The sequence below is a fragment of the Notechis scutatus genome, unplaced genomic scaffold (genome assembly GCF_049901735.1).
Source record: "Notechis scutatus isolate UNSWTSFEM ecotype Mainland unplaced genomic scaffold, rNotScu1.2 NSCUSCF19, whole genome shotgun sequence".
In the NCBI taxonomy this organism is placed as follows: Eukaryota; Metazoa; Chordata; class Lepidosauria; order Squamata; family Elapidae; genus Notechis; species Notechis scutatus.
The window spans coordinates 350,341-421,156 of NW_028263146.1; the positions used below are offsets into that span (position 1 = coordinate 350,341).

General features: G+C 46.6%; 2 protein-coding genes across 3 annotated transcripts in view; one reads left to right on the forward strand and one right to left on the reverse strand.

Annotated features, from left to right (window-relative positions):
- The first annotated feature begins 1,465 nt into the window (after positions 1–1,465).
- On the forward strand, positions 1,466–27,110 carry LOC148128589 (radial spoke head protein 3 homolog B-like). Of its 2 annotated transcripts, none has more exons than XM_087948774.1 (9): positions 1,466–1,669; positions 5,187–5,274; positions 6,730–6,871; positions 9,180–9,325; positions 12,705–12,908; positions 16,601–16,763; positions 18,040–18,126; positions 20,575–20,891; positions 25,662–27,110. In XM_087948774.1, the coding sequence occupies exons 1-8, from the start codon at positions 1,536–1,538 to the stop codon at positions 20,871–20,873; spliced, it is 1,263 nt and encodes a 420-aa protein (XP_087804900.1). In that variant the 5' UTR covers positions 1,466–1,535; the 3' UTR covers positions 20,874–20,891; positions 25,662–27,110. The 2 variants fall into 2 exon arrangements, with proteins under 2 accessions (XP_087804900.1, XP_087804899.1); XM_087948773.1 differs by having other exon boundaries at positions 1,467–1,669; positions 20,575–20,878.
- A 32,973-nt stretch (positions 27,111–60,083) lies between these two features.
- The window catches only part of NRTN (neurturin), a 63,768-nt gene continuing 53,035 nt past the window's right edge, over positions 60,084–70,816 (reverse strand). Inside the window, exon 4 of the mRNA XM_087948764.1 lies at positions 60,084–63,328. Within this exon, the coding sequence (XP_087804890.1) occupies positions 62,880–63,328 (449 nt within the window). The 3' untranslated portion in view covers positions 60,084–62,879. The remainder of the gene's footprint in view (positions 63,329–70,816) is intronic.

Below are 70,816 nucleotides of genomic sequence, written 5' to 3' on the forward strand. Positions count from 1 at the left end.
AGAAAGAGAAAAAGAGAGAGAGAGAGACAGAGAGACAGAGAGAAGGACAGAGAGAAAAGAGAGAAAGAAAAAAGAGAGAGAGAGAGAAGAGAGAGAGAGAAGTGAGAGAGAGAGAGAGAGAGAGAAGAGAGAGAGACAGAAGGACACAGAGAGAGACAGAAGGACACAGAGAGAGAGACAGAGAGGACAGAAAGAAAGAAAGAAAGAGAGACAGAAAGAGAAAGAGAGAGAGAGAGAGAGAGAGAGAGAGAGAGAAAGAGAGAGGAGACAGAGAGACAGAAGGACACAGAGAGAGACAGAGAGAAGGACAGAAAGAAAGAAAAAGAGAGAGACAGAAAGAGAAGAGAGAGAGTGAGAGAAGAGAGAGAGAGAAAGAGAGAGAGTGAGAGAAAGAAAGAAAGAGAGACAGAAAGAGAAAGAGAGACAGAAAGAGAAAGAGAGAGAGAAGAGAGAGAGAGTGAGAGAGAGACAGAGAGACAGAGAGACGGAAGGACACAGAGAGAGAGACAGAGAGAAGGACAGAAAGAAAGATGAAAGAGAGACAGAGAAGAGAAAGAGAGAGAAAGAGCTGAGAAGAGAGTGAGAGAAAAGAGAGAGAGAGAGAGAGAGAGAGAAGGACACAGAGAGAGACAGAAGGACAAGAGAGAGACAGAGAGAAGGACAGAAAGAAAGAGAGAGACAGAAGAGAGAGAGAAAGAGAGAGAGTGAGAGAAAGAGAGAGAGAGAAGAGAGACAGAGAGACAGAAGGACACACAGAGAGAGACAGAGAGAAGGACAGAAAGAAAGATAGAAAGAGAGAGACAGAAAGAGAGAGAGAGAGAGAAGAGAGAGAGAGACAGAAGGACACAGAGAGAGACAGAAGGACACAGAGAGAGAGACAGAGAGGAAGGACAGAAAGAAAGAAAGAGAGACAGAGAGAAAGAGAAGAGAAAGAGAGAGAGAGAGAGAGAGAGAGAAGAGAGACAGAGAGACAGAAGGACACACAGAGAGAGAGACAGAGAGAAGGACAGAAAGAAAGATAGAAAGAGAGAGACAGAAAGAGAAAGAGAGAGAAAGAGCTGAGAAAGAGAGAGAGAGAGAGAAGAGAGAGAGACAGAAGGACACAGAGAGACAGAGAGAAGGACAGAAAGAAAGATAGAAAAAGAGAGAGAGAGAGAAAGAGAAAAGAGAGAGAGAGGACTGAGAGACAGAGACAGAGAGAGAGAGAGCAGAATCCTGCAGCCCCCCTTCCCACAGATGCACAGGTGTGAGTCCTTTTCGGCTGGGCTGTCAATCAAACCCAAAAGGCCCCCCCCTGGCAGAACATGGGTGCCTGCTTTGGCATACCCTTCCCCCCGTGCCTGCTTGCCCTCCTCGGCCTGGCTGGCTCCAGCTGTCCGCTTGCTGGGAGGGGCGGGCTCAGTTTACCTTGGCGACCATTGCTTAGGAGCCTGTCCCAGGTCGCCGGGCAACCGTTGCCAAGGAGGATTGTTGCCAGCCAACTTGCCAGCCAGCCAGGCCTCTTCTGAGCCAGCGGAGGGCGGCTGTGGGTCAGCATGGCGTCCACCTCGGTGTTGGTCAACCGGGAGGAGGCAGCCGGGGTGGCCACAGGCACCTACTCGTACTGCAGCCAGCCTCGGGCCGTGCCCAACCGCCAGCGGTACCGGACGACCTTGGAGGCCAATGAGCTGTGAGTAGCAGCCAGGCAGCTGAGGGGGGGGGGGGTCTCAGATTTCCCCCCCAAAGCTTTTTGGAGGGGGGGGAGAGAGAAAGGGTGGGGTGTTGCCCCTCTTGGGGGTGGGGGTTGGGTAAGGGGAACCCGCCCTTGGCATCACTCCCCAGATCCTCCCGCTTTGCTCTTCCTCCTCCCTCCTCCCCCTCCTCAGCTCCCCAAAGAGGGGTCCCCAAATCTAGAGAGCAACCCCTCTGGGCTGTTGCTAGAAATGGTGTAGGGTTCCCTGCTTGGACGGGTGGAGGGTTGGACTAGATGACCTACTAGGTCCCTTCCGACTGTTAATCTGTTCAACGGTGTAGGATTTCTTCCTTGGGTGTGGGGGTCAGACTAGATGACCTACAAGGTCTCTTCTGATTGTAAATCTGTTAAATGGCATAGAGTCTCCTGCTTTGGAGGGGGCTTAGACTAGATGACCTCCAAGGTCCCTTCCAATTCTGTTCTTCTGTTAAAACTACAAGCTGGGGACAACCAGGGAGGCATCCAGACTCACTTTGGAAGGCAGGAGAGGCCTGTTGGGTCAAGCCATTTGCAGGAAAGCAAAGCTCCCCCTTCCTCTTAAAAACACACCATTTCTCTCCCCGCTTCCCCAAACCCTAAAGGGCACCTATCGATCTGGTTTGTATAGTTTCCACCTCTCTGGGTTCTGGGTTCGATTCTTTTTTGGGGCCATCCCAAAGGCGGGTGAGTCCCAGGAGCAGCCTGGATGAGCCGGCGCCACCCCCCCCCCCCCCAGGAGCATTTTCAGGCACACCTGTGTTGACTTCTTCCTGGAGCTGAGGGGGGGGAGGGGGGGAAAATGGGGCCAATGTCCACCCCACCCCCTCCAGCTGGCTTTGTGCCTAAGGCAGGACTCGAACTCGACGTCTGCCGGTTGCTTAACCACGACAGCAAACGGGCTTTCGTGGGCTGAACATTATCTACTTGAAAATGGCACCGCCGACCAGCCAGAGTTACTAACAGAATGACAGAGTTGGAAGGGACCTTGGAGGTCTTCTAGTCCAGCCCGCTGCTCAAGCCGGAGACCCTCTACCATTCCAAACAAGTGGCTGTCCAGTCTCTTCTTAAAAACCTCTGGTGAAGAAGCACCCACAACGTCTAAAGGCAAGCTGTTCCACTGGTTAATTATTCTCCATTATTATTCTCCAAAGCTCCTGAAGGCAGCAGGACGAGAAGGAACGGATGGAAACTAATCCAGGACAGAAGCAACCTGGAATTAAGGAGAAACTTCCTAGCGGGGAGGACAATAAACCAGTGGAACTGCTTGCCACCAGAAGTGGTGGGTGCTCTGTCACTGGGGGCTTTTAAGAAGAGACTGGACAGCCACTTGTCTGCAATGGTCTAGGGTCTCCTGCCTGAGCAAGGAGGCTGGACTAGAAGACCTCCAGGGTCCCTTCCAACTCCTATTCTATTCTATTCTATTCTATTCTATTCTATTCTATTCTATTCTATTCTATTCTATATTCCAATATTCTGTTCTGTTCTGTTCTACTCTATTCTAATGGATAATAATGGATGGAAACTGACCAAGGAGAGATTCAACCTGGAAATAAGGAGAAATTTCCTGACAGTGAGAACAATCAACCCATGGAGCAGAAGTTGCCTTCAGAAGCGGTGGGAGCTTCATCCCTGGAGGCTTTCAGGAAGAGACTGGACTGCCACCTGTCAGAAATGGTGCAGGGTCTCCTGCTTGGGCGGGGGGTTGGACTAGATGACCTACAAGGTCCCTCCCAACTCTGTTAATCTGATAATAGATAGGTTGGTAGGTAGGTAGGTAGGTAGAAAGAAAGAGAAAGAAACAGAGAGAGAGAGAGAGAGAGAGAGGAAGGAAGGAAGGAAGGAAGGAAGGAAGGAAGGAAGGAAGGAAGGAAGGAAGGAAGAGAAAGAAAAAAGAAAGAAAGAAAGAAAGAAAGAAAGAAAGAAAGAAAGAAAGAAAGAAAGAAAGAAAGAAGGAAGGAAGGAAGGAAGGAAGGAAGGAAGGAAGGAAAGAAAGAAAGAAAGAAAGAAAGAAAGAAAGAAAGAAAGAAAGAAAGAAAAGAAAGAAAGAAAGAAGAAAGAAAGAAAGAAAGAAAGAAAGAAAGAAAGAAAGAAAGAAAGAAAGAAAGAAGTTGTGGGAGCTTCATCCCTGGAGGCTTTCAAGAAGAGACTGGACTGCCCTCTGTCAGAAATGGTGTAGGGTCTCCTGCTTGGGGGTTGGACTAGATGACCTACAAGGTCCTTCCAACTCTGATTATCTGTTTCTGTTATATGTTAAGAAAGGAAGGAAGGAGGGAGGAAGGAAGGAAGGAAGGAAGAAGGAAGAAGAAAGAAAAGAAAGAAAGAAAGAAAGAAAGAAAGAAAGAAAAAGAAAGAAAGAAAGAAAGAAAGAAAGAAAGAAAGAAAGAAAGAAAGAAAGAAAGAAAGAAAGAAAGAAAGAAAGAAAGAAAGAAGTTGTGGGAGCTTCATCCCTGGAGGCTTTCAAGAAGAGACTGGACTGTCATCTGTCAGAAATGCTGCAGCGTCTCCTGCTTGGGTGGGGGGATTGGACTAGATGACCTCCAAGGTCCCTTCCAATTCTAACAGAATCTATTCTGAATCTATTCTCCAAAGCACCAAGAAGGCAAGACAAGAAACAAGGGATGGAAACTAACCAAGGAGAGAAGCAACCTGGAATTAAGCAGAAACTTCCTAATAGTGAGGACAATTAACCAGGGGAACTGCTGGACTCCAGAAACTGTGGGTGCTCCATCACTGGAAGTTTTTAAGAAGAGACAAATGGACAACCATTTGTCTGAAATGGGATAGTTTCTCCTGCTTGAGCAGGGGGCTGGACTAGATGACCTCCAAGGTCCCTTCCAACTCCTCCTATTGGTGGGAGCTTGATCCCTGGAGACTCTCAAGAAGAGACTGGGCTGCCATCTATCAGAAATGGTGTATGGTCTCCTGCTTGGGGGGGGGGGGGTTGGACTAGATGACCTACAAGGTCCCTTCTGTTATTCTACGTTTTGTCCTCACTGTCAGGAAGTTTCTGCTTAATTCCAGGTTGCGTCTCTCCTGGATTAATTTCCACCCATTGCTTCTTGTCCTGCCTTCTGGTGCTTTGGAGAATAGCTTGACTGCCTCTTCTTTGGGGCAGCCCCTCAAATCTTAGAAGAAGACTATCGTGGATCTTTTTCTGCTTGCTGTTCACCCCACAAATCCGTGTTCGTCAATATCGGTGATTTGAAGATGGATGGACTTTCGACTCCCATCCACCCATCTTCAAACCACCGATGTTGACAAACATTGGTTTAAACGCTGAGAAGTCAGCCTAGGATATATTTTTTCACACAATTACCCCTACCCCCAATTTTTCCCTCTCTTGGCTGGCATCATATGAGGTTGAACACCAACTCCCCGACGTCTGGTCTTTAAACTTGGCCAGCTTCAATTTTCGGTGTTTTATGTTTATTTTAATGTCTCCTTGTTAACATTCACTTGAATTTTATCGTTCCAGGGAGGAGGAGCCGGTTCACTATGCCAATCTCATGTACGAGCGGAGAGTGGTTCGTGGCAACACGTATGCCCTCCACGTGTTACCTTGGGTGGGTCCTTCTTCCTTCAAGTTTTTTCTTTTACTCTGGGAGGGGGGTCCGTTTTTTAAAATAGGCGTGCTCAGGAAGTAGTTTGGAAAATGTTTGGAACAAGGTGGAACTGTGTCGTTAGTGGGGAAATGTAGGCCAGCTCCGCTTCTGCTTTTTGATCAGGGAGGCCCAAGAAGATGCCAACTTGGAGCGCCGGGCTTGCGGCCTCCTCCATGGCCTCCCAGAGCGGCACAAGCCAGATTTTTCTCTCCTCAACCCCAATACTACTGTGAGGAGAGGAGGTGGAAGAGACACAGCCCTGGGACTAAGGGGTCCTGGCAGCATAGCGGGGTGGGATTGGACTGGCACCGGGAGATCCAAATCCAAAACCATCCTTGGACTGGCCTATTTTTTACAAGGCAGCGGTTTGGGGAAGAGGTTTTGCTGGGAAGGTGGGGAATATTTCATTCTTAAAGGCAATTGGAGAGTGACCTAGAGGGCATCTAGCCCAACCCTTCCCTGCCGTGCAACTTTAGTCCTTTCCATGCGCTCGGCTTGTCCATTGGAAGCCAGCGGGATCCTTCCATCCACCCAAGAAAATTGCGTTAATCTCCAGTTAACAACACATGTGGTCGCTTAACAACTGCAACTTGAAAAAGGCTAGGATTGCGGTCGTTGAGCGAAGCAACCCCAAGGTGTCTTGCCGAATGTACGTGTCACGCCCCTGTCAGAGTCTGAATCCGAGGAGGAAGCCGAACAGCTGACAGGCAGTGGGAGTGTGGCTCTGTTGGCCGTGGAGGAAACTGGGGAAGGGCAAAGTCCGGCTGGGCAGAGCAGGGAAGAGGTAGAACAAGGGAGTTCAGAGGAAGACCCAGGCCCACCCCCTCTTCATCCTAGGGCATGCAGGGAGGAACGGAGAAGGGAGCAATGTAAGTTGTGTGGCTTACCGGGGCGGAAAGGGCCTTGATTCCCTTCATTAGCCACAGCTGGGAAGAGAGTTTAAAAGAGATGTAAGCTGCGTGAGGCAGGCTGCTGGGAGCAAACGTGACTTTATCTTGTGTTGTTGTTGGCTTATCTGTGTTCCTGGCATCTTCCCAGCTGTGTGAGTTTTGCCGTGCTTTCAAGTCTGAAATTCTTGCTCCTGCCCTGCCAAACTAATTACTTCAGTTTGGCTTGTTTGGACTTTAAGTTACAGTTTCTGTTGACCTTCTTTTGGACTTAATTTTCTGCAGTCAAAGGCTGTTCCTGGGAGAGTTTTTTCTCCAGCCAGAAGGTAACCTGGACATTGGGGGCAAAGTTGGAGATAATAAAGGGACTCTTATTGATTATCTGGCTGTGTTGCCTTTGTGCCACGTCCCTTTGGGTCATCACAGAACACTTTTTCACCCAACGATCAAGATTCTGGGCCCAAATTGTTAGGAAAGGTCTTTGGAACTCCCCGAAACTTGACAACACGGTTGTGGGTTGGCTTTCCAGTGCAGTGAGCCCGATCCGCTGGAGTTACAACGGCAGCGTGAAGCTCATCGGAAGATGCTGGCAAGGAAGAGAGCAAAGGAGCAGCTGCGGACAAGAACTCCAGAGCCCCTGGAGGGAAGACGCCACGTCGATGTGCAGACAGGTACCGTAAAAATTCAGTGAAATGCCACTCTCTAACTCACAGGGCAGGGTGGGGTGGGGAGAAAACCAAGGGTCTTTTCTGATCTGGCAGAATCTGTGGTTCGCCGGCAGCCGGTACAGACAGCAGCGGAATCGGACAGTGGGGAAGAATGGGGACCAGTCTGGGAGTCTGGGGAGGACTCGGACGAGGGTCCTGCATCCGATGCAGGGATGGGTCCAGGACCATCTGGGAGTGGGGTGCTGCCTCCTGGCAGCAGCGAGACAGAGAAACAAGGGGAGCCTGTTCCCAGTGCATGCTTGCATAGAGCTGCTAGAAGGTGAGAACAGCTGAGACAAAAGGGGCAACTTGGGAGTAAGGCTTGGAGGTGATTGCCCCTCCCCTAAGGGATAAAGGACAGGCAAAGGTAGAGAACCCTTTGCAGGAAGCAAAGTCATTCACTCTGTTAGAATTAAACCTTGAAGCTCTGTGTGGACTTTGTTCTTCAGTTGGTTTTTGACAGTTCAATTGGCATTTTAGTTGTTGGCAGCCATTCAAAGGAGAGAAAGGTGGGTGCTTATCTCGCAGGACTGTTTGGGACTCCTTATCAGCGGGGAATGAAAATAATTCCCAGCATTGAAATAAAACAAGAGTCGTTTTAACTAAGTGTGTGCTTAATTATGTTCTCTGGGAGCCTTGGTCAGAACAAAAGCATGCGGAGAACAGCAAGAAAGAGGATTAGGGGACTGGAGGCTCAAACCTACGATAAGTGGTTACAGGAATTGGGTTTGTCTAGTTTAATGAAAAGAAGGACAAGGGGAGACAGGATAGCAGTGTTTCAATAGCTCAGGGGCTGCCCCAAAGAAAAGGGGGGTCAACTTATTTTCCAAAGCACCTGAAGGCAGGACAAGAAGCAAGGAGAGAAGCAATTAACCAGTGGAACAACTTGCCACCAGAAGTTGGGGTGCTTCAACACTGAAGGTTTTAAAGAGGAGATTGGATAACCATTTGTCAGGAATGGTGTAAGGACTCCTGCTTGGGCAAGGAGTTGGACTAGATGATCTACAACAGGGGTGTCAAACACAAGGCCCGCGGGCCAAATCCGCCCGCCAGACCTCGTCTGATGGCCCGCGGTGCCGCCGCCAGCCTTGCAGCCTCTTTTTTTTTCAATGAATTTACTCCGTGCCTGCACGGAGTAAATTCATTTTAAAATGGCTCAAGTTAAAAAAAAAAAAAATTACTTACCTTCCGGGACCTGGCCCGACTTCTTCCTGCCCCGCACTGCTCCCTGGGTGTCGGACGTGACGTCATCACGTGACGTCCGCCCGACATCTCCAGGGATCAGAGGAGGCGGACGCCGCGGGAGAGGAGCAAGAAGAAAGAAGTAAAAGAAAGAAAGAAGTAAAGGTAATATCTACTTGTCATTATTCTGACTATGTTTCTGCTTTCAGAGCTAGTTATTACTTACATTATTACAAAAAACAGTAATAATTGAATGCAGTGACATTAATTTATGATAATAAAGAGTGGACACATAGACCTACAGATACAACCGGCCCTTTGATGGGGACCAAACTGCTGATGCGGCCCCCGATGAATTTGAGTTTGACACCCCTGATCTACAAAGTCTCTTCCAAGCTCTGTTATTCTATTCTATTCTATTCTATTCTATTCTATTCTATTCTATTCTATTCTACTCTACATTCTACTCCACTCTACTCTACTCTACTTACTCTACTCTATTCTACTCTACTCTAATTCTATTCTATTCTATTCTATGCCATTCTACTCTACTATACTATACTCTACTCTATTCTAATTAATTCTACTCTACTCTACTCTACTCTACTCTACTCTACTCTACTCTACTCTATTCTATTCTACTCTACTCTATTCTAATTCTGTTCTATTCTATTCTATTCTATTCTATTCTATTCTATTCTACTCTACTCTACTCTACTCTACTCTACTCTACTCTAATCTAATCTAATCTAATCTACTCTACTCTACTCTACTCTATTCTAATTCTATTCTATTCTATTCTATTCTATTCTATTCTATTCTATTCTATTCTATTCTATTCTATTCTATTCTATTCTATTCTATTCTATTCTAATTCTATTCTATTTCTATTCTACTCTATTCTATTCTATTCTCTGTCTCTTTCTCTCTTTCTTTCTCTCTGTCTCTCTCTCTCTCTCATAAGTGGCACATGCACACACACACACACACACACACACACATTCATGTCTTCTTTGCAGTGCTTAAACAGGAATGCATTTTTGTTGAATGTTAAGGACCGAGTGTAACAGCTCTACGAATGCGATTTCAGAATTGTACCTGGAGGAGCTGTCAGACCGCATCATCGAGGTGGATGTGGAGTGTCAAACGGATGCTTTTCTGGACCGGCCAGCCACCCCACTCTTCATCCCCGCGAAGACTGGCAGAGACGTGGCCACACAGATATGGGAAGGAGAGGTACCGGTTTCCGAAAAGGGCCGTCAGACTGGCCACCACTTAAAACCTTTAAGGAGAAACTAAGTAGAAATTTAGACTAAATAGAAACTATCCTTAGCTCCGTTCATTGAGAAAGGCATAGTTTTAGGAGCGGTCAGGTGTTCTTAGCAGGGATGCAAAGCCAGAACTGATCATCGCACGTGCAAATCCTTAAGTTGTACTTTCCTCCTTAAATGACAGCTGGTGCTCCATTCAAAATCCAAGAAAGAAATACTTAGACTCCATTAATCAGAGAAAAGATATCTTTTACTGGAAATCAAGTGGTAGCAACAAAAGAATTCTGAATCTGAGAAAATGGGCGCATAAATCACATATACAAAACAGAGGTGGTGAATTCAGCAGATTCTAACCAGTTCTGGAGAACCGGTAGCAGAAATTTTGAGTAGTTTGCAGAATCGGCAAATCCCACCTCTGGCTGGAGATTTTGCAGTATCCTTCCCCTGCCACACCCACCAAGCCACGCCCACAGAACCGGTAGTAAAAAAAATTGAATCCCACCACTGAAACAAAGTGATGGCAACATTCCCACCCCAATCGTTCAATTGGCTCATCCAATAAAATGTTGTGTATAGCATCATGTAGGATAGAAGCCTAAGCAAGAACCTTCCCCCACCCCCCAACTTATACAGTTCTGTTTTGTAACACCTCCAGCTCGCTTCCCATAACCATGTCCCCTCCCCTCCTCCCCACGTTACTTATGACAGCCGAAAGAGGCGAAGCAAAGGAAGAAAATCTTGAAGGCTGACATTAACCATCCCTGGCTGTCCACCCCACTGTAACCCGGGGGTGATCAAACAGGCGGCCCATGGGCCAGATGCATCATGGACAGGCCACGCCCACCCCAGCTCTGCAGTGGCAAAAACCCGTCATCATGATATGCCCCGCGACATGACATGACGGGATCGAGTTCAACACCCGTGCTGTAACCAATCAAATCCGTGCAAGATATTTTCAGGATCGAACTGCTGGCGGTGGGGAGAGTTAGCCTGCAATGCCGTATCCTAACCACTGCGCCACCATGGCTCAAATTCACTCAAATTCATGACTCAAATGGGGAGAGGGCTGGGGTGCCAAGAGGCCCAGGCCCCTCTGCCCAGAGCTCCGCTTAAAAGGCCCATGCGGTCACTTAACGACCGCCGCTGGAAAAGCCAGGTGTCAGAAAGCCTCCACTCCAACCAATAACTCCGAGACAGACATCTTCCCAAAGTTTCCTTTTATTAGAGAAGTAAACTGGCACATCGGGGAAAACCCGAATCTGAAAGTTCTGGGTTTCCCTCCAATAAGTACAATATTACAAATCCACCCCCTGCACCAGTGGTGGTATTCTACCAGTTCGGCCCAGTTTGGCCAAGCCAGTAGCAGCGATGAGCAGCAGAGACCAAACCGGTTCTGTCCACTGCTCTGCTGTTGGGCCCACCTGCCTGCCTGGGCTCCCTTACTCACCTTTATCTGCTGAATTTGAAGTGCAGCTGCTTTGCGCGGCACAGCCGAGTGTTGCGCGGCAGCTGCTGAAGCGACCGGGAGAGTGCAGGCTTGCAGGAGATGAGTTGGAAGGCCTCTGAGCCTATGCAAAGAATAGAGTAGAACAGAACAGAACAGAACAGAACAGAACAGAACAGAACAGAACAGAACAGAATAGAATAGAATAGAATAGAATAGAATAGAATAGAATAGAATAGAATAGAATTCTGTATTGGCCAAGAGTGATTGGACCCACAAGGAATTTGTCTTGGTGCAAATGCTCTCAGTGTACATAAGAGAAAAGTGACATTTGTCAAGAGCCAAGAATCATCAGGTATAACACTTAATAATAGTCATAGGGTACAACAAGAATAGAATGGAATGGAATGGAATGGAATGGAATGGAATGGAATGGAATAGAATAGAATAGAATAGAATAGAATAGAATAGAATAGAATAGAATAGAATAGAATAGAATAGAATAGAATAGAATTTATTGGCCAAGTGTGATTAGACCCACAAGGAATTTGTCTTGGTGCAAATGCTCTCAGTGTACATAAAAGAAAAGGTTCATTTCTCAAGAATCATCAGGTATAACACTTAATGATAATCAGAGGGTACAATAAGAATAGAATAGAATGGAACGGAACAGAACAGAACAGAACAGAACAGAACAGAACAGAATAGAATAGAATTCAATTCTGTATTGGCCAAGAGTGATTGGACACACAAGGAATTTGTCTTGGTGCAAATGCTCTCAGTGTCCATAAAAGAAAAGATTCGTTCGTCAAGAGTCAAGAATCATAACGTACAACACTTAATGATAATCAGAGGGTAAAATAAGCAATCAACTCATACTAGGAAACAGTCAATATAAATTGTAAGGATACAAGCGACAAAGTTACAGTCCTACAATCACAAGTGGGAGGGGACGGGTGATGAGAAGATTAATAGTAATAGTAGTGCAGACTTTGTAATAGTTGAACAGTGTGGAGGGAATTATTTGTTTAGCAGAGTGATGGCTTTCGGGGGGAAACTCTCCTTGTGTCTAGTTGTTCTGGTGTGCAGTGCTCTATAGCGTCGTTTTGAGGGAAGGAGTAAAAACAATTTATGTCCAGGATGTGAGAGGTCTGTATATATTTTCACAACCCTCTTTTGGACTCGTGCAATATACAGGTCCTTGATTGAAGGCAGGTTGGTAGCCATTGTTTTTTTTTCTGCAGTCCTAATTACTCTCTGAAGTCTGTGTCTGTCTTGTTGGGTTGCAGAACCAAAACAGACGGTTATAGAGCTGCAGATGACAGAAAGTGTGAGTTTGGCACACAGGCGCACACAAAGTGTGTGCACACACACAAAGCGCACCCACCAAGCCATGCCCACCAAACCGGTGGTAAAATGTTTCGAATCCCACCACTGTCCTGCACCCCTACATTCCACCACAAGCCCCAGTCACCATCCGTCCCAACTTGAGACATCCTCTCAACCAGGTGCAGAGATAACATGACCTTGACTTAGAAAAAGAATGCTATTCTGTCTCCACTCCAAGAAATTCCCCCCTCCCATTTTCCCAGGCTCCAGAATGTAGCAGCATGGAAGCTCCTGGTGCTAATCAGGCTTCAAAAGCTGACACCAGGACGGCGGTCGTTGAGCGAAGCCGTCACAAGGTGTCTCGCTTAACAATCACATTTTGTTCAACGATCAAGATCCTGGACCCCCATTGTGTGGCCGTTAAGGGGAAGATGCTTCCCACTGTGATTTTGGGCAGCCTAACGGGGGTGGGGGGGTGGGGGGAGAAGGTTCTCTCAAAATTTTCACAGGAAGTTTTGGGGAAAAGAAATTTGTAGAATCGAATAAATGTTTCCCGCTTCCCGCTTTTCAGCTTTTTGACTTTGATATCGAAGTCCGGCCCATGCTGGAAGTCTTGGTGGGCAAAACAATCGAGCAGGCTCTGCTGGAAGTGATGGAGGAAGAGGAACTGGCCGATCTGCGGGCACATCAGTACGCTTTCCTGGAAATGCGGGCGGCAGAAGTCGCCGAGGTCCAGCGCCTTGAAGAGCAGGAGAGGAGACACCACGAAGAAAAGGTACACGCACAAGGGCAGGGCAGGGTAAGGCGGCAAAGAAAGCATATTCTTTTTAAAGCCAAGTCCTCGACTTACAAGGGTTCGTTTAGCGATCATTCAAAGTTAGCACCGAAAAAAGTGACTTACGGCCATTTTTCACATTTACGGCTGTTGCCACATCCCCGTGGTCGGTCACCTGATCAAAATTCAGGAGCTTGGTAGCCAAGTCATATTTATGATGGCTGCAGTGTTTCTTCTTCTTCTTTTTTTTTTTATAAAAATTTTATTTGGGTTTTCACAAAACATAATATAAGTAAAATTTCTCTTTTTGAGAATAGCACGGTCCCGAGTTATCACTTCTCCATACAGACACAAATTCAATTTCATTTCATCTTTGTGTTCCATTCCATATCTTACTACTATTTTAACCTATTCTCAATAATTTTTCCCTTCCCTTGGTTTTCTCAATCTTACTTTTAGTTATCTCATTCCTTTCTAAATTCAATTTATATATATATATATATATATATATATATATATATATATATATATATATATATATATATGTATATGTATATGTATATGTATATGTATCTTTTTCTAAGTTTCAATATCTTTCTAATCATTATATTTATACTTTTGTCTGTCCTGTTTCAATTTCATATTTTCTTTTCTCATTAAACAAAATTTTCCCCTGTATTTATTTTATTTATTTTGATTTATTTATTTTGATTTGTCAATTGCTTACAAGATAACAGGTATAAGTATATACATAGTTATGAATACATGAAATGGGTACATATAAGAAAAATAAAAGAAACAATAGGACAGGGACGGTAGGCACGTTGGTGCGCTTATGCATGCCCCCTACAGACCTCTTAGGAAAGGGTTGAGGTCAATAGTAGACAGTCTAAGGTTAAAGTTTTTGGGGTTTGGGGAAGAAACCACAGAGTCAGGTAGAGTATTCCAGACATTGACCCCTCTGTTGCTGAAGTTGTATTTCCTACAATCAAGTTTGGTGCGGTTAACCTTGAGTTTGTATCTATTGTTTGCTCTTGTGTTGTTATCATTGAAGCTGAAGTATTCATTGACAGGTAGGACATTGCAATGTATGATTTTATATACTATACTTAGATCGGACCGAAGGCGGCATAGTTCTAAGTTTTCTAGGTCTAGAATTTCGAGTCTGGTGGCATAAGGTATTCTGCAACAAGTAGAGGAGTGGAGAACTCTTCTTGTGAAATATTTCTGGACTTTCTCAACTGTGCTAATATCAGATACGTAATGTGGGTTCCAGACTGATGAGTTGTATTCGAGTATTGGTCTAGCAAATGTTACTGTAGTTACTGATTGGAGTATGACACCTTTGCATCTTTTAATTTTTATCCATTTCAACTCTTGTTTAATCTTCAATTCATGCCTTTACAATTATAACATTCAATATAACACATAACTTCCAGTCAAATTCTGCTTGATACATTCTTAAAATATGCACTAAGTTCTTAAAGAGAAAGTATATATATAACAATAATAAATAAAATACTTATTCTATTCCAATTCAGCTCTATCATTAATGTTAGTTATAATCTTTAACATTTTTAATATTTATTAAACATTCCATTACATTACAATGAGTATTTTATCTATCATTTTAATTGCACTTGTTTCATATTTTCAAAGTTCATTTCTATTTCTAATATAACAATACTATCTTATGTACCCTTGCAGAACCCCCCTTTCAATTAAATTTTCACCCATTATCTCTGTGTCTTCTAAATAGGCTTATACCCTTAATCCTTGTACATTTTCCCTATTTCTCTATATCCTGTTTCTGTCCTTTATAGTTTCTTTTCCTTTCCCTCTTTCCCCTCTTCTTCTCCCTTCCCTTTTTGACCCTTCTCTCTCTAATTCTGATTCTCTCTTCTGTAATCCTCTCTTCTATTTCTTCCTAATATTGTAATTACTTTTCAAAGTATTCTTTTGGGGGGTTGTTTTTTCAAATCTTAAATTTTTCACTCTCTTTCCCCCCTTTCCTTTCTTTTCCCCACATAGAAATACTTGGTCATTGAAGATGGCTTCTTCTTTGTCCCGCCCTTCTTGTTCAACAGGCATTTCTTATTGTTTCTCATAGTTCAGGATCTCCATTTCTAAAAATCGAAATACGAAGCCAAAAGAACCTCTTCCTTCTTGTGCATTTTCTTTCTGTTTTTTAAGTTCCATTCTCAATTCTTCCAAGAGTGATACCATTTTAAAAACTTTTAAACAACCACCCGATTAATTTTAGTCCTTTAGATCCAATAGCCAAAAATCCAAAAATCACCAAGTAATCCAAATAATCCAAAGCTGTTTCTTCTTGCTTCTTTTTTCCACTTTCTCTTCCTGGGGTTCTATTATCTTGTTACAAGGTTTCAGTTAAAATGTATCTTTTAGGAATCTTGTTAAAGTTTCACTGTTAATTCCTTTCACTTCCAGGTGGTCTCCTCCATTTTTCCAGATCCTACCCTTTTTTTTCTTTCTTTTAAAAGTTTTTGAGAATCCAGAAATCTTTATTATCCATTTGACATTTTATTTTCAGCTTAAATGCCTGTTAATGTCAAAGTGGATTTTTGCCGATTTCTTGCTTAAATCTCTTAGTTGTCAATATAGGGAAGAAAAGGAAAAAAAAACCAAATCCTTTCCCTTCCCTCTCTCATTCGCCACTTCAAAGTCTTCTTTGGGAGCAATATTATTCTTTATAATTCAAATACCAGGGTACCTTATATTGTTGCCAAAACTTTCTCTTCTTATCTTCCTCCTGCACATTCTTTTCCGGTCAAGTTCTTCTTTGAGGTGGCCATTTCTGACCACCGCTGCAACTGCCTTTGGGAAAAGGAGTAATGGCCAGCTGGGGAGGAGAGATGCGACTCTTCTCGACCCTGCTGCCAGTCTCCCCCTTCTTCACCATCTCTACGGGGTGGCTTAGCCCCAAAACCAGCCAGTTCAGGGCGCTCCAGTGGCAAGCACAGATCAAAACCATGCATGATCGCAGATTTCGGTCTGTCGCCGAAGAAGCTCAAACCGGAAACCCAGTGTTTCTTCTTCTTGTTGCTCTTCTCCTTCTCCTCTTCCTCTTCTTCTCCTCCTCCTCTTCTCATTCTTATTCTCCTCCTCCTCCTGTGTGGTGCAAGCATGGGTAGGAAGCCGATTGGGTGATGCCTTGGGGGGTCTTGAATGCCATCCCCTCCTCATTCCCTTCTTTTAAGATCTGGGAATTACAAAGGAAAGCCATTAAACATGGAAACAGGGAAGAACACTCTGGGAATGTCAGTTCAAGCCAAAGATGAGTTTGTTAAAAGTTTGCAGCAGAAAATCAAATCCAGGAAACACACACAGAGATGACTGATTCAGCAGGATTCATTCACTTCTTTATATTCATAATAACATACAAGTAAATGTACAATACCAAAGTAGGTTCTTCCAACATGGTAGAGAGCAGCTTCGGAGCTCAGAGCAGATTAGTTTCAGTTTCAGAGCTGAGAGCACAGAGCCTTCCGGTCTCAGCCCCCAATTCAGCTCTCATTGGCTGACCTTGTTACCCATGTCTCTGCCAGTTCATTAATATTCTGACACGAGTGTCAAGGGTCAGTTGACTCTGGGCAGGAAAAGCCGAAGGGTCAGCCGGACACACCCCTCAAGGAACCCCAGCTGCACAATCCATCTCCTTTCCTCTGCAGGAACGCCGTAAGAAGCAGCAGATGGAAATCCTGCAGAAGGAGAAAGAAACGGCGGAGAAGATTGCCGCTCGAGCTTTCGCCCAGCACTACCTCTCCGATCTCATCCCGTCCGTCTTCGGCAGCCTCCGGGACAGCGGATACTTCTACGATCCGGTGGAAAGAGGTGCTGGATGGGTGTGGGGGGGAGAGTGGGTTTCCCCGCTCGGTGCTGGGAATTGCCTGCCTATGGTAGAATTGGAAAAGTGGGTTTGAGGTCTTTCGTGCCTTAGTATCCTGTTTTAATCCTCAATGCTAGCCCAGGCAGAAGGACTGTTCAGTTTCAACCTTTTCTTTTTGCAGAATCCAACATTTTTGTTCAGAGTAGTGCAGCGTAAATTCAGCACCAGAAAAGTAAACACAGATGGCTGAGGCTTCGTTTAACTTCTTTATTAACATGTAAAGTAAATTTTACAATACCAGTTGTAGATTTCTCCAACATGGAGCCAACTCAAACAGAAGCAGACATGTTACAGGTTCAGAGCAGAACAGCCGCTCAAGAGCTCAGAAGCAGACATCAGTTTCACTTTAGTTCAGCAGAGGACAGAAGCAGTTTCATCTAGACAGACTCAGAGCTCAATATAGCTCCAGAGCTGCAGAGTTTGATGTAGAGCCACGCCTAGGCTACTTCTAGTGTCAGTTTCCAAACAGTCCTCATTGGCTGACTTAGTTGCTATGCCTATTCATTGGCTGACCTTGTTACCATGCTCTATTCCAGTTCATGAATATACTCTGACAATTTTCTCATTTCTCTGCGTGTAAATTCAATTCATCCCAATTCCTATAAGTGTGTGGTTTTTGTTTTTTTTAAAGGCTTGCACTAAGAGTGTCTACAGGGAGGCGGATAAAAAATGTGTGTGGAGTCTCTAACAATGCTTTGAGCTCTAAGCCCATAGCGTTTATAAGCAGCATCCTGAATAATGGGAAGCGGGCTTCCTATGAACTTCTCCATTGTCCTCACCACTCTCGGTAGGGACTTTCTATCTGAGGCACTGCGGCCACCAAACCAAACAGGGATGCATGCAGTTTGTTAAAACGCTTCTCAACCGGGCCTCTGTAAAAAGTGGCCAGTTCAGAAGGAGAAGGATGTGGTCTCCTCATCCAATGCAGGAAATGCAGATGTTATTCTGCAGAGTCTCCTTTGTCCTTATGTGACCATTGGTGAATGGGGATGGATGTCACATGATTCGTGACATCACTATAGAAATTACATCATAACACGGATGACATCATCGGGTTTTGACCCAGGGTTGAGCTCCTTGGTGGCCTGAACAGCTCTCTGTAGGTCAACGGAGGGTATGATGCAGCCCTAGGCCACAGCAGCCAGGGACGATGGGCCTTGTGCTCCATCCCTTGGCAAACAGAGACCTTGCAACAGTGTCGCCTTCTCTCCTACTCCCCAGACATCGAGACAGGCTTCGTCCCATGGATCATGGATAAGATGGAAGACCTGCTGGAGAGAAGGTCCCTCGGCCGAATCTTTGCTGATAGTAAGTAAGGATCCATTCCCCGACCGTTGGGTGGTGAGGGGGTCCTCCCCTGTTGTCCAAAGGAAACAAGGACCCTCCCTCTTAACTGACCCATCCCTCCCCATTAAGGAACCCCCTTGTAAATACAGAGTTGGGCTGGGCTGGGCTCTCTTGGAAAGAGAATCTCTTAGGTTGACTGCTGGAAGGTTCGCGGCCAAAATCAAGACACCAGTAGTATCAAATACCTTGTGTCAGGGTTCCGGCAGTTACTCCAATTAAATCATGAGCCTCGAGCCACACTACCAAACCTAAAGAGGATTTATTTGAAGGTAACATTCTACGTCCGGCACTAACCTGGGCATAGCCGACTCTGAGATATATAATTCACTGTCACCCTTGTTCCTGCTTTTCCACCAACCCCCTCTGGGTGTATCATCCAACGAAACACGTGCATAGCCAAGAGTCATCAATCATGCTCTCCAATTAGATTTTTGCATGGCAGAAGCTTCAGTCATCTAATCAGTCTTTGAAGAAAATATGAATGGAATGTACTTTCAATTCCACAGTGCCACCTGCTCTTTGAAACTCTCCCCCTTCTTTCTGTTGACAACTATAAAACGTGTATACAAAGTGTTTTATGAGTTGACACCTTGACTTACAACCATTCTGTCAACTCATAAAATATTTCTGTGGTCTTTTTAGAGGTGCCAACAGAAAGGGAGGGGGAGCAGTGGGCAGCTTGCATTCCATAAATGTTTCAAAGATAGTTTCTAAGTGACTGAAGTTTTTGTCGGGCAAAATTCTAACTGGAGAACATGATTGATGACTCTTGGCTATGGATGTGTCTCATTGGAGAATATGATTTATGACACACTCAGGGAGTGGGGGAGAACCAGGGTTAAGGGTGACAATGAATGACCTGTCTCAGAGTCAACTACACCCAGGCAATGCCGACATGTTTACTCCTAATAAATCTTTAAGTTTGAAAATCTGGCTAGAGACTCATGATTTAAATGGGGGTAACTACCGGAACCTTGACACATTCATTTAGTGGCCATTTGAAGTTACGATGGCCCTGAAAACAGTGACTTATGACCGTTTTCCCCATGGTCACGTGTGATTTACATTCGGATGCTTGGCCACTGACTCATATTTATGACGTTTCAAGGTCACACGATCCCCTTTGGCAACCTTCTGACAAGCAGAGTCCATGGGGAAAGCCAGATTCACCTAACGCCCTGGTGAGGAAGGTCGTAAAATGAGACAAAACTCACTTAACAACTTAGCAACAGAAATGTTGGGCTCAGTTGTGGTGATAGGTCGACAACCGGCAGTCATAGTTCCTGCCAGATCCCTCTAGGGTTCTGGAATGCAAGAAAGTCCCCTCTTGTTCCATGGCTGCCTTAGGAGATGGGGAGCCGTTGTGGTTTGGCTACGGTCACCCGCAAAGTCCTTGCAGGATTTCAGAATTGCTTTATGGTTTATCTCTTGACTTATAAGATTTCTTCTAAGAGCCATGGTGGCGCAGTGGTCAGAATGCAGTATTGCAGGCTGGCTCTGCTCACTGCTAGCAGTTCGATCCTGACCGGCTCCAGGTTGACTCAGCCTTCCGTCCTTCCTTCTGAGGTTGGGAAAAGAAGGACCCAGAGGCTGACTCTGCAAACCGCTTAGAGAGGACTGGAAAGCACTGGGAAGCAGTATATAAGTCTAAGTGGGAAGGAAGGAAGGAAGGAGGGAGGGAGGGAGGGAGGAAGGAAGGAGGGAGGAGGGAGGGAGCAAGGAAGGGAAGGAGGAGGAAGGAAGGGGAGGGAGGGAGGAGGGAGGGAGGGAGGAAGGAAGGAAAGGAAGGAGAAGGGAGGAAGGATGGAGGGAGAGAAAGAACAAAGGAAGGGAGGATGGGAGGAAGGGAGGGAGGGAGAAGGAAGGAAGGAAGGAGAGAAGGAAAGGAAGGGAGAAGGAAAGGAAGGAGGGAGGGAGGAAGAAAGGAAGGAAAGGAGGGAAGGAGGGAGGGAGGGATGAAGGAGGGAAGGATGGATGGAGGGAGGGGAGGGAAGGAGGGAGGGGACGGAGGATGGAAAGGAGGAAGGAAGGAGGGAGGGAGGAGAGGAGGGAGGAGGAAGGAAGGAAGGAAAGGAAGGAGAAGGGAAGAGGAGGAGGGAGGGAGGGAAGGAAAAAAGGGAGGGAGGGAGGGAGGAAGGAAGGAAGGAAAGGAAGGAAGGGCTGTGGTGGTGAAGTGGTCAGAATGAAGTATTGCAGGCGAACTCACTGCTCACTGCCAGCGGTTCAATCCTGACTGGCTCCAGGTTGACTCAGCCTTCCATCCTTCTGAGGTGGATAAAACAAGGACCCAGATTGTTGGGGGGGGGGCAAGAGGCTGGCTCTGTCCCTCCCTTAGAGTGGGTTGGAAGGCCCTGTGAGGCGGTATAGAAGCGCTATGGCTCCTGCTATCCCTTCTCCTCCCTCCTCTAGGCTTAATCCGCGACGTGGTGCAAATGAGGCTGCAGGCCTTCGAAGACGGCGCCTGGCCTCCACCCCCTGAAGCTCCCCAGCTGAGTGACCAGGAAGCGGAGGAGCCAGAGGCCGCAGCCCCCCTGCAGACCCAGACCTCGGGACTGCCTGAAGACTCAGCCCAGCCAGATGCTCCGGTCAGTCAGGCGGAAGGTCCTGGAGAAGCCGAAACCTCCAAACAGCGGCAAGCTGCTGGCCAACCGGAAGATGACCAAGGCCAAGCCAAGCAGCCAGAGAACTTGGGGTCGGAGCCCCAGTGAATGTGGTGAGCCTCTGAGGTACAAATAGGCCCCAGGGATTGGGGGGGTCAGGAAGGCTGAGATGGCCCTCCATGGTTCTGCAGTTGAAGGCTGACTACTTTCTATCAGAATAACAGACTTTGGAGGTCTTAACAGACTGATTAACAGAGTTGGAAGGGACCCTGTAGGTCATCTAGTCCAACCCCCTGCCCAAGCAGGAGACCCTACATCATTACACAGATTAACAGAGTTGGAAGGGACCCTGTAGGTCATCTAGTCCAACCCCCTGCCCAAGCAGGAGACCCTACACCATTTCACAGATTAGCAGAGTTGGAAGGGACCCTGTAAGTCCTCCAGGAAAATAGCTTGGCCCCTTCCTCCTCCCTGTGGCAGCCCCTCAAATATTGGAAGATGCTCTCCTGTCTCCCCTGGTCCTTCTCTTCCCTAGACTAGCCAGGCCCAGATCCTGCAACCGTTATTCATATGTTTTAGCCTCCAGTCCCCTCATCATCCTGGTTGCTCTTCTCTGTACTTTTTCTAGAGTCTCAATATCTTTTTTATAATGTGGTGAACAAAACTGGATGCATTACTCTAGGTGTGGCCTTACTAAGGCTTTACAGAGTGGTATTAGTACCTCCCTTGATCTCGATTGTATCCCTCTGTTAATGCAATTTAGGATTGCATTGGCTTTTTTGGCTGCTGCTGCATATCATTGGCTCCTATTTAGCTGGTTGTCCACTAAGACTCCAAGATCCCTCTCCCAGTTCCTGCTATTGAGCCTGGTTTCACCCAGTCTATATGGGTCCTTTGGGTTTTTCTTGCCTAAGTGTAGGACTTTCCTTTTCTCTACACTGAATTTCATTCTGTTAGATATGGCCCAGGGTTCTAGTCTGTCAAGATCCATCTTCTAGCCCAACTCCCTGCCTACGTAGGAGACCCCATTCCATTCTGGACAAATGGCTGTCCAGTCTCTTCTTATCACATGAAAGAGAATTAGGAGACTGGAGCCTAAAACATACGAAGAACGGTTGCAGGAACTGCGTATGTCTAATCTAATGAAAAGAAGGACCAGAAGGGACATGATAGCAGTCTTCCAGTATCTCAGGGGCTGCCCCAAAGAAGAGGGAGTCAAGCTATTCCCCAAAGCACCTGAAGGCAGGAGAAGAAGCAATGAGTAGAAACTAATCGTGGAGAGAAGCAACTTAGAACGAAAGAAGCCATTTCCTGAGAGTTAGAACAATTAACCAGGGGAACAGCCTGCCACCAGAAGTTGTGGATGCTTCAGGTTTTTTAAAAAGAGGACTAGGCAGCCACTTGTCTGAAATAGTATAAGGTCTGCTGCTTGAGCAGCGGGCTGGACTAGAAGACCTCCAAGGTCCCTTCCAGCTACACAGCTTTAGAGAAAGAGAAGAGACTACCTGCTTCGACCACTAGATGTCACTAGCAGCCCTGGGAAACCAAAATGGATCTCCCTTTTCTTTGGCTAGAGCTGATGGCAGGTGCTGTGAACCAGAGTCCTCCTCCTCTGCGTGCCCAACCTGGCGCCCTCAGCGAAGCTTGGTGGGCGTGTATCCCCCGTGTATCTTGGTTGGAGAAGGCGTGTTAGGCCTTCAGTGGTTGCCAATCAGCCCAAAGCACCTGGAAAGAGTGCAGAGAAGAGCAACAAAGAGGCTCAAACACACGATGGACGGTTGCAGGATCTGGGCCTGGCTGGTCTAGGGAAGAGAAGGACCAGGGGAAACAGGAGAGCATCTTCCAATAGTTGAGGGAGGGGCTGCCCCAGAGAAGAGAAAGGGGCTGTTTTCCAAAGCTCCTGAAGGCCAGACAAGGAATAATGGATGGAAACTGATCCAGGAGAGGTTCAACCTGAGAAATAAGGAGAAATTTTCTGACGGGGAGAACAATCAATCCATGGAAGAGAAGTTGTGGGAGCTTCATCCCTGGGGGAGGCTTTCAAGAAGAGATTGGACAGAAATGGTGAAGGAAGGTCTCCTGCTTGCTCGAGGGGTTGAACTAGATGACCTACAAGGTCCCTTCCACCTCTGTTAGCCTCTTAGTGGTTGCCAATCAGCCCAAAGCACCCAAGATCTGAGCGAGAAAGAATTTTCCAGGCCCCTAAACTGTAGATTGTTTCTACCAGCTCTCTGATTGCTTGAGTGAATCTGGGGAGCCCTCTATCCAGTGGTGGGATTCCAATTTTTTTACTACCGGTTCTGTTGGCGTGGCTGTGGGCGTGGCAGGGGAAGGAGACTGTAAAATCTCCGGTCAGAGGTGGCATTTGCCGGTTCTCCCAACTCCTCAAAATTTCCGCTACCGGTTCCCCAGAACTGGTCAGAACCTGCTGAAGACCATCTTTGCTTCCATCCCTGGGAAAGCTGTTCCCCACGCCTGGAGAAATCTATCTCCAGCCCACCCCCGTCTTTCTGAGCCTTGCTTAGCCACCATCTACCGCCATTAAGGAACCAAGGCAAACCCAGTTTGTTTGCAGGACTAACCGACGGATTTGCATCCAGAACTGAATCGATTCTTTTCCATTGGCAAACTGGAACCAAAGCAAATCTGTGGTGTCTTTAATGGTCTCTGAGCTCAGTGGTGGATTTGTAGACATCTCATGACCTGACTGGGTATCAACATCAGTGCGATGAACGTCATCACAGGTGGCTAGATTCTGGGTAGTAGTACTTCCTGCACTGGATGAGGAGAGCACATCTTTCTCCCTTCTGTCCTGGCCACATTTTACAAAAACAGAATTGAGAGTGTTTTAACAAACTGCATCCCAGTTTGGTTTGGTGGCTGCACTGCCTCAGATAGAAAGTCCCTACAGAGAGTGGTGGGGACAATGGAGAAGATTACAGGCTGTGTGTAATTCACAGACTGCATTTTAACATAATTTTTATCTCTTATTTATTATTTTTTTCTAGAATTTTTAATTGGATGTTCATGGAGTGTTTTTATTTGTTCTGGTCTCTGGTCTATAATAAACTGCAATAAATGGAAATTGAATTGAACATCATCCTGCACTGATGATGTCACCTAGTTGGGTCCTGAGATGTCTGGACCAAGCTGAGATAGAACACCAAGGAGTCCACAATTCAACACCTCCCCCACCCCGACTTACAAATATCCTCTACTACAGGTAGTCCTCGACTTACAACAGTTCACTTAGTGAACATTCAAAGTTAAAACGGCACTGAAAAAAGGGGGGGCTTACAATTGGTTTTCACCCTTACGACCATTTGCTGTACCCCCATATTGCGTGATCCAGATTTGGGCACGTTGACCACGGACTCATATTTATGATGGTCACAACATCCTGGAGGAGTCATGCGAGCCCCATAGTCGATGAGGGAAGCTAGATTCACTTAACAACCAGGTTACTAACTTCATAACTTGCAGTGATTCACTTAACAACAGTGGCAAAAAAGGTGTTCTGACCCAAACCTTGTTCCAAGTAAACAAACACCAAACAAAGATAAAAAGCAAAATGTTTTAATGATTCTTTACGAATTCTGTTCCTTCTCGGTTAAAAGGCTGTTTCAAACAAATTGTCTCTGATAAGAACGAGCCTTGCCAAGGTGATGCAAGGCTGCCAAGAACACTAGATGAAGTTACTAAGAAATATTTCAAACACAAAGAGTCTCCAAACACCAACCAAGAGAGTCCAAACATCCACAAGGCTTGAGTGCAAGAACTTCTTTGCAAAGAATCCCGGTGTGATAACCCAGGGTGGGATACAAAACAAACACAGTCACAGAAAACAGGTGAAGCCCCTTTTATTCCTTCAGTTTGTTTTCAAGCTCCGAATATCTTTGACGGAAGACAAAAAAACTCCCACACAAACAGTTACAAGAAGAAGGGAAAAAGCGACACAAACCAGGCAAGATAAGTGCTGGAGGATGTCCACAGATATCAGCACACACGCTGGGAAGGACGCCAAACTCAGAGAGGAACCATAAACTAGAGATATTTCCATGCTTTGTTTCCAGCATTTGCCAATACGCATGTCCGTTCTCTTATTCAGTTGTCACATCTGCAGCCGATATAGAGGATCAAGGCCCTCTCCTCCTGAGTAGACCACATCTCTCTCCCTTATCCTCTCCTCCCTGTGTGCCCTAGGATGGATACGGGATAGGCCTAGGTCTTCCTCTGACTGCTCAGCCGGCCTCTGCCCTTCCCCAGCCTCCTCCACAACCTCTGGAGCCACACTTCCACTCCCTGTCAGCTGTTCCTCCTCTTCCTCAGAGTCAGTCTCCACCAGGAGCATGACACCCGGTCTCTCAGTCTGGTTTTTATCCCTTAAGGGAGGGGCCATCCCCTTGCAGCCTTACTCCCGAGTCGCCCGTGCTGCTGCAGCTGCTCTGTCCTTCGAGCAGCCCTGCGCGCGCACACACTGGGCACAGGCTCCTCGGGGGTCTCTTCCTCACTGCTGCCAGCCTCCACCGTCTCCGAAGGCAGCACCCCACTCCCTGATGGTCCTGGCCCCATCCCTGCATCCCACGCAGGCCCCTCATCTGAGTCCTCGCTCTCCGAGACCTCAGCCATCCGCACCTGCTGCTGGCGAACCACAACAAAAGGTCATAAAGCGGGGCAACCAATTTCTCACTCAAGGACATAAACGTTGGATTCCACTGTGGTCATAAGTTGTGGATTACCTGCACAGAAGAGGGAATTTAAATTCCTTGGTAAGTTGGTGGGTTAAAAATCAGCACCCCGGTTTCCTTGCCACGCTCCTCTTGGGACCACCCGGGTCTGAAAAGATGCGTTCAGGGGTGCAGTTAATAATCATGCATTTTTCCTGTCTCTTTTCAGGAAACGGCTGCAGGAAGAAGGCGATGCCCCTTAAACGAGCCTCTGAAAATTGGCAAATTATCGAATTTATTTTACTACGGTGGACAAAGCAATAAATGGAAAGTTATAGGGTTCCTCCCCGCAAAAAAAATTTATGTGCTTATTAGCCCCACAGCAAAAGGAAACTCTTCTCGGCTTCCTTTCCACGATTCTCTCAACAGTTCTCTTTCAAACTCTGTATTTGTCTTTATTCTGGGCTAGGCCTCAAAAAATTTAGCAACTGGTTCTCTGCCCAGTTGCTGGGTGGGTGTGGCCATAGTGGGTGTGGCCTAGTTGGCCTCCTGCACCACAGCGGGAGGGGGGGCTGTTTCCATCCTCCCTGGGCTCCAGAGGCTTTCTGTGAACCTCTGGGAGGGCGAAAATGGCCTCCCCAGGCTCCAGAGGCCCTCTGGAGGCCGGAAACGGGCCCACTTCCGGCCTTCTAGAGCCTCCAGGAGGCCCATGTTTTGCCCTTCTCGAGCCTCCGTGCCTCCAAAATGGGCCCCGTGGGGATTCCTGGGAGGGGAGGGGCAGGGTGGGCGAGGCCGTCCAGGAGTGGGATTTACCGGTTCACCGAACCAGTAATTAAAAATGATCCAATTAGCTACCGGTTCATGTGAACCGGGGCGAACCGGTATCAACCCACCTCCTGCCTTTATTGTGCAAAATGTTGAATCACAAATTGAAAATGTTGCAGTCCTGAATGCAACCTGAGGGGGCCTTATTTTGTTCTTTTAAGTCCATTTGGAAACACTGGAAAATAGAATTTCAGCTGAGCTTTGAACGTTTTTTTTCCTTTTAAGAGGATTCCAATAAGGATAATATTCAACCAGATTCTGTTTTACAGGGTTGGTTTTGTTGTTGTTGTTGTTGTTGCAAAGAGTTAACCGTAGTTAAATAAATTCTTTTCGTTTCATACTTGCTGGAGTTGACCTGGGACCGAAAAGAAAGGAAAACACACACACACACACACACACACACACACGTTAAGAAAAGGTAGTTTGTAAAATGTGCTTGTCTGCCCTAAGCCTGAATTGTTTTTGTGACTTCAGCAAAAAGGAATCCTGCCTTTTGAATTGCAAAATTTTCTCTCTTGCAAAACTTTTAATCACAGAGGAGGAGATGGACAACGTTAAAACAATTTCATTTCAAGCATTCCCTGTTTCTCTTTACAAATGATTCTTTGGAAGTAGTTACTGGTTGTATTCTTAGATGGTGAGTTCACCCTGTTCTGTTTCTGTTTATCTTCGAGAAGTGATGGGAGAGGAGTGTGTATGCACACCCACATATAAATAATAGCCCTTGTACAAATGTTAGGATAATACTGAATTGGCTGAGTTGCATTGTATTTTATGCCTGTCTCTGGCGAGATGTATTTTCTGTACTTTCTGTTTTCTTTTATATAAAAAATAACTGAAGAGATAAATCAAATGACTGGAGTGATGTGTTCTGACTTGGGCTTCACCAAATCACAAAGCAGACCCCTCAACCCGACAAAACCCCTTTTTATTTGGCTAATGCGAATTCCTCTCGTTCACATGCAGCAAAGTCCCGGCAAACAATCTTTCAAGAGTGATTTACAACCCCACCAACTTTTATCAGGCTTGGAGAGTTGCCAGGCCGATATCTTTCAAATGCCACACTGTAGCAGTAATTACTTGGCAAAAAGTCAGGAACAGATCTTCACCCTCATGAATTGAACTCATTGTCTCCTGCCAAACCCCACTCCCCTTTTGCTCCTCTTTTATTCCCTATGGGAGGGGCCATTCACTGTCTACCTGTGGCTTTACTCCCGAGTCGACCCTTATTCCTTAACTGTTCCCTTCATCTGGCAGCTCTGTGCATGTGCACGTTGGGAACAGGCTCCAGCTGTTCTTCTGCCTCACTGATGTCCGACTCCGAAGGCAGCTGATAACTGTCAGACAGCCCTGTGGCCTCATTCTCTGCCTCCGATGCAGAGCCCTCAGTCCTGACTCCAGGACTGTCCCCAACTTCCTCACTATCCGAATCTGCTGCCAGCTTTGCTGACCACTGGTGGGCCACAAGATATTGGGATTTGTCTGTCGCTTTTCTTTCTTTATTTATTTTCAAAATTACACATCTCTATTTACATTGTTAACAGTATCGTTTCATCGATATTGCATATATTTACATTTATTTCTATACATTAATCCTTATTCCTATGCTCTATCCACCATTTATCTCATACTGCATAGTATTCTGATCCCTCCTCGCCTTTTAGTTCTGTTGTAAGTTTGTCCATCTCAGCCCTCCTCCGTTGCTTTTCAACACTCTGCCTTTCGGCTTCCCTCTTCTTCAAATCCCAGGAAGAAAACCTCTTTGGAATAGATGTGAGTTTCCTTTAGTCCAGCTTCCCCTTTCTTTGGCTGGAGACAGAGGGGAGTCCTCGGCTTACGACGAGCCCCTAAGGTTCGCTCACTAAGCGAGATCACGGCGAAGGGAGTTTTGCTCTAGTTTGTGACTTTTCCTGCCCCGGATATTAAGCGAGTTGCTACAGACGATAGGTAAGTAACACGGTTGTTAAGCAAATCTGGCTTTCCCATCGACTTTGCTTGTCAGGTGGTCACAAAACCCCGGGATAGCATCACCGTCATAACTAGGAGCCAGTTGCTGAACATGCAAATTTTGACCAGGTCACCATGGAGATGCTGCAACAATTATAAAACCACTTTTTTTTTCCCGGTGGATTTTTAACTTGGGACAGTCACAAAATGAACGGTTGCAAGTCAAGTTGTGGGAGCTTCATCATCCCTGGAGGCTTCCAAGAAGAGCCTGGACTGTCCTCTGTCAGAAATGGCGTAGGGTCTCCTGCTTGGGTGGGTGGGGGTTGGACTAGATGACCTCCAAGGTCCCTTCCGACTCTGTTCATCTGTTAAAATCTGTTATAGGAGCGACTCCAGGCCTTTAATCAATATTTCAATATTGTTCCAATTTTATTTTTATTTTTAAAGCATCCAAGGGCCAGACAAGGAATAATGGGTGCTCCATCACTGGAGGTTTTTAAATAAGAAATCGGACAACTATCTATCTAGGATGCTATAAGTTCTCCTGCCGGGGCAAAGGGCTGGACTAGAAGACCTCCAAGATCCTTTCCAACCCTATTGTTCTGCATCCTGTAAATGTCCAGAAGATGCAGCTACAGGTGAGCAGAGTTGGAAGGGACCTTGTAGGTCATCTCATCCAACCCCCTGCCCAAGCTGACCTACGGGCAGGGGTGGGATGCAAATATTTTTACTACCGGTTCTGTGGCTGTGGCTAGGTGAGGGTGGCCATGTGACTGAGGGGACGTGGCTTCTTCTTTTTTTGCAGCACCTCCACCCACCTCCGCTCCATTTTTTTGTCCTCCTGGGCCTCAGGGAAACCTCCTGGGGGGCATTTTTGCTCTCAGGAAGCTTCGAGTAAGACAGTGAGGGGGGATCCCAGTGTAAGGCATCCAGAAAGTATCCATGATATCAATCACTCTGAGACATTTTCTCTCCAATTGATTTATTTAGAAACAGATCTGGCATGTCAAAGGCAATTTCCCAAAGTGAAAGTATTTTCGTGTGTTGCACAGAATCCACCTTCTCTCCTCCCACTTCTACACTTCACAAATCACGAGAACCCATTAACTGCAACTGGAATTTCTTAATGCGGCATGCAGAATAACCTTGAACTTTTCAATTCCTCCACGCCCAATAAATTTGGCAGCTGAATTTCAAAGCTGACACCCAGCACAGCTGACCGTCGGAAGAAAAAAAAAAGAGAGAATACCGTCAGCAATGTGGCGCAATGTCAGACACGCATGATAAGGACTGACTGGGAAGGGGGAAGGTAGACAGGGACGGGGCCAGTCAGGGTCGCAATTTGCCAGTTCTCCAAACTGAGCAGAAACGTAACAACCGGGTGACATGATAGCAGTATTCCAGTATTTGAGGGGCTGCCCCAAAAGAAGAGGGGGTCAAGCTATTCTCCAAAGCACCGGAAGGGCAAGACGAGGAATAATAATGGATGGAAACTGATCAAGGAGAGATTCAACCCGGAACAAAGGAGGAATTTCCTAAAGGTGAGAATCATCAAGTTGAAGCATTATGACTCAAAGGAAACCTGATCTTCAGTGAGCAAATTCAGCCCCTGAAACAGGATGAGCAAATGGGGATCTGGAAGGACCGGTGACACACACACACCCTCGTTCTCCCTCATTTCCCTTTTTTATTATTATTATTATTATTTCAGCATCTGGTGCTTTTATCTTATCTTTCAAGAAAGAAAAAAAAAGAAAGAAAGATCCACCATGGACCGATTCCAGCTCAGCCCTTCACAGGAAATCAACATTTCCTCTCTATTATTAAAGCAAAGATACTTTGGAGGGTCAGCAGTTAACCAACCTAATCCCACTCGAGAAAAGGCTGAAAAACTGGGAGAGGGACCTTGGAATCCTAGTGGACGATCCCTTGAACATCTGCCAGCCGTCTGTGGCAGCTGCCAAACAAGTAAATACAATCCTTGGTTGTATAAACAGAGGCCTAGAATCAAAATCACGTGAAGTCTTAGCGCTGCTTTGTAAAGCCTTAGTAAGGCCACACTTGGAATATTCTGCATCCAGTTTTTGGTCACCACATCACAAAAAAAAAAAAGATGTTGAGACTTTGGAAAAAGTGCAGAGAAAAGCAACTAAGATGATTGAAGACCTGGAGGCTAAAACATACAAAGAACAGCTGCAGGATTTGGGTTTGGCCAGTCTAGAGAAAAGAGGGACTGGGGGGGGACATGATAGCAGTATTCCAGTATTTGAGGGGCTGCCACAACGAAGAAGAGGTGGGAAATCTTTCTAGGCGTGAAAAGGGGAAGAGAAGAAGGGAAGGCTCTGGTGGACTGGTGCAATAAAAGTAACCTGGTTCTAAATATTAATAAAACAAAGAATATCGTTTTAGAAAGAGGTCATACTCCATTCAGTATCAAGGATGCAGCTGTGGAGGTGGACAAGAGTATGAACTATTTGGGGGTGCAGATAACTAACCCTTTGAACTGGTCTCTCCACACGTCATCCTTAGGGAAGCGTGCAAACCAAACCGGCGCCTGCATTTCCTATGCCAGATGAGGAGAGCATCTCTTTCTCCTCCTGTCCTGACCATTTTTTTTTTTACAGAGGCACGACTGAGAGCAAACGGCATCCCTGTTTGGTTTGGTGGCCACAGCGCCTCAGATAGAAAGTCCCTACAGAGAGTGGTGAGGACAGTGGAGATCATAGGAAGTTCGCTTCCCGTTATCCAGGATGCTGCTTATAAGTGCTATGCGCTTAGAGCTCAAACCATTGTTAGAGACCCCACACACCCCACTCCACGGTCTGTTTCAGTTGCTCCCCTCTGGGAGGAAGTTTCGAAGTATTTCTAGCAGGACTACCAGGTTCTGTAACGGCTTTGCTCCCCTATGCCATCCATCTGGGAAATGTGCAAGATTCGTTTTTCTCACCTTGTACATCCGAATTAGACTTTGTTGCTTCTCCATGTCATATCCTATACGTGGGTAAATGCATAATTTTGTATTAATTTATTTTGTCATGTTGATGTAGTGAATATTGGAGGGGGTGACCCTTTGAGAGCTGTAGGCAACAAAATTTCATTTTAACGTACATTCACAGTGACAATAAAGTTATTCCAAGCCTTAAGTTCCAGACCCAATAACTAGGCTTGGCCACAGACGGGTGCGAGCCCATCTTTCTGAGTTCGCTCTCCCGCAGATTATTCCAAATTCTTGGCTTGGGTGGAGAATCGGAATCCGTTTCCGTCCTGGAAGATTCCAGCGACCAATTCCAAGAACCAGGAAATGTCACGCACTGTCTCCGGCCTCGGTTTGCAAAAAAACGGCCAGCCAATTTGTGAGAGCCTTTAAGACACACACACGCACACACACACACACACACACACACACACACACACACACACCACACAAAACCCCTCCAGCCAGTCGCATCTTTTTCCAAATTCGGGGTCTGCGTGCTCTTTTGCCTGATGAAATTTTCCATGCCCAGCTGCCAATCAAAATGAATTTTTCAAACTTCGCTGGCCTGGTCGATGGTTCATCCCAGCAGAAGCAACCAAAGGCTTGGGGGGAGGGCAGGAAAGGAAAGGCAGGAGGTCTCCCTTCCCTCCCTCCCTCCTCCCCCCTCGTATTTTGGAGCAAAATGCGAGTTTACAGACGGGTGTAGTTCTTAATGGGTGGCCTTTGCATCCCGCAGCTGCCGCTCGAATCCCCGGGAAGGGCAGGGGAGAAAGGGTGGGGGAAGGCTACCCAGTGCTTTAAGCTGGCATTAAATCTCCTTGACAGGATTATTCATAGCAACTCTGGGCTCCTGCTAGCGGGAGGAAGGAGGCAGACAGAAGATGGATTGGCCAACCATCCCGTCTTATTTTACATCCCTCTCTCAGTCTCTCATCGCTTCCACCGACCCGCGGGAATACAGATTCCGAATAACGGAGCTGGAAGGGACCTTGGAGGTCTTCTAGTCCAGCCCCCTGCTCAAGCAGGAAGATCCTACGCCATTCTAGACAAGTGGCTGCCCAGTCTCTTCATAAAAGCCTCCAAATGGTCATACACCCACAACTTCTGGTGGCAAGGAGTTCCACTAGTTAATTGTCCTCACTATTAGGACGTTTCTTCTTAATTTCAGGTTGCTTCTCTCCTGGATTAGTTTCCATCCATTGTTTCTCCTCCTGCCTTCAGGTGCTTTGAAGAATAATTTGACCCCCTTTTCTTTTTAGTAGCCCCTCAAATACTAGAATTTTGCTATCATCTTGCCCCTAATTCTTCTTCTTTTCTCTAGATTACCCAAATCCTGCAAACATTCTTCATAGGTTTTACTCTCCAGGCCTTCGATCATCTTAGTTGCTCTTCTCTGCACTTTTTCCAAAGTCTCAACGTTGTTGTTTTTTTGTAACATGGTGACCAAAACTGGACACAGGTGTGGCTTTACTGAAGATTTATAGAAAGCAAGCTGCCCTCCATCTCAATTGTGTGTGGCCTGGTGGGTTTACTCAGTTCCTCCCAGGCTTTTCAGCCTCAGCACAACCTTGGCACAACGAGGAAGGAATATTTATTTCTATTTGTCTTTTTAGATGGAACTATATTGTCCGTCCTCAACTTTACAACCATTCTTTAGTGACTGCTCGGAGTTAGAACGGCTCTGGAAAAAGTTCCCACAAGCAACTGACAAGCAGGTGCCAAAAACCTGCTTGAGAAGCGAAGTCGGGTTCTGTCGGTGATCAAGAGAATTGCTCCATGCATTCTGCCCCATTTTATGACCCCTTTGGGCCACCGTTGTTAAGTGTTAATCGCTACAGTTGAAACCATTGAAGTGAACCTGGCTTCTCCTATGGACTTATCAGAAGGATGCCAAAAGGAGAATCACACTGCAGCCGTTATCAATACGAGTCAGTGGCCGAGCCTCCAAATTTTGATCACATGGCTGTGGAGATGCGTCAACGGTCGTTGAGTGTGAAAAATTGTCATTTTTTTTCCCAGCGCCGTGATCACTTCGAACGGTCACTAAACAAATCAAGGACTGCCTGTATTTCTGAACATCAACAAACTTTTGGCCAAAAAAACAAAACAAAAACCCCACCCCCTCCCAAACTTTTTAAAAACTTGAATCGAATCAGCCATCTCTTCAATTTAGAGATTAGCAAATTGTTAATTAGTAAATTAATTAGCTGTAAATTAGTAAACTGCTTGGGCTGCTGGGAGGGGGGTTGGACTAGATTAGTGGTCGCCAACCAGTGGGCCAGGGGCTACTGGTGGTCCGTGAGAAAATGTTGGTGCTCCACAGAGAAATGTCAACCCCCCCAAAGCAATTAATCCAGGCTGCGCGGGAACACAAGGCTGCCCCACCCACATGGCCCGGGGGAGCACAAGGCTTGCGTCGCTTGCATTGCGAACAACACAAGGTAGTGAGGGGAGGGGGGAAAGGGCGGAGGGGGAGAACTTGCCCCACTCCCCCCACGCGTCTCGCCTGGCCACCGGGCTGCTTCTTTCCGCTTCTTTCTTCTTCTGCTTTGGCTGCACGCAAGGAAAGCAGCAAAAGTCTTTCTTTCTCTCCCCCAAACTCCACCAGAAATGAGTCTTTGGGATGCTGCAAGGCCTCCTGCTCCAAGAGGCTGCGCCATTCTGGCGAAGTTTGGGGGAGAGAAAGAAAGACTTCTGCAGCTTCTGCTGCTTTCCTTGCATGAAGCCAAAAGTCTCTCTCTCTCTCTCTCTCTCCCACTGAGAATGGAGCTGGAGACGGTATCCTGTGATCCCAAATAAAGAACAATCAATCGGTAGGAAAACGGGGTGGGGGATTTTCCTGCAGACTTTTTTTGGGGGGATTTTCCCAGGGTCTTTGGTCTGCGGGATTTAAAATTATGAGTTTGGTTGTCCCTGAGGTCCAAAAGGTTGGTGACCCCTCGACTAGATGGCTTACAAGGTCCCTCCCAACTCTAATCTATATATATAAAAGTGAAAGGCCCCTCACGCATCATCACAAAATCTCCAGAACCGTAAAGCCTACAAACTTGACATTTTGCCTGTAGGTTCCTCTTGGCTTCTAGGGGCTCATTAAGAAAGGATTTTTTGAAATGACCCTCAGAGCATTTAGAGTATTTCCTATATTATTATGATTATTAACACGCTCTGATGCTAAGGAGTTCTAATCCCCCACCCCACCTGAAAAGAAATCTCTTTCAAATGCAAAACACAAGCAGAGGAGAGGAAGTTCAGGTTCAGTTTCAGTTTCACAGCGGCAAGCAGCTTTAGTACAGAACAGTTGAGCTAAGCCATGCCCAGGCTACTTGCTGTCTCCTTCTGGTTCACACAGCAAATACCATTTCAGTTTCCAAAGAGCCCTCTATTCTCTCACACACTGACAGGACACTAGCCAGATGAATGCTGATGGATGCTGGTGGGCAGAGGCAAAATTCCACCCCCCCTTATTTTCCTCTCCCAAAACTAAGCCTGACCACATAATTTCGTAGCGAAGCACGGGGATCGTGCTACTCTAATCTAAAATTGTGGGCGGGAAAAAAAAATATCGATAAGCTCTCCAGCCTTATAAGGGAAATATATATATATCTTTCCCGCGTTCCCTTTTGTGCAGGAGATGCACAAAATATATTCTCGTCTCTCCTGGAGCGCTCCCCGCCGTCTGGAGCCATCGCATCAACTCAAAGGTCCTTCACGGTTAGGAAATTAATATTATCCCAAAGAAGGAATTGGATCTAACGTGACGATTGTGAGATGCTGGCACATATTTTATTCTAGCTTGCACAGTGGATTCCCAGCCTAGTGCAATTTATCACAGCAACCGCGCACACACACAGAGATCTTTCCAACCAACCCACCCTCCCTTCCCTTCTCAATATTCTCCCCCAAAATTTCGGTATTCGGTTTGACAAGAGCCTCCCTGTTTTGGGGTCTGTTATTTCTAATATTTCACACAGGATTATCTGCCTGGCTAAAAAAAAAAAAAATTGGTGTTTGTTTGTTTGTTTGTTTGTTTCGAAGGATGTGCTCTTGCACAATTTTCCGTTCGGTGTTTTCCCAAAAAAAAAGGCAGACAAACAAAAAAAAACACCACATACACAGCACCAGCAAATTTGCCAAAAGCACTACACGCACACACACACACACACCACACACACAAAAGCCACCTCCGTGTTTGATGAATTGGAGGTGCACTGGGATCAGTTTGGAAAGAGCAATAGTCGGATTGCTTGGGGGAGGAAGGAGAGGTTTCCATACAAACACTGAGGCAGCCGCCATTGTGCAACATATGTATAAAAAGGTTGTGACGCCCTGGTTGGAAGCCACCATCTTGACTTTTCTGACCTCCGTGCATGTTGTTACCGGTGTGGCATTGCACCAAGGCATATCCTAAAAGAATCTCTCTTTCATTCTCTCTCTCTCTCTCTCTCTCTCTCTCTCTCTCTCTCTCTCTCTCATTCTCTCTCTCTCTCTTTCTCTCTTTCTCTTCCCCCTCTCTCTTTCTCTCTCTCCTCTCTCTCTTTCTCAATCACTCTCATTCTCTCTCTCTTTCTTTCTCTCTCTTTCCCCACTCTCCTTCTCTCTCTGTGATTCTCTCATTCTCTCTCTCTCCTCTCTCTCTTCCTCTCTCTCTCATTCTCTCTCTCTTTCTCTCTCTCCTCTCTCTCACATTCTCCCTCTCTTTCTCTTTTTCCCCACTCTCCTTCTCTCTGTGTGTTTCTCTCATTCTCTCTCCCCTCTCTTCCTCTCTCTCACATTCTCTCTCTCTTTCTCTCCTCTCTCTTTCTCTCTCTCATTCTCGCTCTCTTTCTTTCTCTCCTCTCTCTCACATTCTCCCTCTCTTTCTCTTTTTCCCCACTCTCCTTCTCTCTGTGTGTTTCTCTCATTCTCTCTCCCCTCTCTTCCTCTCTCTCACATTCTCTCTCTCTTTCTCTCCTCTCTCTTTCTCTCTCTCATTCTCGCTCTCTTTCTTTCTCTCCTCTCTCTCACATTCTCCCTCTCTTTCTCTCTTTCCCCACTCTCCTTCTCTCTGTGTGATTCTCTCATTCTCTCTCCCCTCTCTTCCTCTCTCTCACATTCTCCCTCTCTTTCTCTCCTTCTCTCTCTTCCTCTCTCTCACATTCTCCCTCTCTTTCTCTCCTTCTCTCTCTTCCTCTCTCTCACATTCTCTCTCTCCTTCTCTCTCTTCCTCTCTCTCTCTCTTTCTCTCTCTCCTTTCTCTCACATTCTCCCTCTTTCTCTTTTCCCCACTCTCCTTCTCTCTTTGTGTTTCTCTCATTCTCTCTCTTTTTCTTTCTCTCATTCTCTCTCTCATTCTCTCTCTTTCTCTCTCTTTCCCCACTGTCCTTCTGTCTCTGTGATTCTCTCATTCTCTCTCCCCTCTCTCCCCTCTCTCTTCCTCTCTCTCACATTCTCTCTCTCTTTCTCTCCTTCTCTCTCTTCCTCTCTCTTTCTCTCTCATTCTCTCTCTCCTTCTCTCTCTTCCTCTCTCTCTCTCTTTCTCTCTCCTTTCTCTCACATTCTCCCTCTTTCTCTTTTTCCCCACTCTCCTTCTCTCTTTTTCTTTCTCTCATTCTCTCTCTCATTCTCTCTCTCTCATTCTCTATCTTTCTCTCTCTTTCCCCACTGTCCTTCTGTCTCTGTGATTCTCTCATTCTCTCTCCCCTCTCTCTTCCTCTCTCTCACATTCTCTCTCTCTTTCTCTCATTCTCTCTCTTCCTCTCTCTCTCATTCTTGCTCTCTTTCTTTCTCTCCTCTCTCTCACATTCTCCCCCTCTTTCTCTTTTTCCCCACTCTCCTTCTCTCTGTGTGTTTCTCTCATTCTCTCTCTTTCTTTCTCTCTCTCATTCTCTCTCGCTCTTTCTCTCTTTCTCCACTCTCCTTCTCTCTGTGATTCTCTTTTTCTCTCTCTCCCTTCTCTCTTCCTCTCTCTCACATTCTCTCTCTCTTTCTCTCCTTCTCTCCCTTTCTCTCTCTTTCTCTCTTTCCCCACCTCTCTCTGTGTTTCTCTCATTCTCTCTCTCTCTTTCTTTCTTTGTCTCATTCTCTCTCTCATTCTCTCTCTCTGTGCATCATACACTTATATTACCAACTTTTTAATTGTGCCAAATAATCAACCTTAGTCATTTCTGTAACAAAAAAAACCACTTAATTGTCAAAATCCAAAGGCAAAATTTAATTCCCCCCCTCCTTTTTTTTTCATGCAAAAAGTCCAGAACAGAAAAGGATCTCAATGCACACAAGTATCCAATTTGGGAAAAAAAGACATTTTTAAAATTGGTTTTTGGAACGTTTTGTCCTTGCTTTGGTTCCTCGTTACAATCACTGAAAGAGGAAAAATCCACCCGCTTAAAAACAATGCACTATTTTTTTTTTCCCTGGGCATCTCCGAAATCAACAAGGAATGGAGCTGAATGCTCAGAGGGAATCACTTTCTTTCTTTAGACGTGCACCAAATGTTGCCAGAGTGACACACTTGTCGTTTCCAGCAAAGATTGGAAGGACTCTCCCCAAAAAAAACCCCAACCCAAAACTGTTGCAGTGGAAAAACTGCATCTGTCTTAAAATATTCTAATTGATAGTGTCTTTGCTGGCTCGGTGCAAAACTTCGGGCCAGATGTCTTAATTCCCCACAGCCCTCTCCGCCATGTCGCAAGTCACAGAAGAGGGGAAGATTAACACATCAAAGGGACTTTCAAGTGCCGTGTCTGGGATGCTTCGCCCGCCTGTCAAAGTCTTGGCCTGGACTTGACGGGAGATACCAAACAACATTTCCAGCAGGCTCAAAGGAGAATCTGAGGGTTGGAAGCGGGGGGTGTCTTGGAGGTCATCTAGTCCAGCCCTCTGCTGAAAAAAGGAAAGCCGGCTGGGTGGCCTTGGGCCAATCCCCAGGAGACGGTGAGTTCTAGTCCCGCTTTAGGCACCAGCTGGGTGACTTTGGGCCAGTCCCTCTCTCTCAGCCCAACCTACCTCACAAGATTGTTGTGGGCAAAATAGGAGGAGTTCTGTGTGCTTGCCGCCTTGAGTTACTTACAGAGTAATGGAAGGCAGGATCAAAGGTCTAATAAATAAACAAAGAAATAATTGCAGCTAGCCACCATTACTAATGAAACTTCCAGTACCTGAGGCAATCTATCTGTCAACTCCGGAATGTATTACCTTCAATCGTTCTTGCAAGCCTCTAGCCCGCCCCCAATTCTTCTGCATATTCCACTTTAAGACTCCTGAGGGTCAGATTGGATGACCTTTTGGCTCTGTTTTTGAGCAGAGAACCAGGCCCAATGACAGCTCAGTCCTGTTGAAAAGAAGCAGAGCTGGGTTCAGCGCTACAATCTTCAACCATATGTAAGGGGGGGGAACCACCAAAGCCAGCATCTTTAAAGTGATGAAAGGTCCCGTCCTTCCCTATCCTGCCAAGAGGATTTCCTAAATTCTGTAGAAAAAAGAAACAGCTGGTGTGAAACAGCTGGAGATCCATCTCCTTGCTCCGAATATATATATATATATATATATATATATATATATATATATATATATATATATATATATATATATATATATATATATATATATATCAGAAAACATTAGATAGATAGATAGATAGATAGATAGATAGATAGATAGATAGATAGATAGATAGATAGATAGATAGATAGATAAATGATAGATACATAGATAGATGATAGATATAGATACATGATTGATTGATTGATAGATAGTTAGATAGATAGATAGATAGATACATGAGAGATAGATAAATAGATAGATAGATAGATAGATAGATAGATAGATAGATAGATAGATATATATATATATATATATATATATATATATATATTTCTTAAGTTTTCGGTAGTTTACATGTATGGCCTTCAGCTTTGTTCGGGTATTTTCCCACGTCATAGTAGTGGTGCTTTTAAAGTTGTAGCAACGTTTCAGCAGAATCTCATCTGCCATCATCAGGCTTCTGTATTCAGACGGACACAATACAGAAGACGGACACAATACATATATACATATATATATGTATGTATGTATGTATGTATGTATGTATGTATGTATGTATGTATATATATATATATGTATGTATGTATGTATGTATGTATGTATGTGTATATATATATATATATATATATATAGATATATGCATTTATTTATTACCTATATTCTTATGTGTACTTCATCTTCTCATGTAACTCACCATAAAATCCCCAAGCAGCCGTCTAAAGTCATTTTCATAAAGATAAAAAATATATAAATATTGCCTTTTGTAGCCGGGCCAATTCCTTTCGGCTTAGCTGGGAGGGCCAGCTGGTTTTCATCCGGAAAATAATAGAATAATTGAGTTGAAGGGACCTCAGAGGTCATCTCATCCAGCCCTTGGCTCGAGCATGACACCCTAGACCAGGAGTCTGCAACCTTAAACACCCAAAGAGCCATTTGGACCTGTTTCCCACAGAAAAGAAAACACCGGGAGTCACAAAACCTGGGTGGGTATCATCACCAACTCAATGCCACTCCCACCTGGTCACATGACACACACACCCGCCACGCCTACCCAGGTTTTGTGGCTCCTGGTGTTTTCTGTGGGAAATGCCTCTCTCTCTCTCTCTCTCTCTCTCTCTCTCTCTCTCTCTCTCTCTTCTTTTGCTGTTCGAAAGACAACTTTCAATCCACACCACTGGCAGCGCCGCTCAGGAGTAAATAAGCTCAGAGCAGTGGGAAAAGGGGGCTGGACCAAGGGTGGGATTCTACCATTTTGGACCAGTTTGAGCGAACCGGGTGTGTTAAATTTACATCTGGTTCGCTGAACCGGTAGTTGAACCGACTGGCTGGCCCTACCCACCTGACCCCATTCCTCCCAGGAGTCTCCACGCAGCCCGTTTTGGGGTCAGGTAAGTGCAGGGCCCACGCGGAGGCCTGTTTCCGGCTTCCGGGGTGGGGTCTCCAGAGCCTGGGTGAGGCCATTTTTGCCCTCCGAGAGGCCTGAGGGAAGCCTCTGGACTCTGGGGAAGGAGAAAAATGGCCCTCCCGGAAATTCCGGTAGGCCACGCCCACCATGGCCACGCCCACCCACCCACCCACTGGGCAGCGAACCGGTTGCTGGGATTTTTGAATCCCGCCCCTGGGCTGGCCTCACTGAACCTTGCACGTCCACCCTGGGGGAATCAGTTTTGGATAAACCTGGAGCGTCGTCGCCAAAGACGCTCGTCCGTCAGCCGGTCAACCCACACGCTTTGGCTGTGCTTTGGCCGAGACCAGCAGCTCGCTTGAGGAGCGTATCCCTGCTCGTGCACACCCTCCCCGCCCTGCAACGGCCAGGCAGAGAGGTTGCGCGAGGAAAAGGAAGAGGAGAAGGGCTGTCTTCGGGGAAGCTGCCACCGCGGCTCATGCTCGCTCCTCAGGGGCTGACCTGTCCCCCTTTCCATCTTACCCTCCTCCCGGATCCCATTCCCACCCCGCCAGCCCTCGTGTTAGCAAGGTTGGCATCGGCCACGGCCAGGTTGGGCCAGTGTCTTGGGGTGGAGAGCAGGTGACGCGATCGGGTCGGCAGGGAGCCACACAGGAGAGGGGTCAAAGAGCCACATGCAGCTCTGGAGCCGTGGGTTGCCGACACCCACCCTAGACCATTCCAGGCAAATGGGGGTTGGCTCTCTTCTTTAAACCCTCCAGCGTTGGAGCACCGACAACAGCTTGTCTGGTGTCAAGCTGTTCCACTGATTAATTGTTCTCACTGTCAGCAAATTTCTTTTTAATTCCAGGTTGCTTCTCTCCTGGATTAGTTTCCATCCATGGTTTCTTGTCCTGCCCATTGATGCTTTGGAAAGTAGCTTGACTCCCTCTTCTTTGGGGCAGCCCCTGAGAGGTTGCAATACTGCTTATCATGTCTCTACTTCTTTTCATTAAACTACCTTTATAGCAAGTGTCATTTGTTTCTGCAGGAATATCCTGGCCCTCTCACGGGGAGGGGGTGATGGGCACTGGGGATGACTTTCCCGAAGAAATCAGAGCTTAAGAAGGACCACAACTGTAAGAGTAACAGAGTTGGAAGGGGCCTCGGAGGTCATCTAGTCTAACTCCCTGCTCTTGCAAGAGCCCGATACGATTTCTGATCAGTGGCTGTCCAGACTGAAATTTAGCCTCCTCTCCATGACAAGTCTTGACCCCAACAGCCGATAAACACCCAACCCATTTATCCCTTCAAAAGAAAAACCAAACGAACTATACAAACCGGCTTTTTTTGGAGTGGAACGTTTCTAACCGGACAGAAATTTTATACGTTTTATGAGGTTTGGGATTGCTTTAATTTCACTTTGCATCCAGACATGTGCAAGTGATTGTAGCCAGTCACTAAATATCCGTGGCTCGAGAAATTGTGTGTGTGTGTGTGTGCAGAGAGCAATGGCCAAGGGATTTATTTCTCCAGAGGAGGAAAACCCAGAGGAGGAAAATCCCTATATTTCTCCAGTTTTTAAAAGGGCTTATGCCTCTTCTTCCTCCCATCAGGTGTTTTTGTATCTGTGTGTGTTTGTGTGTGCATGTGTGTGTGTGTGTGTGTGTGTTTACACAGTGGAGTCAAGCTGGCAGCCACAATGGTGCTACAGGTCAATCCATCAGAATAGAGCTGGAAGGGACTTTTGAGGTCATCTAGTCCAACCCCTTGCTCAAGCAGGAGAACCTATATCATTTCAGACAAGTGGCTGTCCATTTGTCTCTTCTTAAAAGCCTCCAGTGTTGGATTACTTCTGGTGGCAAGCGGTTCCACTGGTTAATTGTCCAAACTGTTAGGAAGTTTCTCCTGAGTTCCAAGTTGCTTCTCTCCTCGATTAGTAGTTTCCATCCCTTGTTTCTTGTCCTGCCTTCTGGTGCTTTGGAAAATAAATTGACCCCCTCTTCTTTGGGGCAGCCCTTCAAATATTGAAACACTGCTATTATGTCCCCCCTGGTCCTTCTTTTCTCTAGATTAGCCATACCCAAATCCTGCAGCCGTTCTTCATAAGTTTTAGTCTCCAGACCTTTTAATTGTCTTAAGTTGCTCTTCTCTGCACTTTTTCCAGTCTCGACATCTTTTTTTTTTTTTTGTATAATGTGGTGACCAAAACTGGATGCAGGATTCCAGATGTGACCTTATTAAGGCTTTACAAAGTGGTATATATATGTGTGTGTGTATGTGGATCTTTGGTTATTCGGGTTTTCTCCCACGTAAGATTGGAAGTATCTAGGCAACGTTTCGATGAAGTCTCATTCATCATCTTCAGACTTGTGTCTTCAGCTCTGTGCTTCTCAGAGTGATGTGAGCTTGCAGCTGCTGCTTCCTTTTAACTGCTAATATATATATATTTGTTTTCTTAAGTTTTCGCGGGTACTTACATGTATGGTATTCAGCTTTGTTCAGGTATTTTCCCACGTCAATGTAGTTGTGCTTTTAAAGTTGTAGCAACGTTTCGGCAGAATCTCATCTGCCATCATCAGGCTTCTGTTACTACTTCTGCTACAGAAGCCTGATGATGGCAGATGAGATTATGTGTGTGTGTGTGTGTCACTGCTGTTGAGCCTGGTTTCACCCAATCTGTGTCCTTTGGGTTTTTCTTGCCTAAGTGTAGGACTTTAAAAACTCAGTAGCTGATCTGGCTTCAGGCTACAGATGCCAGTCTAGGGGTAGACAGCACAGAGATACCCCCCAAGCCCCTGTACCGCATCCAAGCCCCCTCCCATCACCCCATCCCCTCCAGCTCCTTCTCGAATTCGCTCATTCGCTCCCCGTCCCCACCCCAATGGCAAAAAAAAAACCCCACTCAGCAACAGAAGGAACATCTCTGCCCCCCCCCTCCCCAAATTATGGTCTTTCCAGCTGTCATCCAGGAATGTGGAGTTTTACGCCTTGGGGGGCCGCGGCTGTTGTCTGGGTCGTTCGTTCAGCCTCCGCAGCAGGCAGGCAGGAGTTGGAATAACTTTATCGTCACTTTGAATGTGCACCAATCGGCCTACATTAAAAATGAGATTTTGCTCAAAACTGGAAACTGACCAGGGCACCCACAGATCTAGCAGGGATTAATAAGATACATCATTGCGCAGAAATGATTAGACTAGCTATGCTATTAAAAAACAGGGAAGAAGAAGAATATTTTACCATGGGGAATATATGGTATAACTGGTTAAAAAAGAAGTGGAGTAAAAATGTTTTGTAAAAATGACCAATGAAATCGCAAAGAAGAATGTGATATATGTATGTAAAGTAATGTAGATAGGTAAGTATTGCACTTTAACAGCAGTATAACAAGTAAGGAATTAATAAATTAGCTATAGATATATTTATGGTAAACGAACTTAATTGTTATTAAAGGATATGTACACTGCTATGGCATCGCTATAAAATGTGAGAACTTGTTTCTCTTTTTTAAATTTTTGGAAACTTTGAATAAATAAATATTTTAAAAAATGAATAAAAAGGAGATTTTGTTGTGTGCCATTTTCAAAGGTTCTGGATAGACACTACATAAACATGGCAAAGGAAATAAAATCCAAAATCGTGTATGTCCCCATGTATATTAGATGACACGGAGAACCAACGCAGTCTAGTTTGGATGTCTGATAGATATAGATGATGCCCGACTGTGGTTAAGTTTCCTACACAGCTAGTCCTTGACTTACGACCAAAGGGAGAGGGAGGAAATGAGAATGAGAGGAAGGGAGGGAGGGAGGAGAGATAGGTTGGAAAGAAAGAAGGAAAGAAGGGAGAAAGGGAGGGAGGGAGAAAGGGAAAGAGGGAAAAAGGGAGAGAGGAAATGAGAATGAGAGGAAGGAGGAGGGAGGAGAGATAGGTTGGAAAGAAAGAAGGAAAGAAGGGAGAAAGGGAGGGAGGGAGAAAGGGAGGGAGGGAGAAAGGAAAGAGGGAAAAAGGGAGAGAGGAGATGGGAATGAGGGGAGGAAGAAAGGAAGGAAGGGAGGGAGGAAGGGAGGGAAGGAAGGGAGGTGAAAGGAAGAAAATGGGAGTGAGAGGAAGGAAGGGAGGAAGAAAATGAGAATGAGAGGAAGGAAGGGTGGGAGGGAGGGAGGAAGGAAGGAAGGAAGGAAGGAAGGAAAGAGGGGGAGGGAGAGATGAAGGAAGGAGAGATAGGTTGGAAAGAAAGAAGGAAAGAAGGAAGGAGAAAGAGAGGAAACGAGGGAGGGAGGGAGGAGAAAATGGGAGTGAGAGGAAGGGAGGGAAGGAGGAAAGAAGGGAGGAAAGCTCCCTCAGGGCAAAGGCCGTGGATTTCCTCTACTTTTCCAGAGGCCTCTCAGTGATGGAGGGCCCTGCTCTAACCACTGCACCACAGAGCCTCTTTCTCTTCCTCCAGCTCTTCTGCTGGTCACTCTGTGCAGCCAGTTTACAGCCAAAAGCCTCCCCTATGCACAGCCTCAGGGGTTTGGTCTGCACCTCACCTCCCGGAGGGCCTTAGGGACGCCCAGGAGAAGAGCATGGGAGCTTACAGCCCTTGGCTGTCCAGGTGGATTCTCGCCTGGCAGCGGGGTGGACTAGATGATCTCCACACCTCCTTCCAAGCTTCCAGGCTTCTAGATTCTTATGACCAGTTGGGAGTCATAAAGTTTTGCTCCTGTGTCCTTTTTCAGCCCCCCCTCCCCCCTCCTGCGGCTTCCCTCCCGCCTCACCCGCAGGCACAAATCACAGTCCGGGATGCCATGAGGTCTAGAAACTTCCTCATCAAATCTCATGGCGAATAACCAAAGGAGGGTTTTTCAGAAGGCTGGCCTAACCCCTCCGGACCAGGGCACGGCCTGCTTACCAAGCAGCCCAGAGGGTGCCCACCCGTCAAGCCGTCGTCCATAATCCTGACCTCGCTTGCCCTCCCTTCTGGGCACCCTGCCACCCTGCATGTTCCTGGCTCCAAGGCTTCGCTCTGGCACGTCTCAAGCATGGGGCAATTGTGGAGGGCTGCCAAAAACGCAAACTAAAACTGTCAGCCATCCAGGAGGGAAGGGACGGAGGGTGGGAGAAGGATATTGTATCCCCCTACTAGAGCTTTGGAGGTAACAGAATGAGAGTGTTGGGAGGGATTTTGGAGGTCATCTAGTCCAACCCCCTACTCAGGCAGGAAACCCTATCCCATTTCAGACAAGTGACCGTCCAACCTCTTCTTAAAAACCTCCAGTGATGAAGCACACCCGCAATTTCTTGTGGCAAGTAGTTCCACTGGTTAATTGTTCTCACTGTTGGGACATTTCTCCTTAATTCCCGCTGGCTTCTCAGCTTCGTTGGTTTCCATCCACGGTTTCTTGTCCTGCCCTCTGCTGCTTTGGAGAATAGCTTGACCCCCACTTCTTTGGGGCAGCCCCTCAAATATTGGGGCTATCATGTGCCCTCTGGTCTTTCTTTTCATTAAACTAGACATACCCAATTCCAGCCAACTGTCCTTCATACGTTTTAGCCTCCAGTTCCCTAATCCTCTTGGTTGCTCTTCTCTGCACTCTTTCCAGAGTCTCAGCATCCTTTGTTTACATCATGGAGACCAAAACTAAATGCAGGATTCCAAATATGGCCTTAGCAAGGCATTATAAAGCGGTACTAATACTTCACCTGATCTCGATTGTATCCCTTTGTTAATATACCTTAGGATTGCATTGGCTTTTTTTTTGGCTGCTGCTGCACACGGCTGGCTCCTATTTAAGTGGTTGTCCACTAGGACTCACAGTTACTACTATTGAATAGTAACTCTAATAGTTAACTCTAAATGGAGACTTGGGACTCAGTTGTGATTGTAAATTGAGATTACCTGCAGTGAGATGTCAATCTGGTTAAGCTTGATAAACTCTTCCTTATGAGCAGCCTAAGGTCACTGAAATTGGTGCTCCAAGTAAACGTTAATGGAGTCTTCTTTCTCGTCAAAATCCTACATTTAGGCAAGAAAAACCCAAAGTACACATACAGACTGGGTGAAACCAGGCTCAATAGCAGTAACTGTGAGAGGAATCTTGGAGTCTTAGTGGACAACCAGCTAAATAGGAGCCAGCCGTGTGCAGCAGCAGCCAAAAAAGCCAATGCAATCGTAGGTTGCATGAACAGAGAGCTACAATCGAGATCAAGGAAGGTACTAATACCACTCTATAAAGCCTTAGTAAGGCCACACCTAGAGTACTGCATCTAGTTTTGGTCCCCACACTATGAAAAAGTTGTTGAGAGTCTAGAAAAAGTGCACAGAAGAGCAACCAGGATGATGAGGGGGCTGGAGGCTCAAACATACGATGAACGGTTGCAGGAACTGGGCCTGGATGGTCTAGTGAAGAGAAGGAGGAGGGAGTCAGGATATTTTCCAAGGCCCCTGAAGGCCAGACAAGGAACAATGGATGGAAACTGATCCAGGAGAGATTCAACCTGGAAATAAAGGAGACATTTTCTGACAGGGAAAACAATCAACCCATGGAATAGAAGTTGCCTTCAGAAGTTGTGGGAGCTTCATCACTTGAGGCCTTCAAGAAGAGATTGAACTGCCATCGGTCAGAAATGGTGTAAGATCTCCTGCTTGGGCGGGGGAGGTTGGACTAGATGACCTACAAGGTCCCTTCCGACTCTGTTATTCTGTGACATTTTGGACAGAGAGGATCGCTGGTTTCAAAGACGGGCCCAAGAGGCCATCTGTGTCAAAATTTCAGAATAACAGAGTTGGAAGGGACCTTGCAGGTCTTCTAGTCAAACCCACTAATAACAGATAACAGATAACAGATAATCAGAGTTGGAAGGGACCTTGTAGGTCATCTAGTCCAACCCCCTGCCCAAGCGGGAGACCCTACACCATCCCTGACAAATGGCAGTCCAATCTCTTCTTGAAAGTCTCAAGTGACGGCGCTCCCACACGGCATCATCTATCTCTAGTCTACAACAGAGTCCATTCAACCGTGTCAAGAAGGCTCCACGTCCATTTGCACCACTCTGGTGACCCTGAGGACATCGGAGATAAACCTCCAAGTGGCCTCAACAAGGACCCTCTAAAAAGGATGCAAATGACCAGCTTTGTCTGCAAGGAGTATCAATCCTTCCATTCTTCATCATCCAGTCAGAGCTGAAGAAGCTTCTTGGAGGAGAAGCGAAACGTCTTCAAAGAAAAAAAAAACCAACCAGGAAGTCCAGTTGCCTCTTGGAAAAGCATCTTTGGGACGACCACGACAGATGGACAACGAACTTTGCACCTCTCCCTCGCGGTCCTCTTCTTTCGTGTCTACATCAGATGCTCTCCAGCAAGCACAAACAGATGTATCCCTGTGGTTTAAGAGCGGAGTTGTCTGTTTGCAGAGAATGGAGAACATCTGGAGAGACTCGGAAGCCTTTAAAGGCATGGGACTCCCTCCTCTCGCTTCTCCTACCCATCAACAGGTGGTGAGATTGTGTTGAAAAAGGGGGAAACCCTCACCCCAAAATCGACGGAGGTCCCGTTTGAGGGATCCTCGTGAGGCCCAGGGGATGGAACAACCCGTGAATGCCATTCCTCTCCTTCTGGAAACATCTGGCCTGAATGAGCTCCAGATGCCTGCAGTGATTTGCAACAGAGGCTGAAGAAGCTGCTGGAAGAGGAACGAGGTGGAGAGCAAGGCAGGGGGAGCAAAGGAAAGCCAAGCCTGTAGTAACTGTGAGAGGGAACCTGCAGTTCTAGTGGACAATCCCTTAAAGAGGAGCCAGCCGTCTGCTGCAGCTGCCACAAAAGCCAACACAGTTCTAGACTGCATTGACAGAGGGATAGAATCAAGGTTGCATGAAGTGAAGTGGAAGTTGTTCTGCTTCTTCTCCAAGAAGCTTCTGCCGAGAAGATAGATAGAATTCTATATTGGCCAAGTGTGCTTGGACCCACAAGGAATTTGTCTTGGTGCAAATGCTCTCAGTGTACATAAGAGAAAAGATACATTTGTCAAGAGTCAAGAATCATAAGGTTCAACAGTTAATGATAGTCAGAGGGTACAATAAGAATAGAATAGAATGGAATGGAATGGAATGGAATGGAATGGAATGGAATGGAATGGAATAGAATAGAATAGAATAGAATAGAATAGAATAGAATAGAATAGAATAGAATAGAATAGAATTCTATATTGGCCAGTTGTGCTTGGACCCACAAGGAATTTGTCTTGGTGCAAATGCTCTCAGTGTACATAAAAGAAAAGATACTTTCCTCAAGAGTCAAGAATCATCAGGTACAACACTTAATGATAGTCAGAGGGTACAATAAGAATAGAATAGAATAGAATAGAATAGAATAGAATAGAATAGAATAGAATAGAATAGAATAGAATAGAATTCTATATTGGCCAAGTGTGCTTGGACCCACAAGGAATTTGTCTTGGTGCAAATGCTCTCAGTGTACATAAAAGAAAAGATACTTTCCTCAAGAGTCAAGAATCATCAGGTACAACACTTAATGATAGTCAGAGGGTATAATAAGCAATCAACTCATACTAGGAAACAGTCAATATAAATCGTAAGGATACAAGCGACAAAGTTACAGTCCTACAGTCACAAGTGGGAGGGGATGGGCGATAAGGAGTGAAGAGAAGATTAATAGTAATAGTAATGCAGACTTTGTAAATAGTTGGACAGTTTGGAGGAAATCATTTCTTAGGAGAATGATGGAAAAAACTGTCCTTGTGTCTAGTTGTTCTCGTGTGCAGGGCTCTATAGCGTCATTTTGAGGGAAGGAGTTGAAACAGTTTATGTCTGGGATGTGAGGATATTTTCACAGTCCTCTTTTTGACTCATGCAGGATACAGGTCCTCCATGGAAGGCGAGTGGGTAGTAATGCTTTTTTCTGCAGTCCTAATTCCTCTCTGGAGTCTGTGTCTGTCCTGTTGGGTTGCAGAACCAAACCAGACAGTTATGGAGGTGCAGATGACAGAGTCAGTAATTCCTCTGTAGAACTGGATCAGCAGCTCCTTTGGGGCAGTTTGAGCTTCCTGAGTTGGCGCAGAAAGAACATTTTGCAGACTATAGGAACTGGGAGCACTACTCAGACAGAGAACCCAGACAAACCTCCAAGTGGCCTCAACGACTCTCTAAAAAGGATGCAAATGACCAGCTTCGTCTGCAAGGAGTATCAATCCTTCCATTCCCCACCATCCAGTCCGAGCTGAAGAAGCTTCTGGGAGGAGAAGCGAAACGTCTTCAAAAGAAATAACCAAGAAAGTCCAGTTGCCTCTTTAAAAAAAAAACATCTTTGGGACAACTCCTGACAAGGTTTACTCAGAGGCCATTTTTTTAAAAAAAGCAGTTAAAGGCGAACTTTATGAAAGTCTCGTGCAGACATTGTGCTAATGGTTTTCCTCATTTCATGGTTTCTCATTGCAACTAAATTCAGACCAAAGGATTGAATCTCCTGCACCACCGACATTTTTGGAGGGTGCTGGCTGGACGCCACTGAAGGCCAGAGGGATGCTGCTGCTTCGCTGGCTGGGGAATCCTGGGAGCTGGAGTCCACCCATCTTCAAGTGCCCAACATTGTGAAATATTACTCCGGTGATGTGCTAACCTAGGCGACAACAATGCACCATTCACTGAGGCTGGCCCTTTTGTGTTACAATCCTTCCTTTGTTATTTTTCACCTAATGTCTGACTTGGAAGTGTGATATTCTGGGATGGGCCTTTCCTTCACCAATACTTAACAATGGCACAAATGTGTCCTGGAAATATACACGGCTCAAAAAAATAAAGGGAACACTTAAACAACACAATGTAACTCCAAGTCAATCACACTTCTGTGAAATCAAACTGTCCACTTAGGTAGCAACACTGATTGACAATCAGTTTCACATGCTGTTGTGCAAATGGAATAGACAACAGGTGGAAAGCAGAGGCAGTTAGCAAGACATCCCCAATAAAGGAGTGGTTCTGCAGGTGGTGACCACTGACCACTTCTCAGTTCCTATGCTTTCTGGCTGATGGTTTGGTCACTTTTGAATGCTGGCGGTGCTTTCACTCTAGTGGTAGCATGAGACGGAGTCTACCACCCATACAAGTGGCTCAGGTAGTGCACCTCATCCAGGATGGCACATCAATGCAAGCTGTGGCAAGAAGGTTAGCTGTGTCTGTCAGCGTAGTGTCCAGAGCACGGAGGCGCTACCAGGAGACAGGCCAGTACATCAGGAGAGGTGGAGGAGGCCGTAGGAGGGCAACAACCCAGCATCAGGACTGCTACCTGTGCCTTTGTGCAAGGAGGGACAGGAGGAGCACTGCCAGAGCCCTGCAAAATGACCTCCAGTGGGCCACAAATGTGCATGTGGCTGCTCAAACAGTCAGAAACAGACTCCATGAGGTTGGTATGAGGGCCCGACGTCCACAGGTGGGGGTTGTGCTTACAGCCCAACACGGTGCAGGACGTTTGGCATTTGCCAGAGAACACCAAGATTGGAAAATTCGCCACTGGCTCCCTGTGCTCTTCACAGATGAAAGCAGGTTCACACTGAACACATGTGACAGACGTGACAGACGTGACAGGGTCTGGAGACGCCGTGGAGAACGTTCTGCTGCCTGCAACATCCTCCAGCATGACTGGTTTGGCAATGGGTCAGTAATGGTGTGGGGTGGCATTTCTTTAGGGGGCCGCACAGCCCTCCATGTGCTCGCCAGAGGTAACCTGACTGCCATTAGGTACCGAGATGAGATCCTCAGACCCCTTGTGAGACCATATGCTGGTGCGGTTGGCCCTGGGTTCCTCCTAATGCAAGACAATGCTAGACCTCATGTGGCTGGAGTGTGTCAGCAGTTCCTGCAAGACGAAGGCATTGATGCTATGGACTGGCCCGCCCGTTCCCCAGACCTGAATCCAATTGAGCACATCTGGGTCATCATGTCTCGCTCCATCCACCAACGCCACGTTGCACCACAGACTGTCCAGGAATTGGGGGATGCTTTAGTCCAGGTGTGGGAGGAGATCCCTCAAGAGACCATCCGCCACCTCATCAGGAGCATGCCCAAGTGTTGTAGGGAGGTCATACAGGCACGTGGAGGCCACACACACTACTGAGCCTCATTTGACTTGTTTTAAGGACATTACATCAAAGTTGGATCCGCCTGTAGTGCTTTTTTCCACTTTAATTTTGAGTGTAACTCCAAATCCAGACCTCCGTGGGTTGCTCAATTTGATAATTTTTGTGTGATTTTGTTGTCAGCACATTCAACTATGTAATGAACAAAGTATTTAATGAGAATATTTCATTCATTCAGATCTAGGATGTCTTATTTTTGTGTTCCCTTTATTTTTTTGAGCAGTGTATATATAATGCTTATTTAATTATAACAAAATTGTAAGTGCTTAATCATAACTGTGGGGCAGAGCAAAGGGAAAGGAGGGGCCTCTCTCAACCTTTTTTGGGGGGAAAGAGGGAGGATTTAAGAAGCCACATGATGCCTGGAGGCTGGGAAGATCTCGACGGGGAGGAACCAGCTCCCCCTCAAACAGAAGAAGTAGCTGGATACCTGTGTGCTTTGCTTTAAAACTATGTGGTCAGGCTTAGTCTTTGGGGAGGAAGATAAGGGGGGAAATTCTGCCACTGCCTACCAGCATCCATTGGTACTCATCTGGCTTGCGTCCTGTCTGTGTGTGAGACAGTTGAGGGCTGTTTGGAAACTGAAAAAGTATTTGCTGTGTGAGCAACGAGAAGACAGCAAGGAGCCTGGGCATGGCTTAGTTCAACTGTTCTGTACTAAAGCTGCTTGGTGCTGCTGTGAAACTGAAACTCCTCTGCTTGTGTTTTGCATTTGGAGCAGAATTCTTTTCAGGTGGGAGGGGGAGTCGAACTCCTTAGCATCAGAGTGTGTTAATAATCATAACAATATAGGAAATACTCTTGATGATCATTTCCCAAAATCCTTTCTTAGTGAGCCCCTAGAAGCCAAGAGGAACATAGGTGCCAAATTTCAAGTTTGTAGACTTTACGGTTCTGGAGATTTTGTGATGATGCATGAGTGGTATTTCACTTTGATAGATAGATAGATAGATAGATAGATAGATAGATAGATAGATAGATAGATAGATAGATAGATAGATAGATAGTCTCAACCTCTTTTTTATAATGTGGTGAACAAAACTGGATGCAGTACTCTAGCTGTGGCCTTACTAAGGCTTTATAGAGTGGTATGAGTACTTCCCTTGATCTTGACTGTATCCCTCTGTTAATACAATTTAGGATTGTAGTAGCTTTTTTGGCTGCTGCTGCACACTGCTGGCTCCTATTTATCTGGTCGTCCACTAACACTCCAAAATCCCTCTCACAGTTCCTGCTATTGAGCCTGGTTTCACCCAGTCTGTATGTGTCCTTTGGGTTTTTCTTGCCTAAGTGTAGGACCACCATGAGATGGATTTGTAACCGGCTGACAAGTCGTACTCAATGAGTAGTCGATTATGGAACTACATCTACACGGAGGGAAGCATGTAGAGGGATACCCTAAGAATCTGTCGTAGGCCAGCATTCTCCAATATCTTCATAAACGATTTATATGATCCGACTTGGCCGTTCTGTTTATCCAAGAGCCACAAGGTGAGTTAAATATACGAGTGCTTCCCCGCTCTCTCTTTACGCTGCAGGAGCCTCAGGTGACCTGCAGCTCACCTGAAAGTTGTGTGGCCCTGCCCTATTGTGTAACTTGTTCTTCCTCATCCAGCGGCAGAGGAATCTGGAAATTGGCGACATAAAGCAAAATGTTAGAAGCCCTGTGTAAAAATGATGGCTGTGACTTTTGTTTCTATTGGACTCTATTTTATTTTATTTTTTTAACTTTATCTCAGGGAAGAACACAACACAGGCCTTAAAAATTGCCAAGGATGGGCATCCCTAGTCTAGACTGAATACAGAATAACAGAGTTGGAAGGGACCTTGGAGGTCATCTGGTCCAACCCCACTGCTCAGACAGAAACCTCTATATCATTTCAGACAAATGGTTGTCCAATCTCTTCCAGTGTTGAAGCATCCACAACTTCTAGAGGCAAGTTTTTCCATGGAATGGGAGGGAAGGGAACAGAACAGAACAGAACAGAAACAGAATGGAATAGGATAGTTTTCCCACTGGTGGGCCATGAGAAAATTTTGGTGGGCCACAGAGAAATGTCACCCCCAGAGCACTCACCCAAAGCAATTAATCCAGGCTGCGCAGGAACACAAGCTGTGCCGTCCACATGGCCCGCAGAAGCCCTCCCCACCCACTCACTCCTTACCTGGCAAATTTGCCTGCTAAATTGCTATTTTTCCTTTTTCCGACCATCATCTGTTCTGCTGTGCCAGGAGATTTAGATTAGCTAGGAAGCAGGAAATGGTTGGATTTCTTGCTTTCTAGCTAGTCTTTAGATCTTCGGCTCTGCTTTTAAGCACAGCCGAACCTCCCTTAGGACTGAAGTTTCTGTTATTCAGGGCAGACTCACAGTAAGCAAATTTTATGTGACAGATTGAGCTAGCCGATGGCAGATAGATAGATCACTGAATGATTCTGTGAGCAACTCAATCTGCCTGCCTGTTTTGCCTGATTTTGGGTAAAAGTTGCTCTTTTTTATAAAAAAAATCAATATTTATATACATGGTGTGTTGTGAGTTAATTTTGTGAGTTTGCTTGCAAGCAAATTTTATGGGACAGACTGAGATAGCCAATGGCAGATAGATAGATTTTTGAATGAATCTGTGATTGTGTGCGTAACTCAATCTGCCTGCCTGTTTTGCCTGATTTTAGGTAAAAGTTGCTCTTTTTTAAATAAAAAAAATCAATATGTATATAAATATTTACAATACTAACATACAAGCCATGCCCAGCCAGTCACATGACCACCAAGCCACACCCACAAACTAGGCCATGCCCACAGAACCAGTTAGTGGTCCCTGGGATTTAAAAATATGAGTTTGGTGGTCCCTGAGGTCCAAAAGGTGGGTGACCTCTGGAATATAGGATTAGAATAGAATACAGCAGAAAATAGAATAGCATGGAACATAGAATAGAACAGGACAGGAATAGAATAGAATAGAATAGAATAGAATAGAATAGAATAGAATAGAATAGAATAGAATAGAATAGAATAATAGAATTAGAATTAAATAGAATAGAGTAGAATAGAGTTTAGAATAGAATAGAATAAAATTTAGAATAGAGTAGAGTAGAATTTAGAATAGAATAGAATACAATAGAATACAATAGAATACAATAGAATACAATAGCATATAGGATTAGAACAGGATAGGGTAGGATAGAGTAGGATAGAATAGAATTTAGAATAGAAAATAGAATAGAATAACAGAGTTGGAAGGGACCTTGGAGGTCTTCTAGTCCAACCCCCTGCTCAGCCAGGAAACCCTACGCCACTTTAGAGAAATGGTTGTCCAATCTTTTCTCTAAAAGTTCCAGTGCCGGAGCATCCACAACTTCTGGAGGCTGTGCCAGACTAGCCTAAAAAAACGGACTGGGGGTGATTTAGGTCCAGTGGTGGAACATGCCTGTAGTTCTGTATGCTCCCCCCACCCCCGAAGTCCCTGCCGATCGCTGAGGATTACAGGAGGCACCTTCTGTTTGGGGAGGAGGCTCCTCCCATCCCAAGGGTGCTACCGCCGCCCCTTGCATCCTTCCCCCCCAAATGCTTCTTGGCACCTCTCCTTTCGCCTGCATCCTTCTCGGCACCTTTTGCCAACGTCCAGCTGTCTAGATGCATCACCCTTTGAAGCCCCCCTCCCTCTCCCCCTTCCCCCCCCCTCCCCAGCCTCCACCAAGAACCCCACCGCAGGACCAAGCCGGGGCTGTCTGTTCCTCTTTCAAGAAATCCGAGATTTATGGGACTCCAAAGATGCTTAATAAAATATTTACAGAGTGCGGCTTTGAATAGTTGAGTTCAGTCAACCTTCCCCTCCTGTTCCTGCTGCTGTCAGGGAGGCTGGGTGGCAGGCGGACAAATGTAAACGAGCGTTTTTCCATTCCGCAAAACTGAGATAAATCTTCGGGCCTTTCTAAAACTGTTTTCTCTCCCTTTCCTTTCTTTCTTTCTTTCTTTCTTTCTTTCTTTCTTTCTTTCTTTCTTTCTTTCTTTCTTTCTTTCGTTCTTTCTTTCTTTTTCTTTCTTTCTTTCTTTCATTCTTTCTTTCTCTTTCTTTCATTCTTTCTTTCTTTCTTCTTTCTTTCTTTCTTTTTTCTTTCTTTCTTTCTTTCTTCCTTAAAAAGGGACTGTCCAATCATTTTCGAAGGGTCTTCTTGCATTACGTTCTTATGCAACCCAAGCTTCTATCTAGTCCTTATATTTTATGGGTTTTTTAAAATCAGAATAGAGCTGGGAGGAACCCTGGAGGTCTTCTAGTCCAACCCCCTGCTCAAGAAGGAGACCTGGTAGCATTTCAGACAAACGGCTGTTCAGTCTCATAATAGAATAGAATAGAATAAGAATAGAATAGAATAAAAAAAAATAATAGAATACAATAAAATAAGGAATGGAATGGAATGGAATGGAATGGAATGGAATGGAATGGAATAGAATAGAATAGAATAGAATAGAATAGAATAGAATAGAATAGAATAGAATGGAATGGAATGGAATGGAATGGAATGGAATGGAATGGAATAGGAAATGAAATAGGAAATAGAATAACAGAGTGGAAGGGACCCTGGAGGTGTTATAGTCCAACCTCCTGCTTAGGCAGGAAACCCTACACCACTTCTTCTTAAAAACCTCAAGTGATGAAGCACCCACAACTTCTGGTGGCAAGTTGTTCCTCTGGTTAATTGTCCTCGTTGATTGGAAGTTTCTCCTTCATTCCAGGTTGCTTCTCTCCTTGATTACTTTCTATCCATCGTTTCTTGTCCTGCCTTCAGGGGCTTTGGAGAATAAGTTGACCTCCTTCGTCTTCATTGTGGCAGACGCTCAAATATTGAAATACTGCTATCCTGTCCCCCCTACTCTTCTCTTCTCTAGATTGGCCATACCCAAATCCTGCAGCCGTTCTTCATATGTTTTAGTCTCCAGGCCTTTTAATTGTCTTTAAGTTGCTCTTCTCTGTACTTTTTCCAAAGTCTCAACATCTTTTTGGTAATGTGGTGACCAAAACTGGATGCAGAATTCTAGGTGTGGCCTTACTAAGGCTTTACAAAGCGGTACAGATACTCCACGTGATTTTGATTCTGTGCCTCTGTTTATACAACCAAGGGTCGTGTTGGCTTCTCTGGCTGCTGCCGCACACGGCTGGCTCCTATTTAAGGGATGAGCCATGGTGGCGCAGTGGTTAGAGTGCAGTACTGCAGGCTACTTCTGCTGACTGCCGGCTGCCTGCAATTTGGCAAATCAAATCCGGAGCCCAGGGAGGCCGTTTTCGCCCTTCCGGAGGCCCGAGGAAAGCCCCCAGAATCTGGGGAGGGTAAAAAATGCCCCCCATCATGGTGCAGTAGGCCGAGTAGGCCATGCCCACCCAGCAACCAGGCAAAAAAGAACCCCTTGCTAAAAAATTTGAACCCCACCCCTGATTTTACCTGGCAGTTCAAATGCATCTCCGGTCCTCCAGTCTGGAGCAAGTGATGGCTTGCAACAGCCCTCCGGCAGGAAGATTGTGTTAGTTGCGCCACAAAGTGGGAATCCACACAAAGGAACTCTTGTCTTCATTAAATCATTCTTTTTTTTTTTTTAATTAATTGCTGTCCTGCCTGCTTTGGATATTCACCACACAACTCGTTTGTTTGTTTTTTCAAGGCATTTACTTATTTTTACTTTTCGAATGCATACTGCTTTTATTTTTTGCTCAGAAGGAAACCAATGAAAAACCCAATGACAAAGCAAGAGGCGAAAGGCAAGTGAACTTTGGTACCATTTTTTGTGCAATAAATTAAAAAAGGAGAAAAAAAGAAGAACACAAGGAAAAGCCGGAAATTAAGAAAACAAAACAGTCCCGGAGAGCTCAAAAATGCACTTTGGACGATACCTAAATAAATATATCATAAGTTAAACGTTGAATAAATAGTGTTCATCTACAATAACAGGCAGAGATTATCGCATCAACTTCTTAAGCCAAACACAATGAGAAAGTTTAGGACAGCCCACGGATGAAACGAGAGCTCCGGATTGGTGGAATAAAACTAAGGGACAGCTGTCAATTTTGTAAGGTGGGGAGAAGTTTAATGTTGTGGTTTGCCGGCAGCCTGTACAGACGACAGCGGAATCGGACAGTGGGGAAGAAAGGGGATCAGTCTGGAGAGGACTCGGACGAGGGTCCTGCATCCGATGCAGGGATGGGGCCAGGACCATCTGGGAGTGGGGTGCTGCCTTTGGAGCCTTCAGAGACTGGCAGCAGCAAGGCAGAGGAACGAGGGGAGCCTGTTCTCAGTGCGCGTACGTGCAGAGCTGCTAGAAGGTGAGAGCAGCTGAAACAAAAGGGGCCACTCAGGAGTAAGGCTGAGAGGTCATGGCCCCTCCCATAAGGGATAAAAGTCAGACCTCAATGACGAAACCTTTGCAGGAAGCAAAGTAGTTTGACAGATTCCGAGTCCTCCTTGAATCTCTTATGTATTCTGGTTTTTTTTTCTGGTACTTCGGTTGGGTTCTGTTATAATTAATTGGATACTTCTGTTTTTGGCAGCACTTCACAGCACTGAAAGGCGTGTGCTTATCTTGGGGAACTGTTTATCATTAGTTCTGGCTGGGAATGAAAGTAATTCCCAGTGTTGGGGCAATAAAATAGGTTTTGCTTTTAAACAACCTTGATATTAATTCCATTTGACAAAGCCTGGGTCAGAACAGTCTACATAGGCAGAAGCAGTGGTGAAATGCTACCGGTTCAGCTTGGTTCAATCGAACCGGTTGTAAAAAAAAAAAAGCTCCGACGATCAGCTCAGAGGAGAAAGAAAAGGGCAGGATCGGCCCTCCCAACTCCCCCTGTGCTTTTCTGTTCTTTATCCCCTCCGCTGATTGGCGCAGCGGAGCCACAGCTGGTGCGTGGAAAGCTGCACGTGTGCATGCGTTAGGTGCGCCATCACCGAACCGGTAGGGAAACTGGTAGAATCCCACCACTGGGCAGAAGAGGCCCGGGGTCTGGGGCCCCACCAGACAGAGATGTCAGGGGCTTCCAGCTAAGAAAACATCTCCCTCATAGGTAGTCCTTGACTTGCAATCATCCGTTTAGCGACCGGTGGAAGTTACAACACTCAAAAATTGACTTACGACTGTTCCAGCATCCCCCCGTGGTCACCTGATCAAAATTTGAGGGCTTGGCAACTGGCATCTTACTAACAACTTATGAGGGTTGTTAGTGTCCTGGCCAACGGTCATATCATCGCCCCGAGTGACCTTCCCGGAGAGTTTCCCACTTGTTTTCAGGCATGTCACATTTTGCAGCGTTAAGTGTGCTCAAAAGTTGCGGCGTTCCTTGGGGATCACAACGATATTTTTTGGTCCCTTTAAGAGAATTTAGGGGTGCTTGGTAAGCAACTGCGTAAATAACGTAACTTTTTTTAAAAAAAACCATTTGGTTGGTTTCGTTTGGGGGAAGCCAGATTGGCTGAGCTGCTGCTGTGATTGGCTTAATGGCCGTGGCCAAAAACAGTCGTAAAATGAGATGCAACTTAGTTAAGCACCTTGCTTAGTAACATGAATTCTGGTCCCCGTCGTTGTTGTAAGTCGAGGACTACCTGTAGACAAGCTGGGATGGGAAAGGAGATCGCTGGGGAACAAAGAGAGAACGCTGGCGCTGGCCTCCTCCATTCATTCCTGTCCATACCTGCCCCACAGATTCTTCCAAGGGGAGCCCGATTTTGGGGGTGAAGGGAAGCAGCTGCCCTCTGACTGCTCAGGATGCTCTCCTCCTTTTCCTGGGGGTCAGTCAGACCCCTATGCCCCCTAGGAGATGGAAGACCCACCCTGGGGCTCTTGCCAAGCACCATCCCTGTGGCCGCTCTGTGGGTCAAGCAGGAAAAAGGGACAAGCCCAGGAAAGGGTCAATGCTGACCCTCCCACCCACCCCACCTCCTTCTACCTCTGCTTCACCCCACGGTCCCCAGAAATCCAGAAAGAATTTGAGGGGGTTAGGGGCCGGAAGGAAAGCCCTCCTGATAGCGGAAGGCGTTTTTATCGGGGGGGTTGTTGCAAGAGGAAAATCTCTGGACAGGTGGGGAGATGAGGTGCTGAGAAGACGAAGGAGGTACCTGGGGGGGCTTCGCAGGCAACAAGGCTGGCTAGCCTAGGTGGGGGAGGGCTCTGGGGCAAAGCTTCCAAGGAAGAGAGTTAGGAATGGGGCCCTGCCCAAGGGAGGGAGGAGGGGTGGAGGGAGGTCAGCTGGATGGGCCCAGAAAGGTTGCGGGCACAGCCGCCAACCTTCCAAGACCTTAAAGGGCTTGGAGGAAAAGGAAGCCAGTTTGTGCCAACAGATGCCCATCAGCCCTGGCTTGGCACATGTCCAGGTGTGCCTAGACTACACTCCCCTGGCAGAGGAGGATAGGTTCAGCAGTCTAACATCCCAAAGGCAGGAAGCCGAGAGAGAGAGAGAGAGAGAGAGAGAGAGAGAGAGAGAGAGAGAGGTACGTAGGTAGGTAGGTAGGTAGATGGCCAGATGGATGGATGGATGGATGGATGAACGGAAAGACAGACAGACAAACAGACAGGTCGGTAGATAGAGACAGATGGATAGAGATAGATGATAGATAGATAGAAAGGAAGGTAGATAGATAGATAGGTAGGTAGGCAGGCAGGCAGGCAGGAGGATGGATGGATAGATGACAGAGCTAGATGATAAACAGATAAAGATAGAGAGATAGATGAGAGACATAGATGATAATCATAAAGATAGATTACAGAGACAGAGATGATATAGAAGATAGATTAGCTGATATATAGATAGACAGACAGACAGACAGACAGACTGATAGATAGACAGACAGAGATGAGAGAGAGAGAGAGAGAGAGAGAGAGAGAGAGAGAGAGATGGCATGATTTCAAAAGGGAAGCCCCAGGACTGGATGGGTTGATTCTCTCTATCCAAGAAATCCAGGTGAGGGATCCAGGTAGGCAGCACACCAAGATCCCGCCCACAGGGAGGAAAGCGGGTCTCCCCTCCCCTCCAATGCAGCTGACGCAGTCACCCACAGGCAGGGAGTGTCAGAGCCTTGGGCCCAGTCCCGGTGTACCAACACACCCATGATGACACAATCAGGAGTGTCCACTGCTTCGCACACCCAGGCAGCACCCAATGTCCCCAGGGAAGCATTTCTCAGCCCGTTAATCCACAGGGAAGAAACGGGCCTGGGGACTCCTGAAGAACCCCCCAAATCCTCTTCCTTGGCTAAGAAGGTGCTCCACGGAAGGATTGGAGAGCAACCCCCTGACCTCAGTGGGGACAGTGGGGCAAATGGGCCCCTCTCTATTCCAAGAGGCTAGTCCTCATGGACTTCCGGACCCAAACCCTCTGAGGTCCAGGACTGGTGGAATCCATTCACAATGGGATGCTTTTTCCCCCCTGGCTCGCAAACTGCCAGAGAGGCAAAGGTGACTGGCATTGCCATCCCCGATTGCCCGAGAAACCCTGTCAGAGCCCCGGGAGGGGGAGGGGAGTCTTGGCAACATGGGTTCTGGGTTCCAGAAGGACGCCACCTCTGTGGCAGAAAGTCATGGACATAGCTGGAGACCCCAGGGGCCCGTCCTTCCTTCCTTGCGCCTAGCAGGACCTAAATCCGAGAGCCCCTCTTTCGTGCCCCCACCATCTTGCACCCCCCCCAATGGGGGAGGGGCTTCATTCATCATTCACGTTTGTGAAAGGGGGCAGTGAAAAAAGTCAAGATGGCTGCCGTGCCCGCACCATGGGAGAAAGAGGAAGCGAGGAGAGGACAAAAGGGATGGGGATTAGGATCGGGCGAAATCAGACCTCTCTACGTTCCTTCCCTTTACTCTCCGTCTATCCCGCCTGTAATTCCTTTGGCCGGTCGTGACGGTGTGTAAAGTTAGCGTGATTTCCTCATCTGAGGTTAGGTGGGAAAGGGATGATGGCGATGAGGATGCTGAATCTCATTATCTTGATAAATGGGAAAGGAAGGGAAGGGCTATTATACTGAAATGTTGGGAGGATTGGTCTTCAATCCAAGGGTCTTGTGAGGATCAGGGGAAAGATGTGGGGGAGGGGTTGGGCTTGCAAAGAAGGTTGAGGGGGGGCACGGGGGGGGGGGGTCTCCGAAGGGCTGCCAGAATGCAAAGGATCCGGACTTCTCAGAGGCTCTCAAAAGGTGAGGGTAGAATGAGCGGGGTTAAATTTCAAGGATGCAAATATGGATTAAATGGGCCCTTGAAGATGGGTGGACTTCAACTCCCAGAATTCCCCAGCCAGGCCAGGTGACCACTCACCTTCAAGGCCCCCATGGTTGAGAAACACCCGATTAGATTGTATGGATTTAGATTTAGCGTATTCCCTGGAGCTTTTCAGAGACCCGATAATCTCCGGTGAGTGGACTTGATGACCTCAGAGGTCCCATCCAGCTCTTTGCTCTATGACTTTCAGCTCAGCGATGGAGAAGGAGTCACTTGCATTAATAGCAGCAGCTCCTGAGAAGAGGCAGTGAGAGCCTCACTCTTGAACACAGAACATCCATGGCTGAAGGGTTGGGTTCCCTCCCCAAGGGTAGGCAAGGCAACCAGGAAACAGACTTCCCCTAATCATCCATACCCTCTGGGATCCCGAAACGCCAGTCCTCTTTAGTCTACACCCCCTAAAAGCAAACTAAGTTACTGGTCCTCAGGATCTATCTGCACCCTAGGGCTTTTTGGAACAGCTGCCTCGTGTTAAGCCCACTCAACTGGCCTCGTCTTAATGCGGGATGTTTGGCAGGAGTATCTCCCTCGCAGCAGGCCTCAAAGATTGAACCCGGGGCCTTCTGCCATTCCCCAACGGGCGATTTGTGTCTGAACGCCACACCGATCTTCGCCTCTTAAATTCAGCTCTGCAAACGTGCACAAAACCTGCTTGAAACAGGCCCCGTTAAGAAGTTGGTGTCCTGCACGGTGCCTGTACATTAATATAACATTACGATCATCATCTTGATGACGCAAGGGAAGAATTCCACAACCTGTTAGCCTCTTTCCCTGCAAGTCTTTTTTTTTTTTTTTAAAGAAACTCTTGGCCTGCCAGACAGGAATTGGGGCCCCGCTTCGGTTCCCAAATGGAATCACTTAATGGAGGACCTCCCAGGCTTCGCCCGTGGAGACCCTCAGCGGTTGCTCCAAGATGTCAGCAGACACAATCTGTCAAAAACCAGAGGCGAGACCCCTTTCTCGTGCATGGAAAGCTGGGAACGAGTGAAGTGCTCTAGTTTTTCTTTCTTCCCATCCACACAACGTCAGTTCTGGAAAGCCCCTCCTCTTGTAGAAGCCGAGAATGCATGTTGGTCAAGACTGAAAAGGGCAGCCTTCGGTCCAGTACCTCATCATCCTTCTGGTCAGAAGGTGGAAGTTTTTAGGGGAGGTCCCAAATACAGCCACCTCTGCTCCCCAGCTGCTTGGCGTATCTTGCCAAAGATGCTGTTTCCTCAGCTGTTAAGTCCTTTGGCCCTGTGCCTCCATCACCATCCTTAAGGTAGACCTTCCAAGCAGTTGTCCACGTCCGGTTCTCTCTCGTCTGCTCTCCTTCGCTTCCCTACTTGGAGGTGCACCCTGGCTGGTACCCCCACGGGTGCAGCCAAGGGAGATGGAGATTCTCTTCCTTCTCGTTGGCGTTTCCTCCTCCTGGTCACACGCAGCCACATTCCTTGGCTGACACCTCATTGACGGTGTAGTATCGGTTCCCCGTGTCCAAGAACGAGACGTCGTCGTCGTACGACAACGGCCTGCAGCACGGACGAGCTCGCACCTTCTCCTTGCGGATCTTCCTTATGCTCCGCACATGTTTCAGGGAGACGTCATAGTTCCGCACGGCCGACTCGCAGGTCCCGCTGCAGTAGCGGAAGAGGACTGTCTCATCCGAATTGTAGCCCAGGCCCAGCTCGCTGATGGTCACCTCCAGCTCCTTGAGGGAGCAGGGTTTGTGGCGGGCCTTGGCGCGCTTCATCCGGTTGCCGGCTTTGGCGAAGAGAGGCAGCTCGTGTCCTCCCGAGTTCATGGATTGGCTGTAGCGCTCAATCAGGGTGGAGATCAGTTGGTGAATTTCCCCCTCCGTGTAGCTCTCAAACAAAGTGCTGTCTGAAATTAAAAGAGGGGGAGAGGTCAGCAAGGGGAGAGAAACGTGGGCCCGGGGGCTGCCTCTCCTGAGGGAGCTGCATTGGCTGCCAATTCAAGCAGGGGTGGGCTGCTGGGGGGTTCGCAGCGGGTTTGGGAGAGCCCCCAAACCCCCTCCCAACGATCAGCTGTTCCTAGGATCAACCGAGCTGGGATTCCCCTCGCTGTCTTCCTGCTTCGCCCAGGAGGCTTCCCTGGAGCCCAGGAAGGGAAAAAATGGAGGAGAGGGCACAGCACCACCACCCCGTGCTCCATTTTTTGCCTTCCTGGGCCCTAGGGGAGCTTCCTGGGAGCCAAAACGCCCCCCGGGAGGCTTCCCTGAGGCACAGAAGGCCCCAAAAATGGGGGGGAGGTGCTGCAAAAAAGAAAAAGAAGCCACGCCCACCCAGTCACATGGCCTCACCCACCTAAGCCACGCCCACAGAACTGGTTGTTAAAAAATTTGAATCCCACCTCTGCTGAGGATCCCTTTCTGGGTCCTACCAGGGTACCAGGGGTGGGATTCAATTTTTTTAACAACCAGTTCTGTGGGCGTGGCTTAGGTGATGAGCGCGGCTTGGTGGTCATGTTATTAGCTGGGCGTGGCCAGCTCAATATCACTCACATCGAGGCATGCATCTCCTCACCTGGCCTCTCATGACTGGGGATGCTGCAACAGTCGTAAGTGTGAAAAATGGTCCTAAGTCACTTTTTTCAGTGCCATTGTAACTTTGAATGGTCACTCCACACAAGCAAAGTACCAGCAAAGGAGGGGGAAAAAAAACTCCAGAGAAGTTCCTGAGACGGAAAGTCTAGTCCTGCCAAGAATGTAATAAAGGTCAACCGAGAGGCAGTTTCTGTAAGCAACCCCAGAATGTTTCCTTCCTGCCTTCCTTACAGGATTAGCCCAGTAAAAATTTCTTCTAACAACCGGTTCTCCGAACTGCTTAGAAAGTTAACAACCGGTTCTAGCGAATAGGTGCGAACCGGTAGAATCCCACCCCTGCAGGGTACATGACGTCCTACCAGGTCAGATAAGTGGGGGTGCTCCTAGCCCCCACCGTTTTGGGTCAGCTAGGAAGTCATCCTTTTCCATGGCAGCCGCTGCCCCATGGAAAGCTCCGCCCCCTGGGGTTTGGCAGGCCTCCCCTCCCCCCACTCCCCGCCTTCCATCAAATATACAAACTGACAGCAGCAAAAGCCCCTGTGGTCCAGCGGTCGGCTGAGATGCTCCATCCTCCAGACCAGGGTTGTCCCAAAGGGGCTTTTTTTTCGAAGCCACTGGACTTTTCTTGTTTTTTTTTCTTTGAAGGCTTCATGAGAAGCGAGACGTCTTCCAAGAAAAAAAAAAGCAAAAGCAAGAATGTCCAGGGGCCTCCTGAAAAAAAAGCACCTTTGGTATAATGTTCCAATGATTTTGCCCTTTGAATTCTGATTTTTGTTTAGCATTAGCACATAGACTTCTATACTGCTCCGTAGTGCTTTTACACCCCTCTCTAAGCGCTTTACCGAGTCGGCCTCTTGCCCCCCAACAAACTGGGTCCTCGTTTGACCAACCTCGGAAGGATGGAAGGCTGAGTCAACCTTGAGCCGGTCAGGATCGAACTCTTGTTTGTGAGGAATGAGTTAGCATGCCATACTTCATTCTGACCAAACCGCCACCACGGCCCTTCCTTCCTTCCTTCCCTCCCTCTCTCCCTCCTTCCTTTCCTTCCTTCCTTCCCTCGCTCCCTCCTTTCCTTCTGCACCTCTATAGCTATCTGGTTTGGTTCTGCAATCCAACAGGACAGACAGACACCAGAGGATAATTAAGACTGCAGAAAAAAAAACATGGCTACCAACCTGCCTTCAGTCAAGGACCTGTATATTGCACGAGTCCAAAAGAGGGTTGTGAAAATATATACAGACCCCTCACATCCCGGACATAAACTGTTTCAACTCCTTCCCTCAAAATGACGCTATAGAGCCCTGCAAACCAGAACAACTAGACACAAGGACAGTTTTTTCCCCGAACGCCATCACTGTGCTAAACAAATAATTCCCTCAATACTGTTCAACTATTTACAAAGTGTACACTACTATTACTGTTAATCTTCTCACCACTCCTTATCACCCATCCCCTCCCGCTTGACTGTTTCCTAGTATGATTTGATTGTTGATTGTACCCTATGACTAGCATTAAGTGTTGTACATTATGATTCTTGATTCTTTACGAATGTATCTTTTCTTTTATGTACACTGAGAGTATTTTCACCAAGACAAATTCCTTCTTTGTCCAATCACACTTGGCCAATAAAGAGATTCTATTCTATTCTATTCCATTCCATTCCGTTCTATTCCGTTCTATTCTGTTCTATTCTGTTCTATTCCGTTCTATTCCATTCTGTTCTATTCGTTCTGTTCCGTCTATTCCGTTCTATTCAGTTCTGTTCTGTTCTATTCTGTTCTATTCCGTTCTATTCTGTTCTATTCCGTTCATTCCATTCCATTCTATTCGTTCTATTCCATTCCATTCTATTCCGTTCTATTCCGTTCTATTCCATTCTATTCCGTTCTATTCCATTCTATTCCGTTCTATTCCGTTCTGTTCCGTTCTATTCCGTTCTGTTCCATTCTATTCCGTTCTATTCCATTCCGTTCCGTTCTATTCTGTTCTATTCCGTTCTATTCCGTTCTATTCCATTCTATTCCGTTCTATTCCATTCCGTTCCGTTCTATTCTGTTCTATTCCATTCTATTCCGTTCATTATTCTATTCGTCTATTCCGTTCCATTCCATTCCATTCCATTCTATTCTCGTCATTCCATTCCATTCATTCCATTCCATTCCATTCCATTCCATTACATTCATTCTACCTTCTTTCCTTCCCTCCCTCCCTCCTTTCCTTCCTTCCCTCCCTCCCTCCCTCCCTCCCTCCCTTCCTTCACACGCCAAGTGCTGGGGATAAGGCGAGCTGAGTGCCCATGAGAGGTCTGACTTCGTGCCAGGGTTTTGTTTGCCTTTCATGTTTTAATGGGCTTCGTTTTATAGGGGTAATATGGCTTTTATGGTGCTTTGACTTTTCATTGGGAGCTGCCATGGGCTGCTTATATGAAATGTGGCTGCATTAAACCTTTTAAAGGAATAAATAGATCCTAATCTGTTTATTACCTAAGGCTAAAAACATTCTTGTGTGTCCCAATGAGGCTTCAGGAAGAAAATGGAAGCCTCGTCATGATGTCATTTGTTTAGTGGCCATTCCAAGTTACAACGCCCTTCCCCCCCAAAAGGGACTTACGGCTGTTTTTCACACTTATGACCGTTGCAGCCTTCCCCGTGGTCACGTGATCCAAATTCAGGCACTCGGCCACTGACTCATAGTTACAACAGTTGCAGAATCCCTGGGTGGGGGAGGAGGTTATGCAATTTCCCCCTTTGGCAACCATGGGGAAGCCAGATTCACTTAATGACCGTCTCACTCGCTTCACAACGGGCAGGGATTCCCTTAAGAGATGTGGCGGGAAATTGGGACAAAACTCGCTTAACGACGGTCTTGCTTAGCAAGGTAGATTTTGGGCTCGGTTGTGGTCGTAAGTGGAGGACTGCCTGTGTCTGTGAAGCTGGGACAGGGTTCTTTACCTGTGTACAGGCTGACCAGTTCTCTCTCTGGAGCGTGTGAACATATGCGCATGCAGGCATTACAGATCGTCCTTGCTTAATGTCTGCTCTGTTTAATGACCATTCAAAAGGTGGATGGCGCTGAAGAGGCACCGTTATGACCATCCCAGCATCCCCACAGTCGTTGAGTGATCAAGGTGGGGGCTCTGCCACCTGTGCAGGTAATTAAATCCAACTCTGAAGGATTAAGGGGCCTTTCTGAAAGGTTGTAAGTGGAGCGGAACTATTCCATTCAGAATAGAGCTGAAAGGGACCTTAGAGGTCTTCTAGTCCAGCCCCCCACCCCCCAAGCAGGAGACTGTTCACAGCATTTCAGACAAGGACTGTCCACAGTCTCTTCTTGAAAACCTCCAGTGATGGAGCCTCCACAACTTCTGGTGGCAAGGCTGTTCCGCTGATTTACTGTTCTTACTCTCAGGAATAATAGAATAACAGAGTCTAAAGGGACCTTGGAGGTCTTCTAGCCCAACCCCAATGGCATTTCAGACAAGTGACTGTCCAGTCGCTTCTTGAAAACCTCCAATGATGGAGCTCCACAGCTCCAGAAGGTGAATTGAATTCCACTGGTGAATTGTTCTGACTGTTCGGGATTTTCTCCTCTAGTTCCAGGTTGCTTCTCTTCTTCCTTCGTTTCCATGCGTTGCTTCTTGCCCGGCCTTCAGGGGCTTTGAATAAAAGAGTTGGAAGGGACCTCGGAGGTCTTCTAGTCCAGCCTCTCTACTCAAGAAGAAGACCCTATATCAGGGTCTCAGGGGCTGCCCCAAAGAACAGGCAGTCAAACTATTTCTCCCCAAAAGCAATGGAGGGCAGGAGAAGAAGCAACGGGTGGAAACTAATTATGGAGAGAAGCAACTTGGAATTAAGGAAGAATTTCCTGACAGTCAGAACAATTAACCAGGGGAACTGCTTGCCACCAGGAATTGTGAATGCTCCAACACTGGAAATTTTTAAGAAGATGTTGGATAACCATATGTCTGAAGGGGTGTAGGGTTTCCTGCCTAGGCAGGGGGTTGGACTAGAAGACCTCCCAGGTCCCTTCCAACTCTGTTATTCTATTCTATATCATTTCAGAGAAGTGGCTGTCCAGTCTCTTCTTAAGAGCCACCAGAGCACCCACAACTTCTGGTGGCAGGCTGTTCCACTGGCGAATTGTCCTCACTGTTAGAAAGTTTCTCTTTAATTCTAGGTTGCTTCTCTCCTTGATGAGGTTCCACCTGTTGCTTCTTCTCCTGCCCTCAACTGCTTTGGAGAATAGCTTGACTGCCTCTTCTTTGGGGCAGCCCCTGAGATATTGGAAGACTGCTATCCTGTCACTCCTAGTCCTTCCCTTCAATAAACGAGACACACCCAGTTCCAGCCGTTGTTCTTCATATGTTTTAGCCTCCAGTCCCCTAAAATCATCCTGGTTTATTTATTTTATTTTAATTTTATTTTATTTGTCGATCGCCTACAAGATAATAGGTATAAGTGTAAACATGAGTAAGAGTACAGGAAATAGGTACAAATAAATGGGGACAATAGGACAGGGACAGGAGGCACGATGGTGCACTTATGCACTGGTCGCTTTTTCTCTGCACTCGTTCCAGAGTCTCAACATCTGTTTTGCATCGTGGCGACCAAAACTGGATGTCATATTCCAAGTGTGCTCTTACCAAGGCATTATAAAGAAGTACTAAGACTTAAGACTGTCTTACTACCTCTTTATAATGACTTAATACTGTGTGCAGTTGTTTCGCTCCTCAAAGTCCATAAATTCTTCTGATCTACTGCACAGAACTCCCTCCGTCCTCCCAGGGGAGCTGCTTGCAATATATGAGGATGCGTAATAAGCATGAATAAACATTTGACTAATCCCATTTTAAAGGCCAGCTCAGCCCGTGCAAGTGAAGACAGTTATGACTCTGGAATCTGAGACAGGAAGGCTGGTCACCAGCAACCGCTTACTCAAAGGCAGACATCCCCTTCGGACCAAATTCCCATGAAATGAGTCAATCTGGATAATGTCAACCAGTGGAAGCTTCCTACCCATCTTTGTGCGCACTAATGTGCTGGACGCTTCATCCATCCCATTATTTTCTATTTCCAAGCCTTGCATGTTTGAGCAGCAGGATACGATAGACACAATCAAAATCACCAGGAAGTCTTAGCACCGCTTTGTAAAACCTTAGTAAGGCCGCACCTGGAATATTGCACCCGGTTTTGGTCACCACAACATAAAGACGATGTTGAGACTTTGGGGGAAATGTGCAGAGAAAAGCAACTAAGATGATTGAAAGCCTGGAGGGTAAAACATATGAAGAACGGCTGCAGGAATTGGGTTTGGGCAGTCTAGAGACAAGAAGGACTGGGGGGTGGGGGGCATGATAGCAGCATTCCAGTATTGGAGGGGCTTCCCCAAAGAAAAGGGGGTCCATTTATTTTCCAAAGCACCTGAAGGCAGGAAAAGAAGCAATGGATGGAAACTAGTCAAGGAGAGAAGCAACCTGGAATGAAGGAGCAACTTCCTAATGGTGAGAGCAATTCGTCATTGGGGTGACTTGCCTGCAGAAATTGTGGGTGCTCCATCGTTGGAGGTTTTCAAGAAATGACACAGAGGCTCCTGCTTGAGCAGTGGGTTGGACCAGAACAGGGGTCGCCAACCTTTTGGACCTCAGGGACCACCAAACCCATCATTTTAAATCCCGCGGACCAGAGACCCTGGGAAAATCCCCAAAAAAGTCTGCAGGAAAATCCCCCATCCCGTTTTCCTACCGATCGATTGTTCTTTATTTGGGATCGCAGGATACCGTCTCCAGCTCCGTTCTCAGGGGGAGAGAGAGAGAGAGACTTTTGGCTTCATGCAAGGAAAGCAGCAGAAGCTGCAGAAGTCTTTCTTTCTCTCCCCCCAAACTCCGCCAGAAAGGAGCCTTTGCTGGCGCAGCCTCTTGGAGCAGGAAGCCTTGCAGGGTCCCAAAGACTCATTTCTGGCAGAGTTTGGGGGAGAGAAAGAAAGACTTTGGCTGCTTTCCCTGCGTGCAGCCAAAAGCAGAAAAAGAAAGAAGAAAGAAGCAGCCTGGTGGCCAGGCCAGGCGCGGGGGCGAGTGGGGCAAGTTCCCCCCCTCTGCTCTTTCCCCCTCCCCTCACTACTTTGTGTTGTTCGCAAGTCAGGCTACGCAAGCCTTGTGTTCCCATGGGCCATGTGGGCGGTGCAGCCTTGTGTTTCTGTGCAGCCTGGATTAATTGCTTTGAGGGGAACATTTCTCTGCGGACACCAAAATTTTCTCATGGACCATCAGTGTTTCCCAGTCCACTGGGTGGTGACCCCTGGACTAGATGACCTACAAGATCCTTCCAACTCTGTTGCTCTATTATTCCTGAGAGTAAGAACAGTACATCAGTAGAATGACCTTCCTCCAGAAGTTGTGGCTGCTCCATCACTGGAGGTGTTTAAGAAGACACTGGACAGTCACTTGTCTGGAATGGTCTAGGATCTCTTGTTTGAGCAGAGGGGGCTGGACTAGAAGACCTCCAAGGTCCCTTCCAGTTCTACTCTGAATTGAACTGTTCTGTTGCCCTTACAGCCTTTCAGGGGGGCTCCCTAATCCTTCCAAGTTTGATTTAATTTCCTACATAGATCCACCCTAATCAACCGCCTCTCATACGAGTCTCATTCCTACACAAGCGTACAATTAAATCCAAATAAAAGCCCACCACAAATCGCAGGGTGGGGGGGAAGCCAAATGTATCCCAGCCTTTGTTTTCTGCTCAAACAGCCGCAATTCCAGTTGATCCTTTGTTCCCGCTGACTCGGGAGGTGGGTATCTGGATTTAATTGCA

Bases quoted from the DNA above. Each gene is read 5' to 3' on its own strand.
- LOC148128589 (XM_087948774.1), top strand. From the start codon at position 1,536: ATGGCGTCCACCTCGGTGTTGGTCAACCGGGAGGAGGCAGCCGGGGTG. The intron at 12,909-16,600 runs GTACACGCACAA...TTTCCTCTGCAG, and splicing joins GGAGACACCACGAAGAAAAG to GAACGCCGTAAGAAGCAGCA. The intron at 18,127-20,574 runs GTAAGTAAGGAT...TCCCTCCTCTAG, and splicing joins CGGCCGAATCTTTGCTGATA to GCTTAATCCGCGACGTGGTG.